Below are 72,089 nucleotides of genomic sequence, written 5' to 3' on the forward strand. Positions count from 1 at the left end.
GGTTCTTCACTCACAGATTGCAGGGTATTTTCTGCAACAATGGAAAACAAGAAAACAATAATTCACTCTGCAGAAAGTCTGCATGCAAAAAGAGAGAAAGCACACGGATGCAACAAGAGCAAAGACCAAGAGTTCCCACTCTTTTGAGAAATCATTTTCCAGGAATTCTTCTTGACAGCCCAACACCGCTCACAAACGGTCATATAATTTACCGGTAGGCCTAGTATCAAGATATTTAACCCCAGTTTTATTCCTCCTTTTTTTATATATATATTATGCAGGGTTTATGATGAAGTGTCTCACTTTCATTACAGGTGACTGCTACACCCGTCCGTGCTGTATAATAAGGTCACCTGACTTGCCGTGCAGCAGCTCCTGTCTGCCAACAATTCCTCATAAATTATTTACAATTTAATAGGGAAATAGCACTGTGCTGTATATTACCGTAAAACTTGGATTATGTACTTTTTAACTGCACAAAATGTACATTTTGTAGTCATTGTGGTCAGGATTTTACAGCACTTTAAAAACAAAAGGAGAATAAGCATGAGCTTGTCAAATGCAATGGCAGCCAAAACAAAGGGAGCGTGGTCCAAACGTGCTATAATCCTACCAACAGTCGAGTTTCAAACTAAATACACACCTAGGTTTACATTTAGGCCATCTGAGTGAGGGGCTAAAATACTATAAAATATTTCCAGGACACCGTAGAATTCCCCCCCCCCCCCCCCAGAATATTTTGTCATTTTTGTACATTTCCCAGGCGTTCCATGACTGGAAATCTAGTCTCTGAATTTCCAGGTTTTCCTGAATGAGTGGGAAAACGTTCACGGGCAACGTGTTGAAAATGCGTATTGGCAGTACCACTTACGACCAGCAGGTGCTGTAATTACACATTATCGCTTTTGGTCCTGGGAAACGTTTTTTATCTTTTACCTATCTTGGGGAACTGGATAAAAAATGTTGTACTGCTGCCCTTGAGGGAACACTTTCAGGGGGATAAGTTATTCACAATTTATACAGTACATTTGTAAAACTATCCAACAGAGAACAATAACGAGTCCTTTTTTTAAATGTTTTTAAAAAGAAAGAAAAAACAACATACTTAGAGCAGTCATAGTCAAGCCAAACCGCTTTAGAGTGTTAGTTCTATGTTACCACAAAATACCTATCCACCACTATATCGTTACTAAGAGTAGATAAAAATATCTTTTAGATAATGGCATTTAACACATTAATTGCCAAGAACCGAATATACTCGTTATTGCCCTCCATGCGTTCAGCGCCAACAACGAGTTAACTCATTTTTGGGATCGTTATTTCTTTTACTCGCTATATCTATTCATAACTCATGGCTGCAGCCTCTGTAGACCCTTCAGACCCTGTCTGAGCTGGCATACGGTCAACACCGCCCTCTACTGCCTTGCGGAGCTATTGCATTCCATTGGAAATGGGCTGGTGTGTTTTATGAGCCGATCTGAGCCATGGAGGCAGGGTTTAAATACTCGGGCGAGCCAGGGGCTTACAACGACTGCATGGAATACTAACCCCGCCCGCCCGTTCATGTGTAATGCTCTGTAATGTCGGGTACATGATCGCTGTGGATAACTGGAATGGCGATCAGATAATTGGATTCTTTTTTTTGCATTACATCAGATACCAGGTAAGGACTCTATATATAAAATCTTGCATTGATCTGATATTTCTTTCTACCGCGATCAAAGCTATCTGTGTGTATGTGTATGTGCTTATTACCATTGAGTGGGAGGAGGCGGTGGGGGGAGTGCCGCGCTACGAGGGCCATTTCATGTATGCACGAGGTGATATAATAATGATAATCTAGCATCGATTTCAGGATGATTAGATAATCAGCCGAAAAATTACAACGTGATGACTGGATTACACTAAAATGCCTTTTTCTATATAACCCAAACCATACTCGTATTCAAAACGGTATAAAACGGAAATGTACGGATGAAAAAACAATCTGTTTTGTGCATGTTGACTGGAAGCAACTCACTGACAATATACAGGTGTATTAGACCCATAGCTATAATATAAGATATATCTTAAGCACTCGCAAATGTCGCAGTCTAAAACTATATCCATTGAATAAAGACCTGGCGCTGAAGGGGGATCAGTGCCCCCTGCTGCTGGCGGTCAATGTGTTAAAAACTGTACTCATCAAAACAAAAACAAAAAAAACAGACATGGGAGGTTACTCAACTGAATGATTAAGAGGAAGATCCCATAGAACTCATATCTAATTTATGTCACTCAGCAATACCCCAGGGACCAGCGTTGCCCTTAGAGTGTGACAAACATGGCTGTTAGTTATTTTAAAAGCATACAGGCACTAGGGACTAAAAAGGTCAAAGGTCAGCTATCAAACTGCTTCATCATGAACTTCCGGCTGGCTTCATAACCCAGGAATAGTGCTCCGTTGGCAGGGAAGGTGCGGATCATTGTAGGGGTGAGGCCAGAGTACAGGGCCCTCACACCTAAACATGGAGAGATAATGACATCACATGTTACTCACCGACAGTTATTTGTAATAATATAAAACGCATCCATTGTGGGGGTGGGGGAGGGCTGGTTGATAAACCCAAGATTTACTGATGCCGGTGTAGGTACAGGATATGGTCGGTGTAGATATAGTCAGTATAGGTACAGGATATAGTTGGTGTAGGTACAGGATATAGTCGGTGTAGGTACAGGATATAGTCGGTGTAGGTACAGGATATAGTTGGTGTAGGTATAGTCGGTGTAGGTACAGGATATAGTTGGTCTAAGTAAGTAAAAGTAAGTAAGTAAAATGTATTTATAAAGCACCTTTCATACATGTCATGCAGCTCAAAGTGCTGTACAAAAACATACGCATATGTAAAGCATCACATTAATAAGACAACAGTAATAAAAGTACCGCAATAGGCAAAGCACAGTAAAATAACATTTCAGTAAAAGATCAATACATTAAATTAAAAACACATAATAATAAAAACATTTCAATAAGATACTTGCTTTCCCTAAGGCATGGTACACTATTTGTAAGCTAGACTGTATAGGTACGTTTTAAATTTTCCTTTAAAAATGTGTATGGAGCTGGCGTTCCTGATATGCGTTAGTAGCGTGTTCCATAGTTTTGGGGCATAGTTGGCAAATGCCGTACTTCCGATCCTCTTTTGATTTCTGGGTGTGTCTAATAAACCTGTAGTGGATGACCGTAGGGTTCTTGAGGGCAGATAACTAACTCTGGAATTTGCTATGTATTTTGGGCCTTGCTCATTAAGAGCTTTATATGTCAGGAAAATGACCTTAAAATCAATTCTATGAGTTATTGGCAGCCAGTGCAGAGTGGCTAGGAATGGAGTGATATTTTCTCATAGTTGGATATAGTTGGTGTAGATATAGTCGGTGTAGGTATAGGATATAGTCGGTGTAGGTACAGGATATAGTTGGTGTAGATATAGTCAGTGTAGGTACAGGATATAGTTGGTGTTGATATAGTCAGTGTAGGTACAGGATATAGTTGGTGTAGGTACACTGATATAGTCTGTGTAGGTACAGGAGAATAGTCGGTGTAGGTACATGATATAGTAGGTGTAGGTACAGGATATAGTTGGTGAAGGTACAGGATATAGTTGGTGTAGGTACAGGATATAGTTGGTGAAGGTACAGGATATAGTTGGTGTAGGTACAAGATATAGTTGGTGTAGGTACAGGATATAGTTGGTGTAGGTACAGGATATAGTCTGTGTAGGTACAGGATAATAGTCGGTGTAGGTACATGATATAGTAGGTGTAGGTACAGGATATAGTTGGTGTAGGTACAGGATATAGTAGGTGTAGGTACAGGATATAGTTGGTGTAGGTACAGGATAATAGTCGGTGTAGGTACATGATATAGTCGGTGTAGGTACATGATATAGTAGGTGTAGGTACAGGATATAGTTGGTGTAGGTACAGGATAATAGTCGGTGTAGGTACATGATAGTCGGTGTAGGTACAGTACAGGATATAGTCGGTGTAGGTACAGGATATAGTCGGTGTAGGTACAGGATATAGTTGGTGAAGGTACAGGATATAGTTGGTGTAGGTACAGGATAATAGTTGGTGTAGGTACATGATATAGTAGGTGTAGGTACAGGATATAGTTGGTGTAGGTACAGGATAATAGTCGGTGTAGGTACATGATATAGTAGGTGTAGGTACAGGATATAGTTGGTGTAGGTACAGGATAATAGTCGGTGTAGGTACATGATATAGTCGGTGTAGGTACATGATAGAGTAGGTGTAGGTACAGGATATAGTTGGTGTAGGTACAGGATAATAGTCGGTGTAGGTACATGATAGTCTGTGTAGGTACATGATATAGTAGGTGTAGGTACAGGATATAGTTGGTGTAGGTACATGATATAGTCGGTGTAGGTACAGTACAGGATATAGTCGGTGTAGGTACAGGATATAGTCGGTGTAGGTACAGGATATAGTCAGCTGCAGATCAAGGTTTGGTGTCCTAGTAGAGTAATAATGAAGCACTTCCTTAGATATACGTGATTTGAACGTGCATGCGTGCCCAACGGCGATAACAGACGTGGTCCATGCTGTACCAAAGATCATTGACTGTACATGGCTTCACTGCGATAGTGTGAAATCTGTAGCTGTGTAAAGCTAGCTTAGTTACGCTTAAATAAGACTTCCTGTGGAGAGGTTTAGCCTTCAAAATAAAAGCGCCAGCCAAGCCAATTAATTCATAATGTTAGAACACTAGCAGAAAAGCATAACGGTCGGGCCATTGGCCATTTATTTGTGCCTATGAATCATTGTGCTAGTTTAGTACAAACTCAAGTGGTGACAGATTTGATGCTACCGCTAATGTCTTAAAAGGGGAACACTACCCAATATACAAGGTGCTATAGATAACGTTTTTATGTAGAGTAATTTTTATTTTATTTTTTTTAAATAGTTCAACCAGAGAGCTTTTAGAAAGGTAAGAGTATTGCTTTTTATTCATGAAATGGTTGATTCATGAATTTATCATTTAAAAGAATGTTGGCGGGTCCAATTTTATATCCGAGACGTTTTCTCCCTCCCATATGATGAGGCATAAAACCAATCTACAAGGGGTGTGTTTTTTGGGGGAAAGGATTGACAGGACACTGGAATATTACTCAAGCCATTAAAATAACTGTGCGGGTTACAGGGTTCCCACAGACATTGCAACATTTTCCAAGCACTATTTTTCATTTTAAAAGGATACATGCGTTTTTTTTTAATACAATATTTATGGCTTAAAACTAGGGATGCTAGATATTGGCTTTTTTACCGATACCGATATACCGATATTGTCCAACTCTTAATTTCTTAATAAAGAATTTGTTCTTACTTGCTTGCCTGGGTAAATAAAGGTTATAGAAATGTAAAGAAAATAATAATAATAATATTTTTTGAAAACAGATACCGATATTTCCGATATCACATTTTAATGCCGCTATCGGCCGATAATATCGGACATCCCTACTTAAAACCAATTTCCGACAATTAGTTACACTTTAAATTAAAAAAAAATGTATTTCTTGATTCAGAAAGTTTTTATCATGGATGAACAAAAGTCCTTTTATTTTTATTTTTTTTTGAGGGCACTCCACCACTCCACTCACCAGCCGTGCATAAGAACAGATTTTTATCAGGGTGCAACCGTTTTCAAGCACATTTCAAATCAAATTGTTGCTACATGCAAAAAATAGGGAAGAGAAACTAACTGCGCTTCAATATATGTCAATAACGTTAATTGTTGTGGTTTATTATCCCGAATAATAAGAGATATTAAGAAAATTCATACAGAAGTATGAAGCTTGAAACCCCATAGAGGCTTTTGGGAAGTGTCGATCGGAATAGTTCCAACGCTCATCGAAAGCTGTCGGTGTCCTCTACAAAATGGCTGCAAAAAAACGACAACGTTAAAATTTTCCAAAATGGTCGACTTTCGCGAACTAAACAAGACCAAAATGAAAATGAAAATCTATCTAATAAGGGGCGGCTGAGTGGCGCAGTGGGCAAGGCGCTCGCCACTAACGCAGGAGATGCTGGTATCGAGCCCAGCTGGTATCGAGGCGGCTTGGCCGGCCGTCATACTAACACAATTGGCAGTGTTAAAGGATGGGAAAGCCGGTGGGTGGGGATTGGACGTTGTGGACAGCGACTCCTACAGATCGGTTGGGTGACACCGGTGGGGCGGAAACAGGAAGTATCGGGGGCAGCGTGAGACTCCCACGCGTTACTCCTCACCACTGAGAGTTCGAGCTGCTGCAGTGAAAATATGCGACAGGCTGCCTTCTCGTGTACCAGAGGGGGACACGTGATGCAAGGCTTCTATCCTCACTACAGCCGACCAGTGGGAGGCATAGTCTAGCAACGTTCAAGACGGGGGAGGGAAGAATTGGAAATACGAAATTGGGATGGGAGAATAATAGAAAATGGGGAGAAAAAGTGGATACAAAAAAAAATCTATCTAATAACACTTTAACCTATTGGTAAACTAACGTATTGATGATAATATACATTATAAATGCTGTTGTTGTGACATGGTTATGATGTTTATACTTGAATACGTTTGAAATCTGGAGTCTGGAGAGATGTGGGGCGGCGTGGCTCAGGGGTAGAGCGGGTCATCCAATGATCGAAGGGTTGGTGGTTCGAATCCCGCTCAAGCCCATGTCCATCCCACTGCCGTTGTGTCCTTGGGCAAGACACTTAACCTACTTGCCTCGTATGAATGTGTATGCATGTGAATGAATGTTGGTGGTGGTCGGAGGGGCCGTAGGCGTTGATTATTCGCCACGCTTCCGTGAGTCTGCCTCAGGGCAGCTCTGGCTGCAATTGTAGCTTACCACCACCGGTATGACTGTGTATGAACGAATAATGGACTCTGTACGCGCTCTGGGGTCCTCGTGAACATGAAGAGCGCTATATAAATCCAATCCATTATTATTATTATTGATTTATGACGTGATGTCATTTGCGGTCCACCGATGGACCGCACGGGTGGAAGAGGTTAAGCACTTCAAGGACCTTGTGCGAACCCTGTTAACACTAAAACAACAAGCCTTTTGTTTTGGGAGAGAGGAATGAGGGGACACTTGGTTCGCCCCGGCTCTGCAATTCATTCATGCATTCCATCCATGTGCTCCGCGCCTTACCCTCGGTGCGTCCGATAGTCATGAAGGTCTTGAAGAACCCCTCCTGTTTGCCCAGCATAGACATGACCTGAATCCGAGACTTCACGCAGTCCATGGGGTAGACCACCAGCCACAGACACGCCCCTCCAAGACCCCCGCTGAACACGATCGGAGCCACACCTATAACACAGACATCAGCATCACAGACACACCCCTCCTAGAGACCCCTACTGAACACGATCAGAGCCACACCTATAGGGATGGCTAGTGTGACGTCACAAATTACTTCCGTGTCCACTAGCATGTTTAGTCTAATGCGGCCAATGTAAACAGCAATGGCTACAGCCCAGGAACCGGTCACCCTTTTTACTGTGACATCCTACTTCGCTGACTTCTCAATGTCTGTGAAAAAGGGCCTCAACCCGTATAACACAAACAAAACAAAACCAAAAAAAGTAGTAAAAAAATACGGTAACTGAGGAAAGCGGTAATAAGAGACTGTTTTGTTGACATCATTCCTATTGCTGCAACACGGGACACAGCACTGCACCATTTTACTGCCTTTGAATATCCCGTCTGGAAGCAAGAGGACACGGAAGTGGCGTTTTGGAATATGATGACGTAACGCCTAGCCATCCCTAGAACACAGACATCAGCATCAGACACGTCCCCTCCGAGACCCCCGCTGAACACAGACAGATACCCACACAGACGCACATAAGAAACTCATGACTCATGACAAGACAACAGAATTGATATATCTTGCCAGGCAGGTACCTATGTCGTCCTTGTCACACTTCATGTAGTCGGCGAAGGTGGTGCGAGAGAGCTCGTAGGCCCCGAAGAAGCAGAAGTATCCGGGCACCTCCCTGGCGATGGTGGTGGTCAAGCCCTGGAAGAAGCCCATGGGACCGTCACTCCTCATCACCGACCGCACCACCGACCACATTGTGCTTCTGACAGAGCACAGCCAACACGTGGCTTCATTAGGACCGCCAGGCCGCTCCAGGTGTGTCACAACAACATCTATCACAGGTTATCGCATACGTTTTCCCCCTCAACTGGTGGGTCGTGATTAGGGATGCACCGATCTGACTTTTTCAGTCCGATACAGAGTACCGATCTGATACCGAGTACCGATCCGATACCCATTGTTCAATTAATAAACTGTATGCCTCACTGTGTGGAAGAGACTGGGATCATTCTCATCAGGCTTGACTTAAAACATTACTTTCCTAACTTAGTGAAACAAAATTTAACAAATTAACACAGATATAAATGTACTCAATTGTTATTTATTTTATTTATTATTATTAGGGCTGTCAAAATTAATTCTTTAACTTGAGATTAATTTAAATTATTTAAAGCATTAAAATAAATTAATCTAGATTAATCTATGGAGTGAAACATCTTCAATTTTAGCTCCGCGGATATAAGAACGAGGTCTAGCTGAGTCAATGTTGATGGTTTTGTTGAACAGTTGTATTCCACAGGAGATAAACTGTATTCAAAGAAAGCTATTAAAATAGTCTTTGAATCAAATTTTGTTTGTTGATTTTACATTAATTCCATGATTTTACTCAAGTAAATATCTGTTACAAGCTTCGGTCTTAAGTAGAAAAATGCTATTTTTAGAAAATTGTGAGATTAATTAGTAAAACATTTTTTAATCTATTGACAGCACTATTATACTTTTTTTTTTAATGTAAATAATAAAATAAATCAGATACATTTTTTTTTTTATAATTGGTCCAGCTATTTTAGTCATATCAGGGCCGATATCCGATATCAATATCGGATCAGTGCATCCCTAGTCGTGACCCAAAAGTGAAGTCACAAAACATTCTGATAGGGTCACAGACAGATAAATATGTACTGTATATATATTAGGTGCAAACATCATTGTTGCCCTATAGGGAGGTGTAGTAGTTACGTCATTGTTGTTTCTGGCCGGTCCACCTCGCTTGAAATTGCAATGTATTCTCAATGGACACATTTCTAAATCGTCTCGTTTAAAACAAATAAAGCATGAACATTGGCATGGTGTACCTTTCTGTGCGTATTCATCCACAATCTATAGCTCAACATGAAACAATTAATCATAAAATAATTCTGTATAATTTAATTTATTTAAACCAAAAATGCTTAAACAATAATGTTAGTGATAGAAGGGAACTCATTTTGTGCAAAAATGGAAAAGCTTGCCAATGTTCATGAGGCAGAATTATTACAATAGCCGATAATAAAATTTTCCAATGATAAATCCCTATACAGGTGGTCCGCGCGGGAATCTAAAGTGATGTCAGACTATACCTCCCTATAGATGCAAAGAAGACAAATACTTTAATGTTGATCTCATTGTCCTGCCAAAGGCATGGTTGGTACAAAAGTAGATAATATACTAAATAATATTAGTATCTTCTACTTTTCGACAGGAGATACATTTTGATACATTTCATGTTTCACTACTCATGCTTAGTCAAATTGAATTTGGGCTAACGGAGGCAGAAATCAGTCGAGAACCACTGATTCTGAAAATTATTTCACAATAAAAACAACACACTTTTGTCCGGTTGCGATTTTGCCCGACGCCTCCATTTCATACATGGCTTGGAGTCGACACTTCACAAGCTCAGTGGGGCAAAGCACAAAGGAGGAGAAGATGGATGCAACAGAGCCAGCACTGGCTTTCTGCACGTCACTGAGAGAGAGAGAGAGAGAGAGAGAGAGAGAGAGAGAGAGACAGAGACAGAGACAGAGACAGAGACAGAGAGAGAGAGATGTTGGGGGGGTAAGAGGCACAAGAACACTTTCCTTTAAAGAGATGCTTCAAACACTTTTGAACTCTCTCCTGATTGAGATCCGCTCCGCTACAACCTTGGACTCCTTCGAGACAGCACTGTAAACCCACCTGTTCACCCGTCTTCCCTGTCATTATTATTATTATGTATTTTGTTTATTCCTTATGTGTCTTTTTTTTGTTGCCTTGTAAAGCGTCCTTGGGGTTCTTGAAAGGTGCTAAATAAATCCAAGTTATTATTATTATTATTATTTCACGTTCACATGGAGGTTTTTCTTCACAAGGTCACTTTTCGGGGGGAAATGTTTCTACCTTCATCTTCTAGATTCCATAAAACTGAGAAATATTTAACTAGGACGAACACCGCCACAGCACATAGCATAGTGCCTTGTTGTGCGTGACCCATAATTCTTTGGTATCTGCCCAAAATGAGAGAGCTAGTGCGTAGAGCTGCATGGCGACAGGCGGAAGACATCTGGAAGACGAGACGCATTTCAGGACATGAAATTAGCAAGAGCATTATCCAAAATCACTAATAAAACGGATAATTTTATTAGCCATGACTTTATTTCACCGTTTTGAGACAGTTTTGATTGTCTGTCATTTATGTAGCCTATCCTGTCTGTGGGTCGGGGCTTGTCCACTTATCCGCTCTGAAATAAGACCGGTCTTCACAGAACAACGGATCACAAAAGTCAATCGATATTTAGCAAAAACAGTCAGCTGACTAGGGCTGTCACTAACGATTATTTTGTTATCGATTAATCTGTTGATTATTTTATCGATTAGTCGATTAATTTACCAGAAAAATCTAATGAATATTTCAAAATGTTTTACTAGTATCCTCAGGTCACATGAGTAGTTGCCTTTTTGACACTACCTACTGAATACCCAGAGTAGGAGATGAGCCATGACGTTTATTTATGTCTGTAAATGCTGTGTAGTGTGGATGCCTACTGTACATGAGTAGGGTGAGTAACCTACATGCCATTACTGCTTTTTATCTATTGAATCATTATAGCTTATTTATCTTGAAATAATATAACACCCGCCCATTACTATGACATCAGGGTTTCCCATTAATTACCTAGACTGTGGCGGCTAATTAGTCCCGCCACAGTTGTATAATGAACCAAAAAGAAATGTTTATTAACACTTTGGTTGCCTTGGGTTAAATTAATGATATACCATAGATTGCCAGCGCTATTTGTCTATGGAGAAAGTCCCCTTCTTTGCAGGGCTATAACTTTTTAAATTCTATTGCTACATTGCCATTATTAGGGCCCATTCAAAGTCCTATATGTATTGTTCATTGTGTAGCAACGTTAAACTTTTTCATTCACATATTCATAGTAAAGTATGGTCTAATGTATAAGTATGTTTTCATCTCTTTCTGCAGCTTTCTCCAGAACGTGATATATAGCCCCAAATGCATTATATTGATGATGAAATACAGTTTGATGGCAATCAGCGCGATATAAAAAATTCCAACTAGACGTACTTCTAGAAGTTACTACACGTCATCTGATGTTGACCGGATGGGCGAGGGGGCGTTTATAATTCCGTGGGCAGCGTTATACCAATCATCTAATGTGGGTCAAATGTTGATAATAGCAGTTAGTATCTAAGACGGTAACGTTACACGCTAAAACTCACCCCAGTCTCCGCGCGCCGTTGGGCGATCATCGTCGAGTAGAAATTTTATCATTATGGGATATATTTTTACCCGGTCCATCTCCAGCTTGTATAATGGTATATACGTCCAAATCATGTTGTTTATCGAGTTATTGCCAATCGATCACCGTGTAGCGTGACGAGCCAGAGTCCCATGAACCATAGCGAACGCCCGGAAGTACTACGGTCGTCATGACAACCTCTATTCAATATCCTGTGTGGCGATTGCGCCGATCGGCCACCAGATGGCGCTCCTGAACCGCCAGAGAGCTCAGTGGGTCCTGCTGGTGGATCTCAGGCCAGCGGAGGGGGAATATGAATCCGATCGCAGATTTTTGAAATATTGATATAAGGACGCTGTACAGCGTCCCCCGGCAACTTTAGCATGGCCAGCAAAGACGTGAAAAGACGTGTCCCGGCAGTCAAAGTGTTAAAAAGAAATATATATATATATATATATTTTTTTTTTACTATTTTTTTTTTTAAATATAAAGTTTGCCAATAGGGATGTATCAGTAGTATTGGCAGTGGTAGTAGTCGTAATAGTAATGCACTATATTTTTTTATTTTCTAAAAAATAAACCAGTTCAACACAGGTAACCACTTTTGCTTAATTTCTTTGATGGCTCAAATGTATGCTCTAGTCCAGTGGTTCCCAAACCTCTCCTCGAGACACCCCAGCCGTTCCATGCATTTGTTAAATTCCACCACCAGCACACCTTGATTCAACTAATAAAGGGCTAGTTAAGTTGAATCAGGTGTGCTGGTGGTGGAATTTAACAAATACATTGAACGGCTGGGGTGCTTCGAGGAGAGGATTGGGAAGCACTAGTCTAGTCGATTTTGTGTTTTGAGCACAAAGTTCATCATAGATCTAGCCTCTTTATTTTGCTCTCAAAGTGCACCAGATTGATGCATTTAACTTTAAAATGTACACAAAAAAAAAGTTCCGGGAGGACATGCGCCCGGACCCCCCTAGAGAGTCGGAGGTTTACCCCCCATAGTCTCTGAAAATCCTGTGGGAAACACTGGACATTGTTTATCATTACATACAATGTATCCATGCCTGTAGCTAAAAGCTGAAAAACAGGGAACAAAATTTACTTTTTAGCTTTAGATTGAAAAAACTACCAGCCAAAAATTGTGGTCGACGAATCGTAACAGCCCTACAGCTGACGTTTCACGAACAAAGAGGGTTACGACCTCTTCTAATCCTCTCTGTACCTGAGCACGACGTCGTCGCCCAGTCCTGCCGTGAAGCGGACAACCTCCTGGCAGAAGCCGTAGCTCATGAAGAGCACGGAGTTCTCTGCGATGTTGGCCATCAGCGCGGGGCTGGTGCCCTGGTAGAGGCCGCGCAGGCCCACCTGCCTGTAGGTGGACGTGAAGCAGTGGACGAAGCCCCGGTAGAGGGTGGGGAAGGTCTGCATCTTCACCTTGGCCGTGTCCAGCGGCTGCCCGCTCAGGACACAAGCGGTGCCTCCTAGAGGAGAAGGAATTATCGGGGGGAAACGTATAAGATAAGATAAAATAAGATAAGATATTCCTTTATTGATCCCCTTGGGGAAATTCAGGCATCATAGCAGCATGGGGGAGGGGGGAGGGGAGGTACAGGTAGTAAAAAATCTGTGTAAACAATATTACAAATCAATATAATTAACTCTGGACATGTGCAAGATGTATGTATGCCCTCTCAGTTATATTTGCCCTACAATAAATAGTAACAATATATAATCTAAATCTAATATATAGGGGTGGGGGAAAAAATCGATACGTAGTAATATCGCGATACTTTGCGTGGCGATACTGTATCAATACAGGGACGCCAAGTATCGATATTAAATTATTAATAATATTTTTCATTAATTTTTTTTCTTTTTTTTAGAATTTGTATAAGGAAGTTGCATTGTTCATTTCCCCCATTTTCAATTCATAACATTTATGACATACACGACATACAGATATACAGTACTTACTAGGGATGTCCCGATCCGATCACGTGATCGGCGTCGATCACGTGCTTTTCAGAGGATCGGGGATCGGGAAAAAATAATAATAAAAATCGGCAGTCAAAAAAAGAAAAATTTTATTCAACAAACATGACCATGTCCACGTCTTAAACTCATACGGAGGCCTTAGTTTTGGTTTTAAATTACATATAATATATCATCATTAATGTATTTATTGTCACACAGAGCAGAATAATTGTCCACAACAAACGCATTCCCCTTTAATTTACACCGTTGCAACAAACACATTGCCTTTAATTTAGACCGGCTACACGCTACACGCTCCACATCACAACAACAGTACAACACGTCGCTCCCGAAACACGGTTAATATCCACTGACTTGAGCAGCTAGACTTAATGTCAGAGGTTTGGAACTAAGCATTTTAAAATAGAAAGTCAAGCCAGTTGCAATGTTTGCAAGGAGGACAGGCTGGAGGCGAAGTTTTCAGACTAACTTTTCACCTGGAGGATAACGTGACTGAGGATTATCGTCGGCGTTTCAGACCAGAATGGACCATTACGTAAGTCGAACACTGAATGTATACTAATGTGCAAACATATATTGAAACTTTTAATATTTCTCATATGAAGCAGAAGCACATTTCTCAGGGTGAATGTAATAACAAAAGCCTCCGCGCTCGCGCCCCGGACTATAGGCAACAGATGGGCTTGTCTCGCTCTGCCAGTTTCTGACAAAAATGCGTCAAAATTGATTACTAATGTGAAAGATCGGATCGGAAATGATCGGATCGATAGATATTTAAAATCACATGATCGGGATCGGATCGGAAGCAAAAAAAGGCGATCGGGCCATCCCTAGTATTTACTGTTACATCCAAACATTTATGACATACAAGATATACAAATATACAGTAGTTTATTTACAGACAGTTTCTAAAAGAGAATATATACATTTGAGGGGGAGTAAACTGTAAATTTCGAATTGCGGCCTCCCGTAGGTGCTACTACTACTACACATGTGTTGTTATCTATTCCTGGATTAGCTGAGCTACAAGAAAGACAAATGGAGATAAATTATAACTTGTACTTCTACTGCTGCTGCTACTACTACTACTGCTGCTGCTACTACTACTGCTGCTACTACTGCTACACATGTGTTGTTATCTATTCCTGGATTAACTGAGCTACCAGAAAGCCAAAGGGAGATCAATTATAACTTTGTTGTGGGTATTTATTCCTCCATACCGAGCAGCCATTGTAATGATTATTCTTAACTCATTCAGCGCCGTCCGCGCATATATACGTGTTTGTCCGCCAATCGAATAACGCCAACCACGTATATATACGTTATTCGACCGTTATTTCTTTTATTCGCTACTTCCATTCATAAATCATCCAGGAAGGCTGTGTAACCATCTGGAATGACTGAGATCGCAAAAGTACAATAACGCCACCTGGTGGTATGCGGCCGATGTTGCACTCCCTTTGTGTCTCTGTGTATGTGGCTGTGTATCATTGAAATTCATCCGGGCGGAGTTTTCGAGTAGCCTGGACATACGATCTAGCAGATGGCAATCAAATAATTAGAATATTCTTTTTGGAATCTCATCGGCCACAGGTAAGAGCAATTTAACGTCAATTTCACAATCAATTAATCAGAAACAACCCCCCCCCCCCTTCATGCATGCATGATGGAACATAATATACCGATCATATGCATTTGACCCCAAACCTCATCTGCCTGAACAGCTATCTTAAAGCACAACACTCACATTTACATGTATTGCTACAGTCATCTACTGAATATTTCTAGCTGGGAGCGTTATGTGCACTACTAGGGAAATGCCAATCAGAGCGTAGTAGGGAGACACACAGACTCACACACGCCACAGTCGGAGATAAGGATCATGGCTTTGCACCATGGAGCAGGGCAGAATCCACAGGCAAGAGAAACACAAAAGGAAAAGACAGAGGAGTCAGCAAAGTGCCTTGCTGCTAAGTTGGACAAGGACTCTTTTTACACAGCCTGTTCGATGTGGAAATGTTTGCACCGTTATTCTGCTGCTCAGTATAAAAAGGTATGAAGTGAACATGGAATTGGAGGGGGGGTTGTCGTTCCGGCATTAAAAAGGAACACGCCAACTTTATTTCATTATTGGCATATTGCATATAATTATTTCACATTATATGCATACAGGAGCTAGCCAGTTATAAGGACAAGCTGGAGGGCCAATTGCAGGCAAACAACACCAGGGAGGTGTGGGGAGGTGTCAGGAAAATAACAGGCTTCAGACAACAAAGCACGGCCATAGAGGGGCCCCTAGAACGTGCAAATGACTGAACCCGTTTTTCAACTGATTCTACCAGACGAGCCCCCCCCCCCCCCCCCCCTACCCATCAGCACCGGTGTACCCCACCCCCCAAGGACCCCACCACAGACAGCAGCAGTCTGCCCCCCAACCATCACCAGCAACGACAGACCCACCACTCCACCCCGCCCACCACTCCACCCCGCCCACCACTACACCCCGCCCACCACTCCACCCCCGCCCACGACCTCAGGCCCCACCCCAACAGTCCATCACTAATGACCAGGTCCGAAGGCAGTTCTCCAGAATCAGCACGAACAAAGCCAGAGGACCTGACAACACCAACCCCAGGGCGCTGGACAACTGGCGGCACCATTCCAGCACCTTTTCAACCTCTGGAGAGGGTGCCCCAGCTATGGAAAACCTCCTGCATTGTCCCGGTGCCCAAAAAGGTGCGCCCAAGTGCCCTCAATGATTACAGGCCGGTCGCTCCGACGTCCCACGTCATGAAGACCGTTGAGCGGCTGGTCCTGCAGCACCTCAATTGACTCCCTAGACCCACTGCAGTTTGCTTACCAGGTGGTGGAGGACGCCATCACCTACATGCTCCACAGGGCCTACACACACCTGGAGAGGCCACGCAGCTCAATGAGGATCATGTTCTTTGACTTCTCCAGCACATTTAACACCATCCAGCCGCTGCGGCTAGAGGAGAAGCTCACTGGGATGCAGCTGGATCGGGGGAATGGTGGCCTGGATCACCGACTACCTCACCAGCAGACCACAGTACGTTAGACTACAGGGCAGCCAATCAGAGGTGCTGGTGAGCAACACCGGCGCTCCCCAGGGTACCGTGCCGTCCCCCTTGTTTACCCTCTAGAGATGTTCCGATACCATTTTTTACTTCCCGATCCGATTCCGATACCTAAGCTTTGGGTATCGGCCGATACCGATACTGATCCGATACCAGTGCATACATAACATTTTTTTTTATTATTATATTATATAAATTATATAAAAAAAAAAAAAAAAATGTAATACAGCTACAGATACTGTTTTATATATACTGTTTTTTAGTAATAAATAGAAAGTAATGGTATTTATTCAACAACAGGCGATTGTATAGATTAGTATTAGTATCATTAACACATTGACCGCCAGCAGCAGGGGGCGCTGATCCCCCTTCAGCGCCAGGTCTTTATTCAATGGATAGTTTTAGACTGCGACATTTGAGAGTGCTTAAATATATCTTATATTATATCCATGGGTCTAATAACGCTGTCGACTGTCAGTGAGTTTCTTCCAGTCAACATGCCCAACACAGATTGTTTTTTCATCTGTACATTTCCGTTTTATACCGTTTTGAATAGAGTATGGTTTGGGTGCTTTTGAGTAATTCCAGGAAAAATACGAGAAAAAGGCATTTTAGTGTAATCCAGTCATCACTAGGGATGGGTACCTTTCACATTTGAACCGATACGGTACCGGTACCTGTGAATCGATACCCAACGGTACCTTTTTTCGGTACTTTAGCCTAAAAAGAATTATTTACCTACCTCAGTCGTGAAAAAAATAATCCTAACTTCAAATAACTACAATTTCGACCGTTTTCGGCTTGCCATTGCTCCAACTGCTTTGTTGTTGAATCAAGTCAAATCCTAGGTAAGCATATTGCGTGTGAACGTTGACATGAAAAGAAAAAAGGTAAAAAAAAAAATAAAACATTTTTTTTCTTTTTGTATCTCACTTGAATCGATACTCGGTAGTACCGACGTGTTTCGGTTCTGTACCTCAAAAGAACCGAATTCGGTACCCATCCCTAGTCATCACGTTGTAATTTTTCGGCTGATCATCCTGAAATCAACACTAGATTATCATTATTATATCTCGTCGTGCATACATGACCCCCCTCCCCCCCACCGCAGTCAACGGTAATAAGCACATACACCTACACACAGATAACTTTGATCGCGGTAGAAATAAATATCAGATCAACGCAAGGTTTCATAATAGAGTCCTTACCTGGTATCTGATGTAATGCAAAAAAAAGAATCCAATTATCTGATCGCCATTCCAGTTATCCACAGCAATCATGTCCCCGACATTACAGAGCGTTACACACGGATGGGCAGGTGGGGTTACTATTCCATGCCGTCGTTGTAAAGGCCTGGCTCGCCTGAGTATTTAAACCCCGCCCGCACGGCTCAGATCGGCTCCTAAAACACACCAGCCCATTTCCAATGGGATGCAATAGCTCCGCAAGGTAGTAGAGGGAGGTGTTGACCGTCTGCCAGCTCAGACAGGGTCTGAAGTGTATACCAGAGGCTGTAGCTATGAATTATGAATAGATATAGCGAATAAACAAAATAACGATCCCAAAAACGAGTTAACTCGTTTCTGGCGCTGAACGCATTGGCGGGCAATAACGACTCAGAGTTCATTCGTTTTTGGCGCAGATCGTGTTAATTGACAACTATGCTCAATGAGTTCACCCACGGAACGATTGTTGGGACATTGGTTCCGCACGGACGTCATACGTTGTTGCACTTGCTATCCAGTCTGCTCCGGTACAGTTAGCTAGTAGCAGAGGCTCTGGCTAGTAGTAAAGTGTATGTTGTGATTTTTAATGCACAATAAATATTCAACATTCTCTTTTGAGACTCCGCCTCAGACTCTTATCCTTTGGCACTAAAAGCTAAACATTGTCACCGGTATGGCTGTCCGCAACATGTCATTAATTGCGTGCATGTATGCGAGAGGTCGATCAGTGAAGACACTTAGGTTAGCCACGTTAACGTGAGCTAGATGGAAAGACAATGTAACGTTACTGGTGAAAAAGTGATTTACCTTGGAATACTCCTTTGCCAACTTGCTGTACTTTTCTTGCAGGTCTGCAGCCATTATTGCTGGATTATCAATAGCCCCAACTTTAGCCAATGTAACGTTAAGCTAAAACTAGCTTTTCAGCTAGCTCTTCAGCTAATGCTAATAACACCAGCAAGCGAACACATCAGAGCTCCCCGTCACACCGCTCTGTCGGGACGATGGCATTTAAGAAAGTATCTGTTAAAATGACAAACAGTATTGACACTTTATTTCACGGTCGATTAAAAACACGTTTGTTTTATAATGCTCACTCTCAGCAGGAGGATACCGCACATGTTGTTGATAAATTACGTCATATGGGATCGGAGCATAGAATTGAAGCGTACTCGCCGATACCGATACCAGCATTTTAGGCTGTATCGGAGGCATTTCCGATACTGGTATCGGTATCGGAACAACTCTACTAGAGCCATATGAAATCCGTTTAATTTTTTTCCAAATTCCATTTAATTTTTTTCCAAATTCCGTTTTTTTCCGTTTTAATATTTCAGAATTCTGTATTTTGCTTTGTACGCTCATTTTACCATCAGAAATAGTGTCTAATAAGTGGGAATGAATAAATGTCGACAATTTAATAAGATATAACTGTCTATTTAATAGGGCTGTCTTAAATACTTCGAAGCTTCGTTCGATGGGCATGGGATTCGAATATGAAAAAAAAAATTGATTATTAAAAAGAATAATAATAATAATAATTATATATATTTTTGCAAAATCAACTCTGCCTCTCTTTGTTAACTACAACAAGCAATACTGTTTGTTATTTAAGATGAGGTCGGACTCGGCACTGACAGATTTGTGTTCATTGTGCTGCTTTTATAAAGCCTCAAATGATGGCTTACAATATTTCATGAAAGCAAAGTGTTTTGTTTGTCTAAGATTTAAAAAGGTTTAAACTTTACAGCACTAACAAAGTTGAACAGTGCTGTACAATTTCCACAACATAAAAAAAATAAAGTAAAAAAAAATTAAAACGTTTTAATTTTTTTTTTTATAGTTGATTCCATTTTTATTGCTCAATTCCGCGATTCCGTCCGCGATTCCGTGATCGCGGATTCCATATGGCTTTAAACTCTACACCTCCGATTTCTGCTACAACACAAGAACGGGGTCCTACTAATCACCACAAAGTACCAGAAAATACCCTAAAGTACCCCAAAGTATACCCCAAAATACCCCAAAGTACCCTAAAATACAAAGTACTCCAAAATACCCCAAAGTACCCTAAAGTACCCCAAAATACCGCAAAGTACCCTAAAATACCCCAAAGTACCGCAAAGTATACCCCAAAATACCCAGAAATACCCTAAAATACCCCAAAATATCCCCCAAAGTATACCCTAAAATAACAAAGTATCACAAAATACCCCAAAGAACCTCAAAGTTCCCCAAAGTATACCTCAATGTACCACTCTACCATCACACCCATTCCTCCAGCTGCTCTCTCTCTACCATCACACCCACTCCTCCAGCTGCTCTCTCTCTACCATCACACCCACTCCTCCAGCTGCTATAACTCTACCATCACACCCACTCCTCCAGCTGCTCTCTCTCTCTACCATCACACCCACTCCTCCAGCTGCTCTCTCTCTCTACCATCACACCCACGGGGGTATTTTGGGGTATACTTTGGGGTACTTTGGGATATTTTAAGGTACTTTTGGGTATTATGGGGTACTTTTTGGTATTTTAGGGTACTTTGGGATATTTCAAGGTACTTTGGGGTATTTTAAGGTACTTCGGGGTACTTTTGGGTATACTTTGGGGTATTTTAGGGTATTTTGGGGTACTTTGTGGTATTTTAGGATACTTTGGGGTACTTTGTGGTATTTTAGGATACTTTGGGGTATTTTAGGGTATTTTGGGTTATTTTAGGGTATTTTAGGGTACTTTGGGGTATTTTGGGGTACTTTCGGGTATTTTCTGGTACTTTGTGGTGATTAGTAGGACCCCAAGAACGTGCTACCAGCAGAAGTTCTCAGATGAGTCCTCCAATGTCAGCTACATCGTGGATGATGATACGGCTGAGTACAGGGCTCTGGTGGAGAGCTTCGTAGGGTGGTCCGACAGTAACCACCTCCAACTCAACGTCAGCAAGACAAAGGAGCTGGTGGTGGACTATTGGAAAGGCAGGAAGGGTCCCCCTTCTCCCATAATCCTCGGAGGGGAGGAGGTAGAGATGGTGGAGTCCTACAAGTTCCTTGGAGTTCACCTGAACAAAAAACTGGACTGGTCGGACAACACTGGGGCCCTCTACAGGAAGGGACAGAGCAGGCTGTTCTTCCTGAGGAGACTCAGGCCATTCGACGTGTGCAACATACTGCTGATATCTTTCTACCAGTTGGTTGTAGCCAGCGTCCTCTTTTTTGCTGCTGTGTGCTGGGGGGGGGGGGGGGGGGGGGGGGCAAAATCAGCTTGAGGGACTCCAGCAAACTGAACAAGCTGGTGAAGAAGGCTAGCTCAGTAGTGGGTGGTGAGCTGGATAATCTGGAGGTGGTGGCTGAGGAGGATGAGGAAAAAGCTAGAATCCATCCTAGAGAACCCCTCCCACCCCCTCTAAGAGGAGCTAGCCAGAATGAAGAGCACGTTCAGCCAAAGACTCATCCCCTTCCGACACACCACAAACCGCCTGGGCCGGTCCTTTATACCGGCAGCCATCAGTGTGCAGCTTTCTATTGTGGTGGTGGAGTTTAGGTGCACTTTAGTCTGTGTGTGTAAATAAGTAATGTTTTGTGTTGTTTTTTATGCTGTGCGTTTATGTGAATGTTGATTAGTGGTAGTTGAGCTATGATTATAATTATGTTTTCATTTTCGGATGTATGGAGGCACTGTATGCTTGGTTAAAGTTGTGAATGGAGATGTAGTCATTTCACATGTGATCCAGGGACGTAGCGAGGAGTGGGCTGTAATTGGTCGAGATAAGTCACGTGGTGTCAGTGAAACTAGTAAACAGGAAGTTGCAGGGAATTTGACAGCAGCGAAGGGAGACGATTGAGAGCTGGTGAGTGGATGTGTGTAAACGATTTGTTTTAAGAATGATAGTAGTATTGTGGTAGTTATTGATTGAATGTGTGTCTTGTTTCAAGGTTTGTAACCTGTTGGAAGAATTAAAAGCTTTTTGCAACTGAGTGGCATCCTGTTCATCCCTTCACCCCAGCTGCGGGAGTAAAGCAGCACAGTTACAAACCACGGGCAGCGGCAGAAGAGTGGCTGAACGCGCCGTCAGATAAGGACAAAACAACCGAGGGATATGAGGTACTCCTGTGTCGTTGTAAATGAAATAACTCGCGCATCAGGCCATACGGGTCAGCGAGCAGGAACGTTCACCTGGTTCAAATGCTAAATACAAGCAGCTAACACAGCTAAGGAAGCTAACGCAGCTGAATGAGTGAATGAATGAAAACGGTGTTTGACAGATGTCAGTGCTAACTTCAAATGCGATCAGGAGTAATGCCAAGCTACTGAAATTAGCTATCAAATAGCATACCAACACTAACGTGGACAAACATGAAGCCAGCTAAAGATAAAAGCTATAGCTCATTACTAGCCCTGTGATGGTGCCAATTATATTATTTAGGTATAGATGATTTAGTAGCCCTCTAATGTCAAGACCTTTAGCTTAGTTTGAGTGTACCCGGGTGGCAAGCCGGCGGGAGAAGGTGAAACCTACTCCACTTTGTTTATTTGTATTGTTTTCCATTTTTGGGCAGTATCCCTGGGGGGACCTCTGGTGAGCCTGGTAACGCCGCTAAAGACTAGTTAGGCTAGGATAGTTAGGGAAGAAGCTTCTGAGCTAGTTTAGGCAGCTAGAGAGGGCGGAAGACACAAGGTAGATAAGGAGTTACGGGTACGCTCAATTAGGTTATTATTTATTAGGTTATTATTTATTAGGTTATTATTTATTAGGTTATTATTTATTATTACAATTATTTATTTTATGGTCAAATAAATAATAAATAAATAAAAATGGATCAATTAAAGAAAGAGAGGGCCAAAGTGAAGGCAGCTTTCACAAGAAAGGCCAACAGCATTTTGCGAATGGCGCCAACTATGCTGCGAGAGGAATTGAAAAGTGAGTGGAAATCCCTTTCTGAGGACGCAGAAAGGCTTCATGCAGCTTATTATGTTTGTGAGGCCTGTCTGATTGATGAAGCAGGCGACATGGAGGCTGTGGATGATAAAGCCAAAGCAGACTTGGAGAGGGTAACCATAGAGTGTGATACAACATTAAAAGAGGTGAAGCAGGCAATCCATTCCAACCTTTGGTCAAAATATGCAGAGACCGAGCTAAAAGCAGCCATTGGACGGGCAGAAAGAAGCTATGAAGGTGCGGGAGAAGTTAACCTGGAAACAATCACCTACGAAAATGGTAAAGAACAAGTCACACTCTTGGAATCTCTCATCACCAAGGCAGAAAGTCTGCTAGCTGTCTGGGAAGGGTGGATCCCTGAAGGCGCTGCGTGCGAGGTTAGTAAGAAGCTGCAAGTGCTGGAGGACAAGAGAATTGACCTCTGGCAAAGGTGGGTAGTTGATTTCGGCAGGGTCCAGAAAGAGCAGGCTGATAGAGCCATTGAAATCAGGCAAAAGGCCACCTCTGACATCGCAGAAGCTGAAAAGGGAGCCGCTGAGGCTGAAAGAAGAGCCGCCGAGACCAGGCTTAAGGCAGCCGAAGTTAGCGCTGGGTCTGAGGAGAGGGCCGCAGAGGCCAGAGAAAAGGCAGCTGGGATTCAGTTGGAAATGGCAGAGGCCGCCGCAGAAGAGCGTGCCGAGCTGGCCAAGGGGCAGCGGAAAGCATGGGAGGAAGCACAGAGTGCTAGCCTGGCGAGCCTGGGAGCAGGAGGCTCACAAGCATCAGCCTCACCAAGAGTTCGGCTCCAGCCAATAAAACTACCAAAATTCAACGGTTGCATGCGAGACTTTCACCGTTGGCGAAGAGACTGGGAAAACCTCCAGTGACAGGGAGATCCATCTGAGTCAGCCGAAGTGAAGAAATTCCAGCTCCTAGACAGTGTGGAGGAGGGAGTCGTCAATGGCGTTAGGCTCTCAAGCTACGACACAGCTCATAATATGTTTAGGGTCCTTGAAAACCGGTTCGGGAATAAGACCACCATCGCTATTCAAATAATTGAAGAGTTGGAGAAGTTGCCGGTGGCAAAAGGTAACCAGCCGAGGAAAACAATAGAGCTCATCCAAGCTGTTGAGAAGGCCCTTACTGACCTGACAGACTTAGGGAGCATTGATGCTATAAAGAATCCACTTGTTATCAAATCTATTGAGAGCAAGCTGCCTGAATGTGAGCTGAGGAGCTGGCTCACCTTTAAAGCTGCACCTGTGAACAATGTCACTCCTGAAGGCCACTTTGACGCTCTCCTAAAATTTCTAAAAAATGAAGAAGTAGTCTGTCATGTACAGAGGTCTATTGACCATACAAGCTAGTAATCTGGGCAGGTGTTACATGAGCAAAAAACAACCCCCTCAGTAGAAAAATGCTTCTCAAACAGTCCCGGGTAGGCAGATAGTAAGCAAAGACGTTTTCAAATGGTAAATAGGTTTTATTGTATGGTGGGGGTTTCAACCCACGGCCCTTTTCCCAAAGGGAAAAGGGGATGTCATCGGTGGGGATTTCAACCCACGCACACCCAAAGGGAAAAAGGTAATGGAGAACAAACAAGACATGTAAATAAGGTGACAATGGCATACAGCCTACCAATATATATATATATACAGCTCTACTTGAATGACACAACAGCACAAAGGGCAGTGAAATATCAGTCCACACTCAGAACAGGCACAGAGGCCAACAAGATAACACTCACCCAGCTAGAGAAGTGGCACATAGGTCAACAATATATATATATAAACACAACCGTGGTTAACCATGGCAACCTCACTCCTCTCTAGTCGCTAGCAATTGACAGAATGAGGCGCCCCGTGTGTGTGCCATCTTCCAGGTTATATCCACTCATCCAACTGACTGCCCACAGGTGTAACCAAGCAGGTGCAATCAGCTCAATCAGGAGGATGAGAGGTATCTGGGAAAAGAGAAAAGAAACAGAATTAGAAGATGACACATCACACAACCAGGAATAACATAACCCATACTCATGATACTAATCTGATGTTCACATGGTCTTCCAAATACAGTAATAATGATAATGACCAACCCACGTACATCACATAGTCCTTGAGGCATTGGTGCAGCTAAGACCCTCGGAGGTATTCGAGAAGCCAAGCAAGCCAGAGTGGAAGGCGTTCACAAGGGCCACAGGAAAGGATGCGGCTGGAGAAGAATGCAGCGTGTGTGGGGATGAGAAACACGGAGGCAGGATTTTCTTCTGTAAAAAGTTCAAAGCGCTCAGTCTGGCTGAGAAGAGAGACATTGTCGAAAAGAATGAAAACCTAACCAGAGCTTTGGATATAGCTGGGGCTGTGATTTTGCGTAAAGGAATGGCTTCAGGAAAACGGGTCGCTGCACACATAATAGTCAAAAGGTACTGGTTCCCTGTCTTAGTTCGAGGGAGGGGACCAACACAGTCAATGAGGATCCGCTCAAAAGGTTCCCCAACGGCAGGGATAGGCTGCAGAGGAGCCTGAGGGATCTTCTGGTTTGGTTTACCAACCACCTGACACACATGGCACGAGCGACAATATTGTGCCACATCTGACTTCAAACCAGGCCAACAAAAATGTCTCAGCACACGGTCATAAGTCTTCCTGACCCCCATGTGACCAGCAAGATCATGATCATGTGCTAGATGCAGTATATCAGGACGATACACGGCTGGAACAACAATCTGAAACACACTGCCCCAGTCATCCAGACTGGACAGGTTAGGTGGTGTCCACTTTCTCATGAGCACGTCATTGCTAACAAAGTATCCTTGAGACGTATCTACCATTTCATCCTCTAAAACCGCCTCTTCAAAGAGGGACGACAAGGAGACATCCTTGTTTTGCTCTAGTACCAACTGCTCATGAGACGGTATCACCTTACCAAAACCCTCATCAGGGCCACTTTTCAACTCAACAAAGAACGTGTCACTAAGTGTCATATCACCATCTAAGTTAACAACCTCATGGGTGTCACATTTGACCTTTGACATTGCACGTGTTACCGCACACACAGGAAACACTCCTGGATGCTTCTGTGCGAGCTCATCAGGAACCTCAGAAACTACAGGGACGGGAATTACAACTGGAGTAGCCAGCACTTTGCCACCGGCCAAATCGTTCCCTAGAATGAAGGACACCCCCTTTATGGGAATGTGAGAACACACTCCTACGACAACATTGCCTGATACTAAGGGAGAGTTTAGCGAGACCTCATGCAAAGGAGTATTCACAAAGCCTCCTCCAAAGCCCTGAACAATGGCACCGGAATGCAATGAAGAATCTTCCGAAAATGGCAAAATCCCATCCAGAATGAGAGACTGGAAAGCTCCTGTATCTCTCCATATTGTAATAGCCTGCCTTGATCCTAATTCACCAACCAGTGAAACAAATCCCTCCATCCTAAATGTTGAGGAGCCCTCTAGCTCCCTGTCTGCACCTTTGATACTTCGCACCCCACCCTCTAATGTCGGCATAGGTGTCCCGTCTATGATTTCTACCAGAGCCACAGTTTTTAAATTTTTCTGCTTAAGCACAGGGCATCCAGCAACGATATGACCAGGCTCCTTACAGTAAAAACAGATAACCCCCTCTGGGAATGCACTAGCAGAGCCACCTTGCCTAGGAGTCGAAGTAAACCGACCAGCAGACACGGGTGCCGGGAACCGGCTCCCCTGAGAAGGACGCCTACTACCCCTGGACTCCACATGGCCCTCCTCTACAAAGACAGACTTGTGTGTTAACACAAACTCATCAGCCAAGACAGCAGCGTCGGCTATCTTTGATACCTTATGCTCATTTAGATGTGTGGAAACGTTATCAGGAACACACCTCTTAAATTCCTCTAGGAGAACCAACTGTCTGAGCTGCTCCCTTGACTCTGCTTTTTGCGAGGTGCACCACCGGTCAAACAGGTTCTCCTTCTCTTTTCCAAATTCAACATAAGACTGCCCCTCCTGCCTACGATAACCTCTAAAACGCTGACGATAGGCCTCGGGGACCAACTCATAAGCCCTCAATATGGAAGCTTTAACAAGTTCATAATCAGCGCTTTGTTCAAGGGACAGAGCAGTGTAGGCTTCTTGTGCCCTACCAACCAAAACACATTGTAGCAGCAGTGTCCAGGCGGTATCAGGCCACTTCAATGTGGTTGCCACCCTTTCGAAAAGGGGAAAATATCTTTCCACGTCTTTCTCAAAAAATGGTGGCACCATCCTAATATTCCTGCCTACATCAAACCCGGAACGTGACTCTGGATGCAGAGCACCCGCCTGCAAGGCAGCATACTTATATTCAAGCTCCTTCTGTGCACGCTCGTGCTCCAGCAACAGTTGTTTCTCCTTAAACTCACGCTCATGCTCCTCTTTCCTCTCTCTCTCCTTAAGCTCACGCTCCTCTTTACTCTCTCTCTCCTTAAGCTCACGCTCCTCTCTCCTCTCCTCACGCTCTCGCTCTAGCTGCCTTTCCTTAAACTCCAACTCCCTAATCCTCCACTCACCCTCTACACCAGGTAATAGCGGAGACGCGCCAGACGATGGAGGCTCCTCCACCCTCTCCTCAAGCACCTGTTCCCTAATGAGCAAAACCCGCAAAGCACCCAAGGCAGATGGTTTCAAACGTTTCTCACTGGGAGTAAGCTCGACCTTGTAGTGCACAGCAAGCTCGAGCAGTTGTTCTTTGGAAAATTTGTCTAATAAGTCATGAGACGGGCGATCAACAAAGTCCCTGATGGAAGCCATTGTCACTGAACTAGACACCCCAAGCTACACACCCAACCTCACAGACACGAAGAACCACTAACGAACCACTGAAGAACAACGAAGAACCACTGAAGAACCATGAATAATGCTAATTGCCAACAATAACAACCAGAATGGAACACGGTGGAAATGTGAGCTCTACGGAGCGCACCTTTCCAGGTTGCACAAACAACCAAAATTTTTTTTTTTAAAAACACACCCACCCTAAATAGACGTGTCATACACGCAGGGTGTTAGGTGCTACCAGGTATGCTCACCAAACACTTAAACAAACAAAATAAATCCAACAAAATTTTCCAAACAGGTGCGCCTTCTAACCTGATGTGACCACATATGCTTCTACGTCTAAACTGCAGAAAACCCCGGCCTACCACATGTCTACCCTAAGAAACACTAAATCAAGCCCTACCACACTACCTGTGTTTCCTGGCCGCCCTAACCTACCTACCCTTAAACTAATGCCCTGTAGACCTAACTTTCTTCAACCACACCTGCTACCAGTCAAAGATCATATACAATCATTTCATTGACCGCCCCAGGAGTACGTGGTGCACCGGACGCTAACCCACAACCAGAAAATAATGTCCCTATCTACATGTGGTGCCTACTAAACTATATATTTTAACAGCATAAGTAGTCACATCAAATTACAAACAAATACGGCATACTCACCTGTTTGATGAAAATGGCTCAGCCCCCACGTTACACCATGTGTAACGAACACCACCCAAACCATAATATGATGACACCCCGTGCAACACAAAAAAAAATCACCAAACAAAGTTCTAGGGGTAAAAGATCCCGGATGAGCGCCCAATTGTTACGACCCTGGCTCATGGGTACGCAACCTATGTGTAATCAACACCAAAACCCTGTGCTCTAACTCAAAAATGCTACTAAACCAAGGAACTACTAATATAACTATAAACTAATGTACTGGTAACCCAACGGACAAGGACTGTAAGAACCTGACAGCTCTTTCACTAGGCACAGACCGTGCATGTGTGTTTCTGGGTCTGCCTTTGAAGCTCCCCAGCAGGTAACCAATCAGCACTAATTGGCTAATTGGCAGCCCTCACCTGCCTGCCCTGGTGAAACAGGAGTGACCAGGCCTCTAGTACATAACAGAGAGACATTGTCGAAAAGAATGAAGCCTGCCAGAGATGTTTGGCATCCCATCAGGAGGATGGAGAATGCAGCGACAGGTTCCTCTGCAGGAAAAAGTGCTGCCAAAAGGGAGAGACCTCCGACCACCACTACCTCATGTGCTCTGCGGAAGGGGGGCAGAGAGGAGATGAGAGGAAAAGGGGAAGGCAAAGGGTGGAAACAAGTGGCGCAAACGCGGGAACGCTCTCAGATGAACAACAGAGGGCGCTTGCTAATATCTCCCCCGAAGCAGCAGACCAGATTATAAAGGCATTCACCAACCAAACAACAGTGTCAATGAGTACAAACACTTGGAGTGGTAGTCTCCTTGAAGAGATTGGCCTGAGGGAGAATCCTGTGCTTATGATGATCATGGAGGTCACGACAAACGGAGGGCAAACTATTGGGACCCTGGTAGACCTCGCGTCCGACACTAACTACATAACCCACCAAGCTGCCGAAAGACTCAGACTGAGAGGGGAGAAAATAACGTTGGTCGTGCATGGGGTCGGAGGAATGAAGGTGAGAGTCGAGACTGAAAGGTACCTGCTCAAGGTCAGGATGCGCATTTCAGAGGACATGTGGAGTCCCCACCAGATAGTCTGTTATGGCCTGGATGAAATCGCCCGAGCAGGCAAGGTCGTTAGCCCAAAGCAGCTTCAAAAGTTCTTCCGAGAGGTCAAGACAGAGGAGCTGGTCCGGCCAGAGAAGATCGAGCTCTTGATCAGCCACCGGGAGGGTCGGCTTGCTCCACAGCGGATGAAAAGAGTGGGAGACCTGGTGCTGTGGGACGGCCCTCTAGGGAAGACTGTGGGGGGAGCGCACCCTGATCTGTTTGAGGAGATGGAGATGTCAATTCACAACTCAAGGACTCATTTTGCACGCTCTATGAGAACAAAGGCAGTCAAGGTGGAGGAGATCTCCTGTGAGCTGGTAAACACCAGAAAAGGGGCTCAGGGCCCGGAGCAAGAAAGTGAGGTCAGAAACACAGCCACGACCAGCAAAGAAGTTCTTGAATGGTGGAGGTGGGATAGCATCGGAGCCGCCTGCGAGCCAAAGTGCGGGGGATGTCGGTGCGGGACTTGCCAGCCAGGGGGAAAGGAGATGACTCTAGTAGAAGAAAGGGAACTAGAAAAGATCAAAGAAGGTCTGTCCTATGTGACCACTGACAACCATAGCAACTCACCTCACTGGGATGCAGGATACCCCTGGACAGAAGATCCTGTTTCGCTTCCATACAACAGGAAGGTGGTGGAAGCGACGTTCCTGAGGACCGAAAAGCGCCTCATGAAGGACCCATTATGGAGAACGGCGTATACAGCACAAGTTCATGAGATGGTGGAAAGAGGAGCAGCCATCGAGTTGGAGAAGAACATGATCAGCAGTTGGAGAGGGCCTGTTTGGTACGTGAGTCATCTAATCGCACCAAACCCACATTCTGTCACTACGCCAGTGCGCCTTGTCTGGAACAGCAGCCAGGAGTTCAAAGGGACGAGTATGAACAGCATTCTGCTGAAGGGTCCGGATGTTCTAAATCCCATCCGGGCGGTCCTGCTCAGGTTCAGGACAGGAGAGCATGCGGCCATAGGAGATATTAGAAAGATGTATAATTCTGTGTGGTTAAATGAAAGAGAGGTCCATCTTCATCGGTTCCTCTGGAGGGACTCACCAGAGGAAGAGATCAAAGATTTCGCCATCACTCGGGTCAACATCGGAGACAGGCCAGCTGGGTGCATAGCACAGCTGGCTATGAGGGAAACGGCGAGGCTTCCCAAGTTCTCTCACATGGATGAGGAGAGGAGGGTCCTTGAGGAGGACAGCTATGTGGACGATATCCTCACATCCCACAATGACCGAGGGAAGCTGGACAAGATCACGAGAGGAGTGGAAGAGATCCTCACCGCTGGAGGCTTTTCTCTCAAGCCATGGGTTCGGTCCGGTCAAAGTGGGAGGCGTGAAAGAAGTCAGCCCAAGCAATCTATTGAGACTGCGAATATGGCGCTCCAAACCCTGGTGTTGCCCAACCAGCTAGGACAGGAAGACAACAAGGCCCTCGGCGTTGGCTACTATGTTGATAGTGACAGGCTCTTCCTGGGTCTCGATAAATTTCTCCAAAAGAAAGCAGAAGATGAGGACAGGGGTCGACCTTCTTGAGGGGGAGGTCAGAGAGCAGACGCCAGATCCTCTGACCAGAAGGGAGCTCCTGAGTCAGGTGGCAGGGCTCTATGACCCTATCGGGCTTGCTACCCCGGTCAAAGAGAAAGGGGCCATTCTGGTGAGGAGAGCTTTCCAGGTGGCTGGGGGAGGGGGCTCGAAGAAAGACACGTGGGACCATCCTCTTCCAGCAGACCTCCGAACAGAAGCTATCAAGCTCTTTGAGGAGTACAGTCGACTTCGTCAAGTTGGCTTTGAGAGAAGCCTCACTCCTCCCGGATGGAGAGGGAGGCCGTGGGGTGTGACATTTTCTGATGGAAGTGATGATGCTTTCGGAGCTGTCCTGTATCTGAGGTGGGAGACATCAGCAGGGGTGGACACTCGTCTCGTCGAGTCGAAGGCCAAGCTGACACCCCTTGACCAGAAGGGCGATGTAATCAAAGCAGAGATCTGTGGTGCAGTCTTTGCAGCCAGATTGAAAGGGTTCTGGGAGAGGCAAGGCCGTCTGGAGGTAGAGAAGTGGTTTCACTTTGTAGACAGCCAAACTATACTGGGAGAAATTCAGAGGGAGAGTTACGGGTATCAGACGTTCTTTGCGAACAGGGTTGGGGAGATTCAGAAGGCAGGGCCAGTAGCCGACTGGTGGTGGATCCCAGGGGATCTGAATGTCGCTGACCTCGTCACTCGAGGATGTCCCCCGGAAGACCTGGATGAAGGTTCCAAGTGGCAAAAGGGACCCGAGTTTCTAATAAGGCCTGTGGAAGAGTGGCCCATGAAGTCCGCGGCAGAGGTAGCGGCTAACACCAGAGAGGCTGTGTGTAGGCTCCAGAGGAGGGCGTTCACAGCGGTTCTTACTCGAGCCCAGCTGAGAAAGGCGTCAAGTTCGTCCGAGAAATCTCCGAGCAAGGCGGACAATGCTCCCGGGCTCTCTAAGAAAGGAGAAAAAGAGCCCTCTAGCGAGTCCGGAAGCGAGGAAAAGCTCTGGGGGGCAGCCATCGTCAATCTCGTCAAACCTGAGAAGTTCAGCAGCTTGACCAAGCTCTGTGGAGTGATCAGCTGGGTCCGCCGAGCGGTGAACAAGTGGCTAATCCGAGGAAGAGCCATAGAGAGAGCAGAGTGGGAGGCCAAGCACTCAAAAGAGAAAGAGGGCAAGCCTGTCCTCGACGCATGGGAGCTTGGGGCCGCTTTCCGAGAACTTTGTTTGGCAGCTCAAAAAGGGGTAGCATTCCCTGAGTCAACACTGAACAGGCTCGTGGTAGTCAGGGAGGAGGTGTCAGGGCTTCTGGTGTGCTTTGGAAGGGCCCGGGCAGCGGGGGAGTCAGGAGTGCCTCTGGTTCCCTATAGAGCTTGGGTCAGCACCCTCGTGGCGCGAGAGTCTCATGAAGCCAACCATGAGGGAGTCGCTGGTACTATGTTGCGGATGAGGAGGAAGGCTTGGGTGGTTCAGGCTCAGCGGGTTGCAAGGAAGGTTGGGGACTGTTGCGTCTCCTGCCGGAAGACCAGAGCAAAGATGTGCCAGCAGGTTATGGCTGACCTTCCCTCTGAGCGGACTGAGCCGGCTGCCCCATTTGAGTTTACAACTCTGGATCTGTTTGGCCCATACATGGTCAGGGATGTGGTAAAGAAGAGGTCTAGGATGAAAGTCTGGGGTGTGGTGTTCTCTTGTATGGCTTCTAGAGCTATGCACGCCAATATGGTGGAGGGACTGTCCACAGAGAGCTTCATGGTCACTTACCAGAGATTCACAGCACTCAGAGGACACCCGAAGAAAATCTGGTCAGACCGGGGCACAAACTTTGTTGGAGCTCGGCCTGCACTGAAGGAACTCTACGTTTTCCTAGAAAGTCTCGACAAGGATGAAGTAAGGGGAAAGGCTGCCAGACAAGGAACCGAGTGGATCTGGGTGTTCCACCCAGCCGACTCACCTCACAGGAATGGTGCGGCGGAAGCAGCAGTCCGCATTCTCAAGCAAGCGCCGAGTAATGTGGGGGGTGGCGGGGACCTCACAGGACTAGAGTTCCAAACTATGCTCTACATGGCAGCCAACTTATCGAATGAGAGACCGATCGGCGCCAGACTCCAGGTCCAAGATGACGCGGTAGAGGTGATCACCCCCAACACCCTGCTACTGGGGAGGGCTGGACCCACAGGGGACTCACGGAGCTACGAGTTCCAGGGCTACCCATTTGTGAGATTGAGAGCAGTCCAGACTGAAGTAAACAAGTTCTGGCAGCGGTGGAGCCAGCTTGCTGGACCAGGCTTGTTTATCAGGCCTAAGTGGCATAGTAAGGCTCGCAATGTGGCAGTCGGAGATCTTGTTTGGCTTGCCGATCAGAACGCGCTAAGGGGTCAGTTCAGACTGGGCCGGGTTGTGGAGGTGGCCCCTGACGTGAATGGGGTCGTCCGTGATGTCAAAGTGAGAACGTGCCCCAGCTGTCCAGTGGCCTCGGGCAAGCGTCCGGAGAAGATCAGCAGCGATCATACTCTCTATTGTCCTCAGCAGAGACGTCCGAAGACTCGTGGTGCTCTTACCTGTAGAAGAGCAATAACAGCACCCCATGAGAAGGTTGATCCGAAGATTCCACCGCCAAAGGAGAGCGGTTATTTGTTGTGGTCTCCTTGGGTCTAAAGTCCAGGATACCAAGTGGGAGGTGTGCAGCTTTCTATTGTGGTGGTGGAGTTTAGGTGCACTTTAGTCTGTGTGTGTAAATAAGTAATGTTTTGTGTTGTTTTTTATGCTGTGCGTTTATGTGAATGTTGATTAATGGTAGTTGAGCTATGATTATAATTATGTTTTCATTTTCGGATGTATGGAGGCACTGTATGCTTGGTTAAAGTTGTGAATGGAGATGTAGTCATTTCACATGTGATCCAGGGACGTAGCGAGGAGTGGGCTGTAATTGGTCGAGATACGTCACGTGGTGTCAGTGAAACTAGTAAACAGGAATTTGCAGGGAATTTGACAGCAGCGAAGGGAGACGATTGAGAGCTGGTGAGTGGATGTGTGTAAGCGATTTGTTTTAAGAATGATAGTAGTATTGTGGTAGTTATTGATTGAATGTGTGTCTTGTTTCAAGGTTTGTAACCTGTTGGAGGAAGAATTAAAAGCTTTTTGCAACTGAGTGGCATCCTGTTCATCCCTTCACCCCAGCTGCGGGAGTAAAGCAGCACAATCAGGCTCTACAAATACAAGGGCTCGGGCGGCCGGCTCTGCGGTCAGGAGAACTATCATTGTCAAAACTCTGGACGTGAGAACTCGAGACTCATAGCCCTGTGCACTGAACTATCTTGTTTTTTTTACTTTTTATATTGTATTTGTATTTATATCTTATATTGCATCTATAGTGTATATAGATACTGGACTGTATAGGATTGTGAATCTCTGTATCCCCCCCCCCATGCTGCTTTGACACCTGCATTTTCCCAAGGGGATTAATAAAGGATCATCTTATCTTGTGGGAAATGCACTCACTCCAGAGTCAGAAAAGAACACAAATACCAATCTCTTTGTGCGTTCAGTAGAAAGCTATCTGTCTGCAAGCTAGCCTAGCTTAGCACAAATGAATGGAAGCGGGTAACTTAAAACTCATGGAGGTGTTTTTGGCCAACAGCTAGGCTAGCTGGTCCATATCGGCTTCCATTCATTCGTCCTAAGATAGGTTAGGCCGTTAACTTTCGCCAACACTCTTACCACAAGCTGCATGGAAATTCTGTATTCAGTATACCCACTGTTGCTCTCTCTTGCCATTTTTTTGTATATATTTTCATATCCATGATCTTATGTATGCATGAAATTATTCTTGAAATAAACTGCATAGAGGGGAATAATATATCAGTATGTTGCAGACAAGTTACTCAGATTTAACAAATGCACCCCAGACCAGGATTGTGTAAAATGTTCATAGTGTTTGTTTGATGATGTCATGTGAGCTTGGGACAGAGCACGGTAGTTACCTATGGCTCCAGCAGAAAGGTCAATGACGGCCTGGACCGCAGGATGTGGGGCCATGATGTCTGAGCAGCAGAAAAAAGGCTTTACTTTCTTCCTGAATCAGCTACCTGTAGTTTGGAAAAAAAAATTAAACATCAAAGCAAGTTTGAAAAACAAAACGAGTATGACAAATGACCAGAAGAATGTATAAATATGTCAGTGGGAGGCAACATGTGTCAATACTAGCCTGACACAGCAGGCCCACGGATCAATGGACGCAAGTTAGATCTCCATTGGGTTTGAAAGTGCTGCATTGATAAATAAACAGATAGGTTGTCTGCGAAAATGGTTGTCAATAAAGTCAATGTGATGTGATTGCGTCTCGTTACGCTGGTGATGTTTTTTCTCTCTCATGTCACAATGCTGTGATTACATTGAAGTACAGGACAATTTTTATTTCTCCGTTTATCTGTGTGTTACCAAGGCAACAGTCCATCAGTGTGCAGTCATGGGGCTTTTATATTAAAGTTGGAATTATAGCGTGCATGCACAAGTGTTGCATTACTGCTGCTTTTAGGGGCAAAAAATCATCTTTTTCCTCTTTTACCATTTTCGATGGCAAGCTACTGTATTTGTTAATTTCTCATTGTCCCGCTTTCAGACCCAGTGGAGAGCTAGCCTGCGTGACGCGTTAGGCTACTGTCAACACCCGTCTGATCTGAGAGCAGCATACTGTAGATTTTCCATGGCTTGATGTACAGAGGAAGCACTATACAATACTCTGCATACGGATGAAATGCATAGTTTGAACAGAGAGGTGAATAAGGATCTAGTTTATAATTTCCAGTAATTTCCTTTTCTTAAATATAATTTGCTGATGATAGAAGAGGACTGATGGAAGAAGAAAAGAGCATCTCTAGTAAACAGCAGAATCAGTGGAGTCAGACAGGGAGATCCAGAGACGGGGAGATCCAGAGACAGTGAGATCCAGAGAGATCCAGACACAGGGAGACAGAGACAGAGATCCAGAGAAGGGGAGATCCAGAGAGAGAGAGAGAGAGAGAGAGAGATCCAGACGAGACAGTGAGATCCAGAGACGGGTAGATCCAGAGAAGGGGAGATCCAGAGAGAGATCCAGATACGGGGAGATCCAGAGAGAACCAGAGACGGGGAGATCCAGATACGCGGAGATCCAGAGACGGGGAGATCCAGAGATGGGGAGATCCAGAGACAGAGAGATCCAGAAAAGGGGAGATCCAGAAAATGGGAGATCCAGAGAGAGATCCAGATACGGGGAGATCCAGAGAGAACCAGAGACGGGGAGATCCAGAGAGAGAGATCCAGAGAGATCCAGATACAGGGAGATCCAGAGAAGGGGAGATCCAGATACAGGGAGATCCAGGGACGGGGAGATCCAGAGACGGGGAGATCCAGAGACAGAGATCCAGAGAAGGGGAGATCCAGAGACAGTGAGATCCAGAGACAGGAGCAGGCATGCGTTGTTCAATGGACGGGGTAGCACGGTGTGGGACCTCACTCGCTATTTGCATATCAATAGCTCCGGTCGTCAGGTGTGTTAAATACGTTCTCAGACACATTCACACCTAACCTTGTTGTGAAGACGTGTTACATTCCATTCGTAGAGGCAATTAGGCACTGTCTTTAGTCTGTGCCCAAGCGAGGGGACATTAAATGCGCATTCGCGTGAGCGCGCGCACGCGCCGGGAGCGCGCGTGCACGTGGTGCGTGTCACCCCAGATGATTTCAATAACGCACCACTGGACAGGAGATCCAGAGACGGGAGATCCAGTGAGATCCAGAGAGAGGGAGATCCAGAGACTGGGAGATCCAGAGAGAGGGAGATCCAGAGTACATGATCAAAGGCTGAATAAGCTGTAGGTTATTTTTTCTATAGCTGAGAATTTCCAAATGTGTGGTAAAGAAAAAGTACAAACTAAAATTCAACAAACCGACCGGCCTCTTGGCCAGACCCATACTTTGATTTTGGTACATTATGCACGTTCAAAAGAGAGGCTCCAACTAATACCATCTCACATTGAAATCTGTGCCATAGGCCATGCTCACAACAAGCACCAGTTGTCAGCCTATATTTAGCCTACAACACGCTGCATTGTTAGCATGCATGGCTAGCGTCAGGTTCTCTCAAGAGAAAAGAACAGGAACATAATGTGAGCGAGGCATGTACAACAGAATCTATGGAAATCAACAATGATAACATTTGTACTTAAATTTTTACTTTGCATACAAGGTGGTCCAGGAAAGTTCTTGATAACAATCTAGTGGTCCGCATAAACAAAATGTTTTGGAACCACTGCCATAGGCCATGCTCACAAGGTCAGCCTACTGTATATCCTACATGCTGCATTGACTGGTTGAAATGGTCATTAAGACCATCACATCCTGTTACAGTAACGTTTACAGCAATAGCCTACAGTACATACGTTGTTCTCCTGTGTGTTCCATTTTTAAGGTAGGTTATAAAAAAAGTGTACACTAAATTAATTAATTAAATCTTTATTTAATCTCTAAACATCATTGAGAGCAAGCTCTCATTTACAATGACGTCGAGAAGTACAGCACATAATAAATACAATACAGTCGATAGATTTAAGCTAAATGGATACTAAAGTATGAGTTGTAAAATGCATTGCAAAACATTCCACGTGTCAGGGGCACAGAAGGTAAAAGCATATTTTTCTAATTCAGTGCAAACTCTGGGAATCTTAAGCGTATAAGTAAGGTAAACCAATAAACCAAGCCAATATCGTGTAGCGATATCTTGTAGCGAAACCCGTTATTGAGGATGTGGATGTTTCTAGCCAGCTAAGCCGCTAACTAGTTAGCAGGCTAGCCCACGCGACAAGATTGTTGTCGCCGTCTTGATCTTTAATGCTAACGTTAGCATCTTTTAATTAGACTAGCTTGCCACGACAGCTTGGCTCGCCTTCTGCCAGCTATCACCATGTCGTCCCCACCGCCATCCGCCTCCCTTGTATGCATAAACTGCACCCATCTAGAGAGTGAACAACTCTGCCTGGTCGGAGGTCCTCAGACTGAGTGCACCTGTTGCTACTGCTGCTCCTGCTGGCGTGGTCCACCCCCCTGTTGCTCCTGCTGGCATGGTCCACCCTCCTGTTGCTCCTGCTGCTCCTGCTGGCGTGGTCCACCCCCCTGTTGCTCCTGCTGGCGTGGTCCACCCCCCTGTTGCTCCTGCTGGCGTGGTCCACCCTCCTGCTGCTCCTGCTGGCGTGGTCCACCCTCCTGCTGCTCCTGCTGGCGTGGTCCACCCTCCTGCTGCGGAGGCTGGCGTGGTCCACCCTCCTGCTGCTCCTGCTGGCGTGGTCCACCCTCCTGCTGCGGAGGCTGGCGTGGTCCACTCTCCTGCTGCGGAGGCTGGCGTGGTCCACCCTCCTGCTGCTCCTGCTGGCGTGGTCCACCCTCCTGCTGCTGCGGAGGCTGGCGTGGTCCACCCTCCTGCTGCTCCTGCCTACCTAGTACGACACCATCATCGTTGGTGACTCCATCGTGTGCCGGGTGTCTGTGAAGGGCTGTGTGACCAGGTGCCTCTCGGGCGCTAGAGTGGAGGACATTCAGAACTGGCTCCCAAGCCTGCCGCCATCTGCTGAGTGCCTGGTGGCAGGGGGCGAAATTAAAGCCCGCCACCCGCCATCGGCGGGCAGTTTTTACGTTTGGCGCCTCCCACTGAGAGGTCTGCCCGCCGTGTGGCGGGCAATAATAGTCATGTGAAAACCGAAAATCATGATTAGGCCTGCCACGATAACACATTTTGCTGGGCGATTAATTGCCCCCGAAAATATCGCGATAAGCGATATTATTGCGACCGGTTAGAGAATTTTTTTTGGAGAAATTTATTTCCCAAAACTTTTATTTTGAAGCCCACCGCTCCGTATTTTCCGGTGTTTTAGACTTTTATTCTGAAGCCCACCGACCGGACCAGAAGTATTGTTGTGATTATCCTAGCAGAACCTATGAGCCGACAACTTGTCTCGTCCAGTTCTGTGTTTTTGAGCTAATGATAAAACAAATGTTGAGATTGTTGGTGAACAACTAACTTTAGGTTAGTTTTAACGTTAGCTACTAACGTTAGATGTGGCTCGCTGATAACAAACTATCATTACACATGGGCAAAACAGAGTCCATTCTCTTCGGTTCAAATAACAAACTCAGCAAGACCGACGGCTTCTCAGTTACAGTGGGTGACAATATTGTCACAAGGAAAGAAGATATTACCTACCTGGGTTCCATCCTAGAGGCAAATCTTTCCTGTGACAAAATGGCATCCAATGTAATAAAAAAAAGTCAACCAACGAACTCGATTCTTGTACCGGATCTCCTCACTGGTAAACAAGAATACCCTGAAGACTCAAGCAGGAGCACTCATTCAAGGGTACTACGACTATGCTTGCACCTCATGGTACCAAAGCACCTCAAAGGCGCTAAAAACAAAATTACAAACATCTCAAAACAAACTGGTCAGACTACTGCTTGACCTTACTCCTAGAACCCACCTCACCCCTGCCCACTTTGACAACCTAGGATGGCTTAGAGTAGACGACAGAGTACAGCAACTTGCAATGGGCCTGGTCTACAAGATACACTACACCAGTGGTTCTCAAACTGTGGTAAACATTTTTTTTTTTTTTTTTTTTTTGCAGTCAGGTCACTGAACTTAGAAGCAGGCCAGGCCAGTGTTTCTGGTTGCGGCAGCGCGATAGTTAGATAATCTAAGTGGGGAACAACCAGGAGATCACTGTGACAGAGAGTAATGCAGTCTAAACAGTCATAAATCTTTAATTCAACTTCAGCCCTGATCATAACCATTTATTTTTAGATTTCTTGTAATGTCAGATAAAAAATGAAATACTCCCACTTTTCTGAAAAGAGTTGGTGTTAAATCTGACATTACAAAAAATCCATCAAAATATGTGTGTTGCTGCTAATCATTGACACATGCCTAGCCTGTAATAATCCCCCCCAGAAAAATTTACTTTGCATTTGATATATTGTAAATATTTTACTTTTTGTGTGTTTTTTTAACAATAATTTGTGATGCCATCACACAAACTGGCATTTAAAGGGTAAACATTCAAAAATGTATTGAATATGTGTTTTCTTTTCTTTTTTACAATAATTTGTGATGCCCATCACAAACACTGGCATTTAAAGGGTAAAAATTCAAAAATTCCTGCACCAGAATGCAGGAAATTAAGTTTTTGTAACAAAATAATTGTGTGTGTGTGTGTGTGTGTGTGTGTGTGTGTGTGTGTGTGTGTGTGTGTGTGTGTGTGTGTGTGTGTGTGTGTGTGTGTGTGTGTGTGTGTGTGTGTGTGTGTGTGTGTGTGAGTGAGAGAATGACCACGACCAAGGTACCCATGTACATGACAAAATACTTCCCAAAGGTCAGTGAATACCACGATCACAACACCAGAGGGAGCTCCACAAATCATGTTAAACCCAGATTCGGCTCAAACAAGGGACTAAACACGTTTCGCAATTATGCCACATCAATGTGGAACGCCCTACCTACCCAAAGCTGTAAAGGAATGTGAATCACTACCCACTTTCAAAAACACTCAAAAAACACCTAAGGGAGACTGCAACTCGAAACTGGCCCCTATAAATGTCCGAACACAACCCCCTCCAATGTACAGTAAATTACCAAGTATGGTCTTGTCAATAATCCAATGTACAGTTTTGTTTGTACAGTTGTACAGTGTCCCCCACCAACCGCTCCAACCCAACCCCCCCCCCACTCCTACCCACCCCCCCCCCCCCCCCCACACTCCTACCCAACCCCCCCCCCCCCACCCCCACCCAACCACCTCCAATGTATAGTCCCCCCCCACCCACCCAATCCAATGTACAGTTTCTACGTCAAATGTATATACGTTTTTTTTTTTATTTTACTCTTTTTGTATCACAAACAGTACTGTAGTTGCAAATCTGGTATGTCATAAATGTATAGATGTAGCAGTACTGTCTATCTGTATGTCATGTATGTCATATATGTTACGATGAATTGAAAATGGGGGACCCTGATGTAAACAAGACGAAAGTCTTTCTCTGGTCTGCATCCCCTTAACAATTGTATGTATTGAGCTGTACTGTACTGTACCCATTCTGCAATCTGTTAATAAAGTTTTCAATCAATTCAATTCAATCAATCAGATGCAGCTACTACAGGCAATCAACGATGAGGAGGAAGCGTCAAAGCAGTATATAATAGAATAGCTGTGGTGCGTAGGCACGGGAGCGCAACTCGATTACCTGTTATAATAAAATAATTCATGTTTAACTTGTCCCCGTGTCCAGTCCTTTGACTAGCCCCACCCGTTCATTGTAAACAATGATGCATGTAACAGCTAACGTTACACTATAAATAACGCTACTTGGTTAAAAGGAGCAACACTATTGAGAAATGTAGTTAAGCTATGTGGCGTTGCCCCACGGAGCTCCTGTGCTGTGCTCTGTAGTAAAGCCAGCGGCCCGCCTCCCAACACGGACAGTGACTGACAAGGGGCACTGGTTCCGCCTCATTAAAACAAATGCGCAAATAGCAATTAATCGCGCCCGTCAAAATCATTGCATTAATTTTAATTATCGCGGCAATTAATCGATTTATTGCTTATCGCGGCAGGCCTAATCATGATCCAATTCTTAGCACAGTTCTCACTCGCTGTCTCAGCACAGACATGCAGCGCACCGCGCACTGCTGCTCCTACCCCTCCCGCACCTGTTTCTGTATGCTGCCTCGGACAGTCACCGTGACGTTAGTCTAGTCAGAGGGACCTCCGTGAGCTAATGTTAGCTACTGTTACAAAATGACCCAGTCAACTATTCACTTTTAGTTTAATACATGAGGCATTGTGTAACGTTATCCAGCCGGCTAGCTACTGATAGCTCCCGACATCAACAACTGCTCCAGCAAGTGTCCAGTGCATAATACCTCCGTTGGCTAGGTAGCTCATGTTAGCCCACGTTAGCTCACTAGTAACTACGAAATGTCCCAGTAAACTAAATAGTTCAGAGGCGTTGTCCCAACGCCATCCAGCAGTAGCTACAGATAGCTCCTGACATCAATGTCCTACAACATGCGTATTCGAGCCACTGGCTTACATCGCATAAGGGCTGCTGAATAGGTCCAGCTGCAGCGCAGGAGAATCCTTTCATGCTGAATGTAGAGTTTAGGGGCCAGCTGCAGCGCCGGAGAATGCTTGCTGGAGCTGGAGGCCACTCGAGTATACACACAGACAGTGGAGCTGTTTGCAGACAGCGAGGTGGCGATGTCATGTCTTGCAGATAATACAACTACAAGTATGATTATATAATATATATATTTTATTAAACAAATTTGTTTTATATAAAATAATAATATTTTTTTTTAATCAAAAAAAAGTTGGCAGGTAAGAAATATGCTTGGCGGGTAGATTCTTCCCATCTACCCGCCACTGGCCGGTGAGTCAAAAAGTTAATTTCGTGCCCTTGCCTGGTGGTCCACATTGGGACTAACAACATGAAGGCTCAGGGCTGAACAGTCTGTGCAGCTGGAGAGAGACTTCAGACGATCACCACTCTTCTGGAGTCAAGTAAGCTCTTGGTTATCTCAGGCCCATTGCCATGTATAGGACGAGGTGACATGAGGTACAGCCGTCTGGACTGCAACATTCCATATGTAACTGAGGGGTACAATTCCCTGACTGTATTGATAAGTATGGTATCATTAAACCACTACCGCTTGATGTACTTTAACTTCTGGCCATACAGTACACGATATCTAAGTATGATGAACACTTTCCCACATATGAAATCAGGTCCACACAAATATAACAGTCGAAGGTTTAATATAGCAAAAGGTATATACAACATTCACTTAATTACATTTATGATTTGAATGCACTTGTAAGGCAAATGAGTATTCGTAGGCAAATCAACACTGAATGTCCAATCTCTGGTTACGCAGGAAGCAAGTATACAACCTGGTTCTTTAGGGAACTATAGCGATGGTACTTAAGGATTATAGCGGGATACTAAAGGGGTCCTGCTGGTTGTAAGTCAGTAGGGGGGGGGGGGGGGGGGTTTGGAGAGCCGTCAGCTGCATCCCATCTGGCCAACGATTCCTGGGGAGAATTCAGGTATAGAACACAGTGCCCGCAGGATCTTGATCCACAGATGAATACACTTGGGCCCTCTTGTAGACGGTAGCTGTAGGCTGTAGGTCCACAACGAAGGAGAAGCGAGGCGGCCTCGGTCTGGGTTGAGCGCCGTCTCACCGGGGCTCCTCTCGGGGGTAATTCCAACACTCACCGGCGTTGGCTGTTATCCGCTCCACAAATCAAAGCACCCAAAGCAAATAGATATTCCATGCCGTATAGGCTCAGCAGTCGTCCGGGTAGGTAATCCAATGTGCAGGTCCACTCGTCCTCGCCCAGAACTCCTCGGATGAAAGCACCACGCGTGGTCTGCCCAGCCTGGTTAAGACTCTAGATAACGCGAGGAAACGATGGGGGTGCTGCTCACTTTAGAACTCTAACCGAACGATGCACCATACATAATAGACTATTATTAACTTAATAGAAATACGTCCCACTCGACGGTACAGTGCCAAACTATGACAATTCAGCTATGAATTTACACGAGGTCTCAATGCCTATTCTGGGGCCAAATAGGCCATACTGCACCACACGTGGGTCGTGGGTGAGGCTTCACGTCTGTTACTAGGTTGGAGGGTAAAGGACTAATGGACTAAAGAAAGTTCTACTTTACTTGCGCCATATTTATATGCACGGTGAACAAATAGTACCATTCGTATTTCGGTAGCCGTATTCCTACGCGGAACCGGGGCTAGTTGGGACATGTTCGTCGGCACTATTGAACTTGACTCAAGGGGCTTGTCTCCTGGCGCCAGGTTCTTGTCCAATGAGAGAATGAACTATTATGGGCTGTAGTAGACTAAAGGGATATTCAGTGTATATGTACAAAGAATATACAAGGGATATCAAACGATATACAAATACTATTAAATATATATCCATAAATAAATATATATATTCGGTTTAATCTGATCCTTCACAACACCATATGTTGATAATTTTCTACTGTTCTATAATAAGCATGATCTGTTCAACGGGAATGGAATGCAATGTTGAAGGAGCCAAGCTGCTTTCATCAAATATCCTTCTCACAATACAATCTCTCCAATGTACTTATTGACATCACTTAAGTTCAAGCCCCCTATTTTACCAGACCATAGATTCTGTCCAGGTATCCCTGCAGTCTGGGCTTGAAGTATCTGCTAACAATGTAGACTCTCCATATATCTCAGTAGTTCTAGAATTGAACCCGTCCCTACAATTATACATAAATACAACATCAACCCCCCCATCTCAAGCTTGGACAACGGTCACCAGCACAACACACAAATCCTTCATTCATTCCCACACATATCACTTAAACAAATTCACTGATACACCCCACTCGGCCCCGAACTGATGTGGTTCTTGTATAGTATAGAAATAGCATAGCATAAGGATATAGAGTAAAAACTGTATTTTATAGTAGTGTACATAGGACCCAGTGCCTTAATTCGTAGCTAACATTGTATTGCACTATCTCAGAACTTTAGCATGTCTATTTTATCATGCCTATTTTATGTCTATTTTATTACCCGTTTATTATGTCTATTTAATTATTTAGTATTATTGCACAATCAAAGCGGGCATGGTCACCCACATTTCACTGTATACCCTGGTATGTATGTGACAAATAAACCTCTTGAATCTTGAATATTGCTCTTTCCACTCGTAATGTTAAAGGAACACGCCAACTTTTGGGGAAATTAGCTTATTTGCCATCTACCCTGGAGTTAGACAAGCAGATACATACCCTTTTCTTCTCTGTGCATGGATTGCATTAGGCTTAGGGAACAGCCGCACCGTTAGCCTAGCTTAACGTCATTCACTGGAAGTAGGTGTGCCATGTAGCCTAGTTCCCAACATTCACGAAATACACTCCAAATACAACTCCAAAACTTTCGTGTAAACATGTGACCTGTGTATTTACCATGTGGGATTCTTTTTTTTTTAATTAGACATTTTCGTTTTCTAAGCAGATATATACTCAGAACTATTTTTTGCCGAACCACTGCTGCCTGGGCGCAGTGATTTCATCACCTCAAAAGCCCTGCTGTTTTTTTTTTTTTTTAAACAGAAAATAAAAGGGTATGTAATCTGCTTGTCTACTCCAGGGTAGATGGCAAATAAGCACATTTTCCCAAAAGTTGGCATGTTACTTTAATGCTTAAAAATCTAGGTCACAATTCCTCTACAGCCTATTAGCACCACTTCTGTCCCTGTCCCTAGGCCCCAACTTGACCCAACCAGCTTTAACACATTGAGTGCCACGCCCCTTCCGGGAAGTGACCTGGCCTTGCCGTCCATTAACCCCATGTAAACGTAGTTGTCAGGGAACAAAATAAGTACCAGCCAACAGCCAATGGCTGGTAAAAAATCTGCCTGGCTGGTAGTTTTTAAAATCTATCAAATGCCTGATAAGTCAAAAAGTTAAGTTTGTTCCCCAGAGAGCAGAGCTACACAGCAGTGCGCCTATTTTGCGAGCCGAAATAAGTCTGTGGTTTTTTCTTCTTCTCACAACGGGTCAAATGCATCTAACATGCATTGCATCGTCGCCATTCCTTTATGCCCACATCGCCTGAAATGAACGTTATGTTAGCATAAGCTAACAAGCTAATCCTGATCAGCGGCAGAGCCATAGAGAACAGCAGACAGTGTGGACTGGGGAAAGGGAAATGGGGGGGGGGGGGCACTCTCCCTTTCTCTGTGTGTGTGCGTGCGTTTGGAAAGACGATGAAGTCACTAGTCAGGACTCAGGAGAGGAGTATATTGTAGTAAACTCAGGATTACTGAGGATGCACAGATAATGTTGATATTCAAATATAAAAAGGTTTCGAGAGGAGTGGAAGTTTGAAGACAGACTAGACTACAATATGATGCGGGGGTGGTGAGTTGAAACAGTGTGTGTGTCCCCGACCCCACTTCTATGTTTCAATAAATTATTTGCATTTAAAACTATTAACGCTGACTCATTCCTTCAGTCCACTCAAAATTATGCTAATATTCCTTATGTTGTTTATGATATTAATTGAAAATAGCATATGAATTATATAGTAATAATAACACATGGCGATATACTAAAAAGCTATTTTTTATTTTTGGCTGGTAAAAAATCTGCCTGGCTGGTAGTTTTTAAAATCTACCAGCCAAATGGCTGGTAAGTCAAAAAGTTAAGTTTGTTCCCTGTAGTTGTACTTTGTAGACCTAAACCTATATTGTATATAGTATAGCTATGGGTCTAATAACGCTGTCGAGGCTCATTGAGCTGCTTCTGGTCAACGTGCAAAAAACTGATTATTTTTTATCCGTACATTTCCGTTTTATACCATTTTGAATATGAACATAGTCCGGCCGCTTCTGAGCAATTCCAGGGATTCAATAAACACATTGTAATTTTTCGCCTGATTATCGGATCTTCCTGAAATCAACGCTAGATCATCACTATCATCCTTTGTCGTGCACGCATGCAATGTGATTTAGACCGGCACCCCCCCCCCCCCCTCCAACCCCCATGCCGCAGCTCGGTAGAGAAAATAAACAAACCCGTTCTAACGGGGTGCAATAATGCCAGAAGGCGTTAGAGGTCGGTATAATACCGTCTGCCAGCTGAGACACACTCAGAACAATATGCACAAGGTGCCCCACTGAATTATGAATGGCAATTAGGGATGGGTACCGAATTCGGTACTTTTGAGGTACCGAACCGAAACACGTCGGTACTACCGAGTATCGAATCAAGTGAGAAACCGAAAAAAAAATAGAAAAAAAAATAAATAATTTTTTTTTATTAATTTCTTTTTTTTACTTTTTTTTTTTTTTAACTTTTTTCTTTTCATGTCAACGTTCACACGCACAATATATGCTTACCTAGGATTTGACTTGATTCAACAACAAAGCAGTCGGAGCAATGACAAGCCGAAAACTGTCGAAATTGTAGTTATTTGAAGTTTGGATTTTTTTTTTTACGACTGAGGTAGGTAAATTTTATTTCTTGAGACTAAAGTACCGAAAAAAGGTACCGGTATCGATTCACAGGTACCGGTACCGGTTCAAATGTGAAAGGTACCCATCCCTAATGGCAATAGATAATAAAATACGTCCGTGACAGCGGTCGGGCCACAGAAACGTAGATCTACGTGAACGGCAGTCAATGTGTTAAGGGCAGGAACGGTCTGGGTATAATTCACCTAAATATACATTCATTTTACAATCTGACCATGATATCCTTGTCCTTAGTGAATCATGGCTTAAGAAAAGCATTGCTGATTCAGATATAGATCTAATGGGCTACAATCTGTACAGGGTGGATGGAGCTGGGAGTGGTCGTATATGTCAAAGCAAGTATATCGTTATCCATTTTAGATTCAGTCTCCATACCAATTTTTTTTACATTTATTGCTCTAAATATCCAGTTGTTGCCCTCCTCAATGGTTGTTATAGGTGTGTATAGACCCCCAGCTGCTGCCACAAAAACTATAGACAAACCTCATTTCTAATTTTTCTGATTATGAACTATTGGTGGTGAGAGACTTTAACTTGAACTGGCTAAAAAGGAACTCGGATAACCTAAAGGAAGTCAGTCACGGGCGGATTTAGGATTGTAGGAGATCCGGGGTTTAGCCCAGATAGGTTTTTTTTTTTACTTCGACACCACAACCATTAACTTATACCACCACCTTAAAGCGGACAAAAGGCACTAGAGAACACCTAAATTCACACCCTTTAATTAATGAAGCAAATATAATAATTTATAATAATAATAATAATAATTATAATTATAATTATAATTATTATTATTATTATTATTATAATAATAATAATAATAATAATAATAATAATAATAATAATAATAATAATAATAATAATAATAATAATAATAATAATAATAATAATAATAATAATAATAATAATAATAATAGACTGTTTGTTTTCACAGTCCTTTTGATTTATAAATGGCCGTACTTTAGCTATGTTTCTAAGGTGGAAGAATTATGTTTTTGTCAACTTGTTGATTGTGATTTAAAGCTTAGGTCTGAGTCTACCATAACACCAAGACTTAACTCACTCAAATACAGTTAGCAGCTGGATAGACTACAGATGGAAATGAGCTTCTGCTAAATCTGGTGAGAAAATATTTTCATGTAACAATGATTAATTGTCAAAAAAATTATAATAATAATATATTTTTTTTTTAAATAGATTCGGGGCTTTTCAGAAAACATTCGGGGCTTGAGTCCAAGTAGCCACCCCCTAGCCCCGCCCCTGAAGTCAGCCACCTAAATCTAACGCAGAGGATAATGGAACCAACTAGACCCAACTTGAAAGACTTCTCAAAAGCCTTATTGGTAAGCTACCGCCTTATACTATTTTGGTACCTATGGAACACGTTCTAGTGACTGGCTGGTCCATAAGGTCCCTCGAGTTTGCTCGGAACAGGGTAGATCTGCATTTTACTATGATGCCCCTCTCTAGCTCATGGAATGAACTCCAACAGTCCTTGAGGCTTTAGATTCTCCCCTCTGTTGCAGTTTAAAACCTTAATCTCCAACCTTTGTCAATCAAGTTGTACATGTTTTAATTGATTGTTATCCTTACTCGTCTAATTGTTATGATTGTACATGCCTTATTTTTTTGCTTAACTCTGTATGTTTTGCTTAACTCTATGTATACTCGAGGTGACTGAATAGGGAGGTGTAGTCTGACGTCACTTTAGTTTCCTGCGCGGTCCACACGTATAGGGATTTATCATTGGGAAAATGTATTATCGGCTATTGTAATAATTCTGCTTCATGAACATTGGCAAGCTTTCCATTTTTTCACAAAATGAGTTCCCTTCTATAGCACTAACATTATTGTTTAAAGGAACACGCCAACTTTTTGGGAAATTAGCTTATTTGCCATCTACCCTGGAGTTAGACAAGCAGACCAAAGCACCTCAAAGGCGCTAAAAACAAAATTACAAACATCTCAAAACAAACTGGTCAGACTACTGCTTGACCTTACTCCTAGAACCCACCTCACCCCTGCCCACTTTGACAACCTAGGATGGCTTAGAGTAGACGACAGAGTACAGAAACTTGCAATGGGCCTGGTCTACAAGATACACTACACGACCAAGGTACCCATGTACATGTCAAAATACTTCCCAAAGGTCAGTGAATACCACGATCACAACACCAGAGGGAGCTCCACAAATCATGTTAAACCCAGATTCGGCTCAAACAAGGGACTAAACACGTTTCGCAATTATGCCACATCAATGTGGAACGCCCTACCCAAAACTGTAAAAGAATGTGAATCACTACCCACTTTCAAAACCACTCTCAAGGGACACCTACGGGAGACTGCAATTCGAAACTGGCCCCTGTAAATGTCCTAACCCAACCCCCTCCAATGTACAGTAATTTACCTAGTATGGTTGTCAATATTCCAATGTACAATTTAGCTTGTTTGTACAGTGTGCCCCCCCCCCCCCCCCCAATGTACAGTTTTGCTTGTTTATACAGTGTTTCCCCCCCCCCCCAACCACCTCTAATGTAAATTACCCAGTATGGTTGTCAATATCCCAATGTACCCAACCCCCTCCAATGTACAGTTTCTACGTCAAATGTATATACTCCCTTTTCTTGACTCTTTTTGTATCACAAACAGTACTGTTTTTGCAAATCTGGTATGTCATAAATGTATAGATGTAGCAGTACTGTCTATCTGTATGTCATGTATGTCATATATGTCCTGATGAATTGAAAATGGGGGACCCTGATGTAAACAAGACGAAAGTCTTTCTCTGGTCTGCATCCCCTTAACAATTGTGTGTATTGAGCTGTACTGTATTGTTTGTACCCATTCTGCAATCTGTTAATAAAGTTTTCAATCAATCAATCAAGATACATACCCTTTCCTTCTCTGTGCAATTAGGCTTAGGGAAACGCTGCACCGTTAGCCTAGCTTAGCGTCATTCACTGGAAGTAGGTGTGCCTTGTAGCCTAGCCTTTCGAGTCTTATTAAATAAAGGTTTGAAATTAAATAAGTCAATAACCAGAGGGAGTAGGGGTGGACGGTATGGTCTAAAATTTATATCACGGTATAATTTGAAGCATAGACGGTAACGGTATATATCACGGTATCAGTGTTTCCGTTAGAATAATTTTTTTTGCCTGATAGGCAGGCTATATAAAGAATGACATCCTCAAGGCATGTAGATTTATAATATTTTAACTTAAAACTAGGCTACTTTTTATAAAGTATAAAGTCATTATATTCCAAATAAAATAAGTCCCGAGTCCGTGCTGCTCCCATTGCAAACAGCCGGGCTGGATGCTGGATTTTGCTAGAAGCATATGTAGCTGCAGAGCCGCAGAGCCAGCGGCGCTTTCAGGTCTGGTCACAGCTTTCAGCCGTTGGGTGGGGGGGGGGGGGGGGGGGGGGCGCTGTTGAGCGGACCTGACCTGAAAGCGCCGCTGGCTCTGCGGCTCTGCAGCTGCATGCTATTCGCAAATCCACTGCTGCCGCTGTCCTCCCGGCTCCCGCTGCAGCCGTCGTTATCATAACACTACACGCATATCATAATGTTTACAGCAAACTGTAGTTGATCACCAGGTATGTTTTATTAACGTAGAATAATTCATATAAGAAAAACGATAGGGACATCTCTTACCTTTCTCCACTGGTTAAAAATGCCAGGAACTGAAATTGAAACTTGCTGTGCTCCGCGGTGATATGTGTTTATTATGAAATGACAATTGCGTGTTGACACGCCCACTGCGCGAAGCCTTTGAAATAGTCGCGATGTGGTTACATGACGTCATTGCTATTTTAGAGCTACTCTACCGGTTACACGGTATAGTCAAAATCCATACCGTAGAGCAAATTAATACCGTTTATACCGTATACCGTTTATACCGTCCACCCCTAAGAGGGAGTATGATAAAGTCCAGAGTTCCAGTCCAGTAATTAAGTGATGTAGGGTGGAAGATCATCAATGATGGCTTTATACAGAAACAGATGCCAGTCAGTAGCGGCTGGTGGAGTCGGAGCCTTGTGGGTCGCAGTTCACGTTAGGTCGAGTTGAAAATGTAATGCTCTGAGATGCTCTGGAGCAATCTCTCGCTCTGTCTCTCGGATCATTCCAATAAAATAATTAACACATGTATGTTGTCATTTTAAACAACTCACCATTCATTCATTATGCATCAGCAGCAGCTAAATTAATGTTATAGTTCACAACACAGCAGCGCGTTTTGAATCGCTAGCCTATTATCGTCTCAGCAAGCACAGTCAATACTTTTTTCCGTAGCCGCATTTCGCGGAGACAGCTGTGTAGCGAGAGCGAGAGAGAGAGAGAGCGAGAGATAGAGAGACTCACTGTTTAGTTGAAACGTCCAGGGCAGGAGGGCTTGATAAAGTGTATAATCCACTGTTGATGTATTCCAGACCACTGTCCAGACTGCATCCGCCATATAGCTTGTTAGCCAAGTGTTAGCTGTTAGCCGTTAGCACCACACAACACAAGTACTTAATTTCTTTGTCCATTTCCGCGTCGAACAGACTGCAAACTACCTGGCGTTCTATCGCCATGCTCTAAGACAAACTCTAACCATAACCAACTTTGAAAGAGTGCCTAAGCTTAACCGTCTAAAGAACTTGCAGTCACGCTCTAAGACAAACAGCTGCATCTCACAACAACAACAACTATCTACCACCAACCTAGAATAAGCTAGAATTGGAACATTAGAAAGTGGATTCGGCCAATCAGAGATCGTCTCAGCGAAATGCGGCTACAGAAATTATTGGCACTGCTGCCTAGACCGCTTCAAATCGCGCCCGGATTCCAACATAATAGTCATATTTCAACGCACAACGCGTTACGCACTGATTGGCTGCGACGGATACAGCGATCAACCAGTGACGCGCACTCAGAGCGCAATTGCGTCTAGCCCGGGCCGAGAAATACAAAAAAATAAAAAAAAATATGTTCAGGAAAACGAGTATTTTTTATTTTAGATATTAACGTTATATTGTGCATTGGAAACACAAACATACTTAAAATGAGTAAATATTATTCATTTTAAACATGTTTATATTATTTATAGGGCTATAAAACAAAAAACAAAAACGTTTTTTTTTCTTCTTCTCTCATGGCCGCCACTGATGCCAGTGCAACCAGTGCTACTAGAGATGACCACCCAACTTTAAATGTGTGTGAGGGGGTATGAATGTAGTTTTGTGCATATTGGTTAAAAAAATTATTATAAAGATATCAGTAGTTTTGAGAGACAGCTTTGTAATTAACAAATGGAGATGAGTGTGGTATGAGCAACAATAATGTGCTTTTGCATAAATGGAGGAAGAATAATGACAGGGTGCCTTGACAGCCTTTCCCTCTTGCAGTCTATAGTGGTTAGTAGTCATTTTGTTTCCACATTATTATTAGTATTATTATTATTATTATTATTATTATTATTATTATTATTATTATTATTATTATTATTATTATTATTATATAAAATAATTGTATTTAATTTGAAAAATGTCTAGGGTTTTCAGTGGAGGGGACCCCCACATGCGGTCCAGTGGGCCCTTCCTGCAACCATACAAATGAACCGTGGATAAGATTATAAACAAGACTTGATATATATATATTTACCATATATATATATATATATATATATATATTTACCGTATATGTATATAATGTGTATATAATGTATATAATATATCCATTAGGGGGACCCTGATGTAAACAAGACAAACGTATTTCTCTGGTCTGCATCCCCTTAACAATTGTGTGTATTGAGCCGTAGGCTACTATATTGTACCCATTCTGCAATCTGTTAAATAAAGTTTCCATTCATTCATTCATACCTGCATATAATCCTTTCTATAAAGCTACTTATATATATATATATATACACCATAACTCTACACGATAGCATGTACAATAATGCTGTATACAGCACAGCACACATATGTATACTTACTGTATATTTATCCACGTCTCTCTGTACATACCTGCATATAATCCTTTTTACATGTCGATATATCTGTACATATCCCTTTCCTATTCTTACTAGTTATACAGCTGGCCAATATGACGTTTAGTGTCTAATCTTTATACCTGTATCACAGTTTGATCACCTGTACATTGTATATTACTATTGTTGGACTTTACGGTTACCTTTGCAATCTGGTTAGATGCCAGATTGATTGTCGTTATACTGTAACTGTACTTACTTAATACATTTGAATAGTAATGCCTTCTTGCAAGCCAGCTAACGTTAGTGAACAGATCCTGCACATCCAACGCCAAATAAATGATACAACTACCCACAGACAAGGCTTGGCCATGTGCAAATGCTCGGTTAAACGTCGAGCTCTTGTCAATTGTCACTTACCAGTTGTGTTGTGTTGTGTTATGTTGTCGAAAAGCCGAGGAGAGTGGAGGTCGCTGCATATGCTCGCCTTCATGTCATCAGTCTGAACGAGGTTGGTTTGCTTCATTCCGAGGAGGTCGATGCTAGATCACATTGGCGTTTTGTTGAGGGTCATCCGTTTTTGGGGCTAGCTGCAAAGCCGCGAGTCGTCATAATTTAAATGTTAAAAGTTGTTTATAAATGTATCCCTAATCCTAACGCTGAGTAATCTTAACCACTCCAGCTACCTAAAAATACAAAATAAATGTAAATGTTTTCTTCCGGACTGCGGGATATAGCATCGTCCTTCAAAGAAGAATCTGGATGGATGTGACGTCAGCAAAAACAAGTTTAGATTTCCGACTTCCGGTCAATTTATTTAGGTTTCAAACTATTCTGCAGCACCCGAGGTGTATTGAAAAACATGTATTTTAGGAACCTATACAATACAACGTATGTTTTTGTGTGATGATAAGAGTATCCTCTCATTGCCTAAATTAACAAATGCTATTTATTGGACTACACAATAAGGCAAGGCTATTATTGATTGAACATGGTACAAGTCACCTCACATTGTTTCATCATGACACCTCTGTCTGAACACTCCTGAATACTTCCACCGTTTTAAGCAAAAGCTGCTTAGAATATTTGCTGGCCTTCAACATCGCCCATATCACATTCACAGTATCCATTCAGACTGAAGTGGAAACTGCCTTCTATTTTAGTGTTCCATATTCTTGGAACGCCCTTCAATGCACTTTAAAATGTGATATTCTTCCAACCTTTGAACAGTTTCTAGCTTTCATTTTGTCATAGCTTTTAGTCGCCTTTTCCTATTTCTTGTTTCCTGCTTTTATCTTATTTGAATTTGATCGTATCATGCTGATTACTTGTTTTTATCTTTGTGTTATTCTATCTCTTTTAGTTGTATACTCTGTCACTGTAAGGATGACACAGGATTGCAAGACAACCTCGCAGAGGTGGAAGAGGGGCCCTTTTTTCTCCGCAACAAGAGGAAGCCATTTGTGCAATGGTGATAGCAAACAATGCCATACGGTTGAGAGAGATACAAAGCACTGTTAGAGGATGACAATATCTTTGGGAATGTTGAATCCGTTTCATTCGCTACAATTGACAGAGTGCTCAGGAGAAATGAAATGCGCATGAAACAATTGTAGTACAATGTGCCATTTGACCGGAACAGCGACAGAGTGAAGGAGATTGGTCACCAGTATGTATAGAATACCACAACCACTACACCAGAGGAAGCTCAACAAATCATGTTAAACCCAGATTCGGCTCAAACAAGGGACTAAACACGTTTCGCAATTATGCCACAACAATGTGGAACGCCCTACCCAAAGCTGTAAAGGAATGTGAATCCCTGCCCACATTCAAAACCGCTCTTAAAGAGCACCTACGGGAGGCTGCAATTCGAAACTGGCCACCGTAAATGCCCAAAACCCCCACCACCTCCTAATAGACAGTCTCCTCCCCACCGCATGTATATATTCCCTCCCCGCCGTATGTATATTTCCCTCCCACCCACCCACCCCCTCCTAATGTACAGTCCCCTCCCCATCATATGTATATACTCTGTCAGGATCTAGGGGTAACAGTACTGTATATTTGAATACCGCTTATGTCACAAATGTATCAGTACTAAATACCTATATGTCCCTATGCCATAAATGTCATGTATGTTGTGTATGTCATAAATGTCTATATGAATTGAAAATGGGGGACCCTGATGGAAACAAGACAAACGTCTTTCTCAGGTCTGCATCCCCTTAACAATTGTATGTATTGAGCCGTACTGTATTGTACCCATTCTGCAATCTGTTAAATAAAGTTTTCATTCATTCATTCATTCATTCATTCATTCATTCATTCATTCATTCATTCATTCATTCATTCACACATTTATGTGTTATGCATACTCTAATGTTCAGTTCTGTAAACTGGTTACTTTGTGTAGTGCCATGCAGTACACTTACATGACAGTTCATAGTGTACAATATGTTGTCCAAAATGCATTATGTTACACAGGAAAAGTTTTTATAGTTTTTCTCTCTCTCTCTCTTCTGGGATAAAGCGTGTACCAGGGAACTGCTGCACACATTCATATACGTTGATGAGGCGGGTTTCAATCTGGCAAAAGGTAGAAGGCGTGGAAGAAATCACATTGGACAGAGATAAACCATTGATGTCCCAGACCAACAAGGAGGGAATATTACAATGTGTACAGTAATGTGTAACTTAACTGTAGATTTCAAATGGCTGTGCAAATAGTGTATAGTGCTGTCTTGCGCATTTTCAGGTAGTGTCACCAAGATCTGACTTTTTTGCATTGGAAAACACTTGCACAGAGTGATCTGTCATAATGAAAACATGACAAAGCCAATTGACTATCTTGTTCATAAAGAATGGTGTCAGGACTTTTCATTTTGATGACACTGACACTTTTATTGATTTGAATACTTGCTTTTGAGGAAGGAACTATCCATTTTGAGCAAGTGACATGCTTTTGCAGGTTATCAACTAGGTTTTGCAGTTTGTACTAATTGTTTTGAGAAATGCACTAACTGTTGTGCAAATGTTAAAGGTGATGTGAGAAATGCACCAAAGCGACTGAGAAAAACTGTAATGTCAAGACTCTGATCAACATTCATTCATGTTCTCCCCTGAGCTCCTCCGGGAACTCGGAATACCAGAAGTGTTGCGGTGGTCTATAGATCTTATTCATCTTCTCATTTCAGTTTGAAGCAGTATAGGCAATATTGATACAATTTGTATAAGAACGGAGACATGTCAAATAAATAAAAAAATGTATAAGGAAGTTGCATTGTTCATTTCAATACCTGTAATAGTACAGTAGTCCACACACACACACACACACACACATGTGCATTCAGTTAAGTTGGAATATGACTGTAATACAAACAGTTCAGTTTGTCAGGTACATGCAACACAGATTACAGTGTTTACATCTTTCTGCTTGAGAAAATACCATGTTCTGCAATAAAAATGATTGAAGTGAGATGAACAGACTGAACTTTATTTTATTAGATAAAACATGTTGACAAAGTTTTACTTTGCAGTTGAAAAAAGGTAATAAATAAAATGTGTTTTCGCAATACTCAGCGTATCGTGATATATTTTGTATCGCGATACTATCGTATCGCGACGGAAGTATCGCGATAGTATCGTATCGTGAGGTCTCTGGCGATTCCCACCCCTAATAGATAGGTATAGGTAGGTAGGTTGGTAGGCACAAAATTTACGAAAAACAAAACAAACATAGTAGCATTGTCTACAATCACAGACCGGAATAATCAATATTCTGTTTTGAACAATTTACAGCCACACATTCAACCACACATTCTGTAAATATCAGGTGGCCAGAAGATGTAGAGTGTAGGGGTCTTGAGGGTGTGTATTTAGAGAACCTTGAGGAGGGAGCTGTTCCCCTCACTTCCATTGGCTGGTCATTACTGTCCGTTATACAGCACTCCCATAGGCCATCATCATCATCGTCCATCATCTTTACATGTGACGGAACAACAATAAAAGGCTACCACAATTCGAGAGCACATTATGTTAACACTCTCCATTATAGGCGGCTAGGTGGCGCAGTGGGCAAGGCGCTCACCACCAACACAGGAGATGCTGGGTTCGAGCCCAGCTCTCGGCGTTGCTACCAGCTTGGCTGGTCGTTCATACTAATACAATTGGCAGTATTAGGGGTGGGAAGCTGGTGGGTGGAGATCGGACGTTGTGGACAGCGACTCCTACAGGTCGGTTGGTGCGCCTGCGCAGTAGAATCAGGAAGCGACGAGGGCGGCGTGTCCCTCCCACGCAGACCCTCGCCGCTGAGAGATCGCGCTATGCAGGTGAAAAGATGCGACGGCTGCCTCCTCGAGTACCGGAGGGGACACGTGATGCAAGGCTTCGTCCACATTGCAGCCGGCTTGTGGGAGGCATGGCCTAACAACGTTCGAGACGGGGGAGGGTAGAATTGGATAATACGAAATTGGGGACGGGAGAAAAATTGAAAAATGGGGAGAAAAAGTAGATAAAAAAAAACACTCTCCATTATAACCACTACCCTGATTGTACAATGTACATTCATCATAACACTAATTTCCTACGACTAGAGGAAAGTGAGATTCATTAACGTAATTTCAACAACACTTTCACAAAGAATGAGTCAGCATTAAAGAGTCAGCATTGAAGCATTATATATAACTTTGTTATTTAGAGTAATCCTTTTGAAGAAAATTATTTTATACATCCACAGAGCTTTTTAGAAAGGTGCGGAATAAAAGTATTGCTTTTCTCCCCCCATAAATATTGATTAATGAATTTTTATAAAATGTATAAAATTTTTGCGGGTCCAAAATGAATGTGTGCATGCATCCCCTTCCCATTTCCCTACATGGAATGCACCTGATTGGATGACATGCTGGTGCTCTAGTGCGACATCTAGTGGCTGAATGATATCTATAGGACCTTTAAGACGTAATATTTAGTAACATTCACTCAAATCCAAAATTTGTATTGAGACTTTTTGAATGCCTGAAGTCATCATAATGCACTTCAACCGGTCTCTGATGGTCCAAGGGATATTAATACAAGGGACATTCAAGAATTGGAGGACATTTTTAGTCCCACCCATGCAATTTTAAATAACCCATGCACTAAATACTAAAACATGCAATTGTTGTCAATTGTACTTGTCCTGAGATCAAATTGAAATATAGTTGTAGAAAAGGTGGTTCCAAAATATTATTTAATATACCAAATATCTCTCGAGCACTCCTTAAAAAGAAGTCAACAAGTTGATGACCAACTTGCATGTCCAATGACTTACTTGACTTAATCCTCTTTACCCCGTTGGGGGGCATAGGGCGTCCACCAGAGCTCTCCATCGCACTCTCTTCTGGGCCAGGGCCTTTGCTTCTTTCCAGCTCACTCCGATGTTCTTCAGGTCTTGGAGTGTGCATGTCCAATATAACATTTCAAATATGGGAGGGCGGTCAGGTGGCGTAGCGGAGATTGCGTTCGTCACCAACGCCGGAGATGCTGGGTTCGAGCCCAGCTCCCGGCGTTGTCACCAGCTTGGCTGGCCATTCACACTAATACAATTGGCAGTATTAGGGGGTGGGGAAAGCTGGCGGGTGGGTCCTGGGCGTTGTGGACAGCGACCCCTACAGTTCGGTCGGGGCGCCTGCTCAGCGAGGGTAGGATCTGGAGAGAGGTAGTGCGACCTCCCACACGTTACACTCTCCCAATGAGAATCTGCGCGGCCAGGCTGGCTGGCTGTCATTGAAGTGGGAAAAGTGAGCATTAAACAGCTGTTAAATGATAAATGATTAAATGATACACACTGAAATCTACCCTCTCTCATCCTGCTTTCCACAACGCGACAATATTATTAGATGGCGCAACAATATTGCTCTGGCGTTGAAGTGGGAAAGCGGCAGTGAAGTCTGCCGCTGCCGCAGGGGCGTGCCACGGCGTGTCACGTGGCCGTCGCGGCCAATCAGGCGAACCCGGAAACCGAAATCCGACTAAATCCGTTGCGGAAGTGATACACGCAACCCTGTTACCGAAACCTATTTAACCTGGCAGAGGGAAAAAAAGAAAACAGTGAGTCACATGACAGGAAATTGCATCATTAAGCCATCAACAAAATGGCTAGACCAAAGGTAAGTCCTCTCTTCTACTTTTTATATTTTTCAAATATTTCTTGATTGACTGTGTCACTCTAACCAACGCAACTCTGTGATTCATATGATCAGATTAAAACAAATTAATTTCAAATGTGTCTTTCTTTATTCATATAATTACCAAAGCAAAATTAAACAAGGAGTTCCAGAAAGTACAGGATAAGTTGAGGAAAGCTGAACAGCAGGCAAAAAAATACAACGATTGAAAAAAAGAACAATCTTCATTCTTCAAGAAGGGGTTTACAAAAGGATCCTGGAAGCCAGCCATGGAAAAGGTTCCCCAGATGGTGTAGGTGGCACATTGAAGAGGAGGCCAACAGGCTTGTCACCCAAGGAGTTGATATCCCCAACGGCACTGTCCCTGTACCGAGCTCTGAGTAAGGAACAATCAAAGGTGAAATTGTTTTACATTCAGGAGCAAGCTGTGGAGGATGCAGTGAAAGAAATACCAGCTGACCTCCCAGCCGTATACTGTCCACAATGAGGCTCCACCAGGTGGTCACTCTTTCACCTATAATAATAGGATAATGCTCTGCTGTGACGTCAGCTGTATATGTTCTGCAACAGGGAATCTGGAGTGTGATCGTCAAAAACCAAGAGCCTGGGCTTTAAATCAATATAAGTCAAGTATTATCTGAAATTAAGTATCCAGTGTGAATGTGACTTTCTTTACTTAATTGTAAAGGATTTATTGAAAGCATTTAAATAGATACTTATTCATAACAGGGTTGCGGCAAGCATAGCACACAACAAATATAAAAACATCTCGTAAAAAGTGTACTGTTGAAGCCTGAGCTGGACAAATCAAATTATTTGATGGTTTATTACCTGTTTTTCTGAAATACATAACAGAAAATTATCAAAGGGTCAATTTTCTTTCAAAGGTATTGCCAAAGACATAATAAAAAAAACATGGCTTCAACAAAAGAGTAACAGTTATAAAAGTGTCAAACTTGAGAAAGTTCACACGCTAAACCTGTTCAGATGAGGACCAGTATATCCACCTGGCCTCAGCTCCCCCCAGCACCCAGGTGGATGGTCTGGCTGCCCACTACAACTCCGCCCTATCCCGCAGCCTGGACTCTCTCGCCCCCATCAAAACCCGGACTGTCACCTACACCCGTCCTGCCCCCTGGTACACCCCTGAACTCCGCTCCCTGAAGGCTGTCGGTCGCCAATTGGAGAGACTCCATAGAAGATCTGGCCTCACTGTCCACCTCGAGGCCTACAAGGACCACGTGCAGGGCTACAAGCTAGCTCTCATCAAGGCCAAAACAAATTACTATTCCACCCTCATCGGCAACCAGCAAAACCACCCCAGGACACTCTTCTCCACCATCAACCGGCTACTCCGCCCCCTCGACCCCCCCCGCCCATCTGGTGCCCACGACCTCTGCTCCAGGTTCCATGTCTTTTTCCAGGACAAGGTCAATACCATCTACCAGCAGCTAGCAGTGCCCCCCTCCTCCCCCTCACCTGCTCCTCCCCCTGGGTGCCCCCCCCCCAATGCAGCCTCTCCTCCTTCTCCCCGGTAAATGGTCCCCAAGTTGTCAAGCTCATAGCCTCAGCCAAAGCCTCCACCTGCTCACTTGACCCCATGCCTACCACCCTGGTCAAGATCTGCCTCCCTGCTCTCTGCCCCACCATGGTCAACATCATCAACTCCTCATTTGAATCTGGTCTCGTCCCCCCCTGCTTCAAAACAGCCTCCGTCACCCCCATCATTAAGAAACCCGGCCTCGACCCAGACGAGCTAAACAACTTCCGTCCGATCTCCAACCTTCCTTTCCTTAGCAAAATCTTGGAAAGAGCAGTGGCCGCCCAACTCCAACACTACATGTCCAACCATGAGCTCTATGAGCCTTTTCAATCCGGCTTCAGAACTCAACACAGCACAGAGACCGCCCTCATCAAAATTACCAACGACCTCCTCCTTGCAGCTGACTCTGGCCACATAAGCATCCTCATCCTCCTTGACCTTTCTGCAGCATTCGACACAGTCTCCCACTCCATCCTCCTCAACCGCCTATCCAACAACCTCGGCATCACTGGCTCAGCACTGTCCTGGTTTCAATCCTACCTCACCACCCGGACACAGTTCATCACCATCGGCGACTCCAGTTCCACCCCGGCCCCAGTCAACCAAGGCGTCCCACAAGGCTCCGTACTTGGCCCAATCCTATTCACCATCTACATGCTCCCCCTTGGTCAGATCATCCGCCGCCATGGCCTCAACTTCCACTCCTATGCCGACGACACTCAACTCTACCTCTCCACCAAACCATCCACCCATCTCCCCCCACACTCCCTTATCAACTGCCTGCACGAAATAAAAACCTGGATGTCATCTAATTTCCTCAAGCTCAACAACAATAAAACCGAGCTCATGGTTGTGGCACCCAAGGCCCTGCTCCGGAAGGTTGGGGATCTCACCCTCAACATTGACGGCTGCTCCATCTCCCCATCCCCTAAGGTCCGCAACCTGGGCGTTATCCTGGACTCCACCCTTTCCTATCAATCCCATGTAAATTCCCTCACCAAATCCGCCTTCTTTCACCTCCGAAACATTTCCAGACTCCGACCATCACTTTCCGACACCACAGCTGAGACCCTCATCCACGCCTTCGTCACCTCCCGCCTGGACTACTGCAACGGGGTCCTGTCCGGGGTCCCAAGCAAAACCCTGGACAGGCTCCAGTATGTTCAAAATTCAGCTGCCAGGGTTCTAACCCGCACCAAACCCTGGCAGCACATCACCCCCATCCTCATCCAGCTCCACTGGCTCCCCATCAAATCCCGAATCACCTACAAAACCCTCCTGCTCACCTACAAATCCCTTCACGCCCTGGCACCTCAGTACCTCACTGACCTCCTCCACCCCTACAGTCAGTCACGGTCCCTGCGATCCACGGACACTGGTCAGCTCTCCATCCCCCGAACCAGACTGCGGACGTTCGGGGACAGAGCTTTCAGTGTGGCAGCTCCCACCCTCTGGAACTCCCTCCCCGCAGAACTCCGCACCACCCCAACTCTGGACTCATTTAAAAAACTGCTCAAAACCCACCTCTTCAACCTGGCCTTCAACCCCTAACTTTCTCACTTTATATGTATGTGTTGTGTCTGTCCACTATGTTTGTTGACTTGTTATCTCCCCCCCCCCCCTTATGTAAAGCGACCTTGGGTCCTCTGAAAGGCGCTATATAAAACGAAGTATTATTATTATTATATATATATATATATATATATATATATATATATATATATATATATATATATATATATATATATATATATATATATATATATATATATATATATAGCAAAGTTTGCATTCGATAAGTATTTAAGTATTTTTCTATAGATGATCTGTGTGCTCCAGTACCTTCCATTCTGTCAAGCTCATGTATCTGTATACTTGTTACAACAGTTTACACACACACACACACACACACACACACACACACACACACACACACACACACACACACACACACACACACACACACACACACACACACACACACACACACACACACACACACACACACACACACACACACACACACACACACACACACACACACACACACACACATGCTGGCAGTGTGGACTATGCTCAATCCATTGTGTCTCATATGGATTTCCAATATGTAAATACACTGTGTTTGAGCCTATTAGCAATACCCACTGAATCGTGTGACTAGTTGTCAGCTTGTACACACAGGAGCTTGACCCCATTGACTTTGCATTGGTTTGTGGCTAACTAAGGTAGAGATAGTATACCAGCATGGATTGCGCTTGTGACTCCTTATCAATATAAACAATAAAAACAGTAAAAGGGTTCATACAGCATGTTGTTTCATATAAACCTTTTCAGGCAGCACATGTCACCAATCAATCTTTATTGATATAGAAGTTTAGGCCTGTCCCCAACTAAGGATTTGTACCGTTTTTCTTGGGGGGGGGGGGGGGGGGGGGGGAGTCGACTGAAGGCTTCTTGTCCTCTGCGAAAGCATGCAATTGGTCCACTGATACATCTTGATATTTGTCTAGTGTGAGAAATCCTCAAATGTTCAAGAATAAATTAATTAAATGAGGAAATAATGAATGCACCTCAATGAAAATAATATATGCCATATCAAGGCAATTATGGTATGCAATTTATATGTACATATATAACTCTTAGCATCACATTCACCCTTTCACTCAGACAGCGGAGGCAACCATGCAAGGCGTCAACCTGCTAATGCGGAGCAGTTATGGGTTTAGTGTCTTGCTCAAGGACAGGCGACTGCTCTACCTCCTGTGACACTGTTGAATGAAAATATCTTCTCACCCCTTTGTGTATTAATGTAGTTAAACTACCACCTAAATACTGCATAATGTAGTTAAACTAGTAATTGAACTACATGTAGTTGTTCGTCCCCAACAACTGCACACAGCCCAGGATGAGTGGGGGAAAAGGTCTCTAAAGGTGAAAATGGTGGAAAATGTGTATCAAAGCTATAGAACAAGGTCAGGTGGACATGTGTACAGAGTCTTGTGTCAATCTGCTTCTCGTATGAGTTATGGCTTTTCAAAGTTGTACATTTTGATCATGGCGCCACCACCGATTGGCGTGATATTTGCTGTGATACAGAAGCACACCAATATCTGTCATTGTGGCAAATGTCATGTCTCTATCATGTAATGTCATGGCAAACACTTAAATATTTTGGGAACGACCACAAACAGAGCGCTTAGAGGTTGAGCTAAGCTTGGTTGCAGATTTTACTTTTACATTTAATAATTTTTATCCAAAGCGAATTACAAATTGTGTACAACAAGTCAGCAGGAAGGGTACATCTCTGGCAGCTAAGTAAGTGGTATTGTTTGTCAAACTGTGTTGAACTTCAGTGTTACACTCTGAGTGCATAGTATAGCATGATAGGTAGTAGTAAGGATTTTTTTTAATTTTGATTTGAAGTCTTTATTTCGAACATGCAATGAATACAACAAACAATAACAAAAAAAGAAAAACAACTCAATCTGCATGTTCGAAGAGGAGTAGGAAGAAGTATACACTTATTTAATCCTACCCCTTTTCCACTACTCAAATGAGTGTACTATTTTAAACATAAAAAAGAAAAAAAAAATATATATATATATATGCAAAACAAAAACTATATATGTATAAAATAAAATAAAATAGAAAACAAAATAAAAATGTAAACACCCGTGAATATCAAGTCCCTTCCTCATCCCTGTACCTTGTGAACATAATTTCCTTATACATCAGTTTGAATTGTCTCATGTTTGGATATTGCTTTAGCACCACATTTAGACTGTTCCACAGTTTCACTCCACATATTGAGATGCAGTGTTTTCTCATGGTAGTGCGTACGTTTAGCACCTTTAAATTGTGTTCTCCCCTCAGATTATAACCCCCCTCCCTATCAAAGAACAATTCTTGAATGTTTCTTGGAAGTGCATGACTTTTTGCTTTATACATTAATTGTGCCGTTTTAAATTCCACAAGATCATTTAACTTCAATGTCTTTGACTCCAGAAACAATATGTTAGTGTGATCACGATAACCTGCAATGTGAACTATCCTTATGGCCCTTTTTTGTAGTATAAAAAGTGGTTGTAGTGTAGACTTATAATTGTTTCCCCAGACTTCAGCACAGTAATTTAAATATGGTAAAACTAGTGAACAGTAGAGAATGTAGAGTGATTTTCTATCCAGGATGTGCTTTACTTTACTCATGACTGAAATGCTTCGTGAGAGTTTAGATTGGACATGTTTTATGTGAGGTTTCCAACAGATTTTATGGTCTATTATTACACCTAGGAATTTATTTTCATAAACTCTTTCAATAATCACATCATTTATTTTAACTTGTACCTGAGTATCCAATCTACAGTTTCCAAACAACATAATTTTAGTTTTGCTCAAGTTCAATGATAATTTGTTTCTATCAAACCATTCCTTCAATTTCTTCATTTCAGATGTGATGACCTCTAAAAGCTGCTGGACATTCTCACCATAAAAAAAAAGATTAGTGTCATCCGCAAATAAAATACATTTAAATATATTGGATACTTTACATATCTCGTTAATGTACAAGATGAACAGTTTTGGACCCAACACTGACCCCTGGGGGACACCACAAGCAATGTCCAAACATTCAGATTTATAATCTCTCATTGTCACAAATTGTTGTCTTTTATTTAGATAGCTTCTCACCCAGTCCAATACTACCCCCCTGATCCCATATCTCTCCAATTTCCTGATTAATATATCATGATTAATAGTATCAAATGCTTTTTTTAGGTCAATGAATACTCCAGCTACATGTTTTTTTTGATCTATGGAATTTGTGATTTTTTCAATGAGTTCTATTAACGCTAGTGATGTTGACCGGTGTGTTCTGAATCCATACTGGCTATCGGTGAGTAAATTATGTTTATCAATGAATTTATCTAATCTGTTGTTGAAGAGTTTTTCTAATATCTTTGAAAACTGAGGAAGTAGAGAAACAGGCCTATAATTTGTGAAGTGGTGTTTATCTCCAGTCTTGAACAGAGGTATGACTTTTGCTATTTTCATTTTATTCTGAAATCGACCAGTTTTGAATGATAAATTGCAGATGTGCGTGAGTGGTTTTGAAATCCCACTAATGAAATTTTTTACTATTTTCATATCTATTTCATTACTGTCTGTAGATGTCTTGTTTTTACATTTATTAGTAGTTTCTATAATTTCATTTTCATCTACCGCTTCCAGAAACATTGAACTAGGATTTCTTTCAATGTAATTGTCTTTTATGTCTTCAGGAGTCACTGGATCTGGGATTTTTCCCGCTAATTCTGGTCTAATATTTACAAAAAATGTATTAAGGTTGTTAACCACATCATCCATATTGCTAATAGTTTGATCCTTTTCCATAAAATACTGAGGATAGTTTATTTGTCTTGATCCATTCCTGATAATACCATTTAATATCTTCCAAACACCTTTAATATTATATTTGTTGTTATCTAATATTCTACTATAATGATCCTTCTTACATCTTCTCATAATATTAGTCAACTTGTTTTTATATTTCTTATATTTATTTTCTGCCTCTTTAGTTCTATGTTTTATAAATTCTCTATATAGTGTATTTTTCTTTTTACATGCATTCTGTAATCCCCTTGTGATCCATGGGCTGTCTGAGTGTTTATGTTTACTGCTATATTCTTTTATTGGACAATGTTTGTGATATAGTAAGTTAAATATAGATAAGAATGTTTCATATGCTTTATCAGTGTCATCCTCTTTATATACTATCTCCCAATTTTGTAGTAGCAAATCATTTTTGAAAGCGTTCATTGATTCTTCAGTCCTTACTCGTTTAAATTGTAGTTATATATCGTATTTGCTTCGCGTCCCGCTCTGAGCCTTATGAGATACCCCTTATCTCCTATGATACCTACTGTATCTCCCACGAACAAAAATACATGCACCCCACCTGTATGGGGCCCCGCCCCCATGGTGGCACCGCCCATATAACCGTGACTCTGGTCACCAAACACTCTTCCTCTATTTTCGTCCCAGCGTAATGGATGCGTGCACCATACGATAACTAGCAGGGTGAAAAGATCAGAGTCATAATGTTGAAAGCTTACCGGAGGTTGCTGGCCCCTGGCATCTTCGACGCATGTTTTCGGCGACACGACGGGCCTATGTTGATGTTCCTCGTTTGATGACAGCACATCGAGGTTCAGCTGTACAAGACTGGCTGTCGGGCCAGCTTGTACTCAGGTAGGCCCTGTGTCTTCAGGCATGGGTATTAGTGTTAGTAATGCTGGTTTGTTTTGTTACACAACCATGTTGTGTGTTGGCGCCGGGGGCAGGATGGTTTGGTGAGCGTTCACTGCAGGGAACGGTTTCCAAGCTGTCTTGGGCGTGCTGCTAAAACATCTAATGCTATGCTACATGCTATCGCTAATGCCGCATGCTATTACTACTGCTAATTGCTACGCTGTTCTAATGTCTCCGCCGTGAGATGTTGTCACTCTCCCTCCTCTTGCCCGGTTCATCAATGAAGGTCAGTCGGTAGCTGTTGTGGTTTTTTTTGCTGAGTCCTATTTACCTTTTTCGGGTAAATGGGTTGACAACAGGGTAGGCCGTGGCTAGGTTGCCTAGCCAGGTATGTTACCTTGTGTTCCGGCGGGGTTTGTTGAACGGTGTTCCCATCTGGGTTGGCGTCGGGTAGTGGGGCTATGGGTCCAGCCGACATGGTAAACATGTTGCGTGTCTGTGCGCAGGCAATTGTTGTTCTGGGTCCCACATCGCCTCGCGCTAGGCTGCAGTAGTATGGGCAGGGCCGCCTGGGAGAAATGTGAGGCCCTGTGCGTTTTTAGACGCGAGGCCCCCCACCCCCTGAGGCGGCCCTGTGTAGTGGGCTATTGTTTCGTTTTGTCACTCTGCTATGAGAAGGTCTGTCTTGCTACAGTTTTCTCTCCTCTCAACCATTCATACTGACGGTCAATCGGTATACTGGGGGAGTAGTGCAGGGGGGGGCTTTGTTTACCTTTTTTGGTAAATGGGCTAAACTAGGGCTGGTGTCCTGTTGTGAATATTTTGAATGAAGGCGGGACTAGTTCGCTCTGGTCCGTCTCCCCTTAACTTGTGTGTATGGGTTTGCTCATTCTACAGTGTTTTGTGGGTTAGTTCTTTTATTCATTTAACCTTTTCATGGTGCACACCACAGTGGAGGTTGCTGTTTGCAATCACCACTGATGCTCCATGTTAACATCAGTCCTTTGTTTTTGACGTATTGAAACAATGCCCCGCCCGGCCGATGCCATGGGTGGGTCGGCCTGGCGAGTGGCTGGTGGGCTGTTAAGGCTTGTACCGCCACGGTATGGAATTGGCAACGATTAGAACTGTGTTCGAATTGCTGTTTTTTTCTATTAAAAAAATGGTGTCTGGTGGAGGGGCCTTGAGGGCCAGCCGACGTCGACACATCGCGCAAGGTTGTTGACGTTATTAGCTTTGACCCAGCCGCAAGCTATAACCGCTCAGGGTTCCCCTCTCCGCAGGGGATTCTTTGGTCTTCTGCTGGAGCGCGGGCGGTATTGTCCTAGGCCCTATGCCGCCTCACACCGTGCAGCCAGAAGAAGAGAGAGCACGGCCTCGTCAGCGGCGATGACGAGGCCCTCGACAGGCGGCCATGTTTTTCCCCGCCGGAGGTATCCTGGGCGTTGATTCGACAGGTGTCCACAAGGCCGACAGCCTTGGCGGCCGAGGGATCGGCCATGTAGGATGGGTTCGGCTTGAACAAACAAGCCGTCACCGTCCTGCCGTGAGCAGCCCGCTCTCCGATCACTCCCTTCCCCAACACCAGTGGAAGAAGTGGGCTCTGATTGTTTCCTTTGGCTGCGGGCCGCGTGCCTTCGTTGATGCGCGGGCGGCCCCCCTTTTCGCTTCTCATGGGGACAGGGGCTGACACCCAGTTGATGGCTGAGCCTGGGTCTGTCCGTGAGAATGTTGTGCTGTCAAGCGGCTCCCACACCTTGAACTGTGTTGGTTGAGCCTGGTGTTACGTCTGTCAACTTAAGTGTTGTCAGCAGGGGGGCTCGAAACCTTTTGAGGCACACAGTGCGGGCTTCCCCTGCCTCGCCTTCGCCAGGCCAGGTATCATGTTGGTGCCTCCCACTCCTGAAATATTGGCAAGTGGTCGCAGCTCACGTGATTTGGGGTGGTAGTAATATCACTGCAGGGCTACGGTGTGTAGGAACCCATGGGGGCCTTACACCTTGCATGTCCGGCTGCAGAACAACTCCTTCAGCATGTTCTGGAGGGGTGTTCAGTGGGGGGGCTTTTTTCATCGGAAGCCCCCCGTATCAGACCGGCCCTTTCTGTCGGGGTTCCCCCTTGGGTGCGATTGCCTCGTGGGTGGTGTCAGGGTCAGGTGTTCCGACACGGAACGCGCTCCTCGCACGGTTCCAGGTTTTGGCTACGCACAGCGGGGGGACCGGGCCAACTATCTACAGTTCCTGGCGGACCTGCGCCACGTGACGGTGGGTGTGTTGGGAGTGTCGTCACATATGACTACGGCAGTACCATATGTCGAGGTGGATGGAGAGAACGCTGTGGCAGGGACTTGTGTTTACACAACCCCACCCGTTTTCAGGTTTGGTACAGACCCTGTTGTCAGGGTCTCCAGCAGTGACAGCTCTGGTCAACGAGATCCAATCTCTGTGGACGAAGCAAGCCATCGTCGTGGCGTTCTCCTCCCGGTGTTCTCTGCCCGAGAAGTCGGGAGGGAGGGGTGTAAGACCCAGGCTGGACCTGTCCCATGGGAAGGTTCAGCATTTTTTGGATCGTCTCCTACCTGTTGAACACTGTCAGGTGGGGGTCTGGTTCTCCTCCATAGACCTGTAGGATGCGTATGCGCATCCCCGATCTTCCATCCTAGGGCTTACCTACGCTTCCTTTGCAGGGTTAGCGTATGAGTACCAGAGGCTGCCGTTCGGTTTTCTCTGGCTCCCCGCATCTTCACCAAGTGCGTGGAGGCCGCACTGGGGCCTCTGCGTCGTCCGGGGTTACGGAGTGTTCTGCCCTGATGACGTTCTGGTCCTTCGCGGTCAAGGTGGATCGTCAGGTCTCGTACCAGGCAGGTCTCTACCAGCCTGGGGTTGCTGTAGACTGGATGTAGAGTATTCCTCTTCCCAGTCAACGGTTGGAGGGCTATGGGCATCCATCTCAGAGCGTGTTGTCAACACGCTCGGGAGGTTCCGTCCTAGGACGGTTACAGCGCTGTCTCACGTCGCGTTTTCACCGACGCCTCCCTCGCTGGTGACGCGTCGGGCCAACGCAGTAGGGGGCAGCTGGCAAACCATGCTGCCCGGTCTGCGCTACGTTCAATGTGTTGGTGTTGAAAGCGGTCCTTCTGGTCCACAAATGGTGTTGATCAGGACGGACGATACGACGTCAGTGTCGTGTATCGACAGACAGGGAGGAGTACGCTCCCCCTGTCTGCACCAGGCGGCGGGCGGCTGGCTATGGGCGTCCTCCATCTGCGCGGCCTGGGGGCTCCCCACATCCCCGGCAGGGAGAATGTGGGTGCAGGTGTACTGTCACAGGGCGGTCCTCATCCTGACGGGTGAGGATTACGTCTGGACATGGCCAGGCAGGTCTGGGACCGATGCCGTGCCGCCAGGGATTCTTCCCCATACATCTGTTAGGTCAGTTGTTGGGACGGGTACGTTGAGGGGCGCAGGTTCTTGATCCTGATGGTGTTACCATCTGGAATGCGCATGCTCCCTCCACTGTCACGCTTACGCGGGCAGATGACGTATGTTCCAAGTGTGGTGTAAGGCGGGGGGCCGGGACTCAGTCTCCTGCCCCCTGGATGCTGTCCTTAGTTACCTCCAGTCTCTCCTTGATAGACTGTCGGCTTCGAAGGTGAGGTTATATGCAGCAGCTATATCCTCCTATCATGAGGGGTTTGAGGGGATGTCTTGTTCAGCCACCCTCTTGTGAAGCGTTTCCTGCTTGGCGCTCGACGCGTTAAGCCGGTGCAACGCTCCTTGGCTCCGACTTGGGATCTTCAATTGGTCCTCGGTCGGTTGTCCTTGGCCCCGTTTGAGCCACTCGAGCAGGCGCTGTTGGGACAGCTGTCCTTCAAGACCGCGTTCCTACTGGCTGTCACTTCCGCTAAACGCGTAGGTGAGCTCTGTGCTCTCTCGGTACGTCCAGAGTGCCTGTCTTTTCGGACCGATTGCGGTGTCACTCTGCGACCTAATCCTGCTTTCGTGCCTAAGAATATCCGGAGTTCCTTCCGCTCCCGGGATATTGTGGTTCAGGCGTTTCGTCCTCCTCCTCACACTAGTGAGTTAGATGCAGGCCTTCACCTGTCATGTCCAGTCCGTGCTTGGGGATTTACCTCAGCCGTACTCAGGACTTCAGGGTTACCGACCAGCTTTTTGTCTGTTACGGTGGGGCTCGTGCTGGTAAGGCACTGTCGGAGCAGCGCCTGTCCCATTGGTTGTGCGAGGGTATTACCCTCTGCTACACGTTGGCTGGGCAGGATCCCCCTGGGGGCATCAGGGCGCACTCCACTCGTGGGGTGGCTGCCTCTGCCGCTCTCCTGGGTGGGGCCTCGGTGGAGGACATCTGTGCTGCAGCTTCATGGTCCTCCCCGGGCCCCTTTGTAAGGTTTTACCTCATGGACATGACCGGGGGTTCTGTCTCCCAGGCGGTTCTGGGGTCTGTGGCCTTTCCTGCTTCCCGTCCTTTGGTCGGGTAGCAGGAGTGTATGGGTATGGGCCACAGTGTGTTGAGTCACACGTGGTTCCGCCTGTACGGTGTGTTCAAGGGGTTCTAGTTCCCTCTTGTTCGCATTCAGGTGGAGTTGACTGCGCCCCCCCTTCATTAGGAAGGATGGGGTGACAGGGCTCCCCGCACCCCTTGATGTGGGCTTACGGGTCCTCAGGGGGTACATTTGTCGGGCCTCACGTCCGCTCTTCCCCATATCTCATAAGGCTCAGAGCGGGACGCGAAGCAAATACGATATATAACGATAGGTTATGTAGATAACCTAGTTATATTAGTATTGGCTGAGCGTCCCGCTCTGCGCGGCCCTGAGTTCCCTCTTGAGGGATCTTTTCCTGGGACGGGATTTGGCGAGGAAGAGTGTTTGGTGACCAGAGTCACGGTTATATGGGCGGTGCCACCATGGGGGCGGGGCCCCATACAGGTGGGGTGCATGTATTTTTGTTCGTGGGAGATACAGTAGGTATCATAGGAGATAAGGGGTATCTCATAAGGCTCAGAGCAGGACGCTCAGCCAATACTAATATAACTAGGTTATCTACAT

General features: G+C 44.3%; 1 protein-coding gene across 1 annotated transcript; it reads right to left on the bottom strand.

Moving 5' to 3' along the window:
• Positions 1-1,518: 1,518 nt before the first annotated feature.
• On the bottom strand, positions 1,519-53,730 carry LOC311233799 (mitochondrial ornithine transporter 1-like). Its single transcript, XM_084320821.1, has 7 exons — positions 53,486-53,730; positions 34,944-35,048; positions 12,877-13,135; positions 9,742-9,879; positions 7,956-8,134; positions 7,200-7,358; positions 1,519-2,501 (listed from the first exon to the last, which is right to left on the bottom strand). Exons 2-7 carry the CDS (start codon positions 34,996-34,998, stop codon positions 2,380-2,382), a joined length of 912 nt encoding a protein of 303 aa, XP_084176947.1. The 5' UTR covers positions 34,999-35,048; positions 53,486-53,730; the 3' UTR covers positions 1,519-2,379.
• Between the last annotated feature and the right edge of the window lie 18,359 nt (positions 53,731-72,089).

Source organism: Notolepis coatsorum (genome assembly GCF_963971535.1).
Source record: "Notolepis coatsorum genome assembly, chromosome: 8".
Taxonomy (NCBI): domain Eukaryota; kingdom Metazoa; phylum Chordata; class Actinopteri; order Aulopiformes; family Paralepididae; genus Notolepis; species Notolepis coatsorum.

What these genes read in the sequence shown, in the direction of transcription:
- LOC311233799 (XM_084320821.1), bottom strand. Translation starts at nt 34,998, where the DNA reads ATGGCCCCACATCCTGCGGTCCAGGCCGTCATTGACCTTTCTGCTGGA. An exon ending in AAAATCGCAACCGGACAAAA is followed by an intron (nt 8,135 to 9,741) that starts GTGTGTTGTTTT and finishes GTGCTCTGTCAG; the next exon opens with AAGCACAATGTGGTCGGTGG. An exon ending in GACTATCGGACGCACCGAGG is followed by an intron (nt 2,502 to 7,199) that starts GTAAGGCGCGGA and finishes CTCCATGTTTAG; the next exon opens with GTGTGAGGGCCCTGTACTCT.